The sequence below is a fragment of the Sipha flava genome, unplaced genomic scaffold (genome assembly GCF_003268045.1).
Source record: "Sipha flava isolate LNK unplaced genomic scaffold, YSA_version1 210_pilon_pilon, whole genome shotgun sequence".
NCBI classification, from domain to species: domain Eukaryota; kingdom Metazoa; phylum Arthropoda; class Insecta; order Hemiptera; family Aphididae; genus Sipha; species Sipha flava.
In genome coordinates, this window is record NW_020272822.1 from 350,975 (window position 1) to 423,063 (window position 72,089).

At 27.4% G+C, this 72,089-nt stretch overlaps 10 protein-coding genes across 12 annotated transcripts; 6 read left to right on the top strand and 4 right to left on the bottom strand.

Annotated features, from left to right (window-relative positions):
- Positions 1-14,509: 14,509 nt before the first annotated feature.
- On the bottom strand, positions 14,510-22,996 carry LOC112682770 (succinate dehydrogenase [ubiquinone] flavoprotein subunit, mitochondrial). Its single transcript, XM_025553495.1, has 12 exons — positions 22,788-22,996; positions 21,313-21,384; positions 20,882-21,099; positions 20,616-20,716; positions 19,996-20,282; positions 19,615-19,922; positions 18,611-18,806; positions 16,681-16,878; positions 16,434-16,625; positions 15,195-15,338; positions 14,905-15,018; positions 14,510-14,828 (listed from the first exon to the last, which is right to left on the bottom strand). The coding sequence occupies exons 1-12, from the start codon at positions 22,842-22,844 to the stop codon at positions 14,742-14,744; spliced, it is 1,974 nt and encodes a 657-aa protein (XP_025409280.1). The 5' UTR covers positions 22,845-22,996; the 3' UTR covers positions 14,510-14,741.
- A 741-nt stretch (positions 22,997-23,737) lies between these two features.
- On the top strand, positions 23,738-24,713 carry LOC112682773 (cytochrome c-2-like). The gene is made up of 4 exons (XM_025553499.1): positions 23,738-23,906; positions 24,087-24,147; positions 24,209-24,350; positions 24,507-24,713. Exons 2-4 carry the CDS (start codon positions 24,121-24,123, stop codon positions 24,650-24,652), a joined length of 315 nt encoding a protein of 104 aa, XP_025409284.1. The 5' UTR covers positions 23,738-23,906; positions 24,087-24,120; the 3' UTR covers positions 24,653-24,713.
- A 5,109-nt stretch (positions 24,714-29,822) lies between these two features.
- LOC112682765 (DNA-directed RNA polymerase I subunit RPA2) lies at positions 29,823-36,745 on the bottom strand. The gene is made up of 21 exons (XM_025553481.1): positions 36,677-36,745; positions 36,470-36,607; positions 36,138-36,332; positions 35,716-35,955; positions 34,895-35,067; positions 34,679-34,828; positions 34,450-34,612; positions 34,189-34,387; positions 33,859-34,061; positions 33,574-33,786; positions 33,249-33,452; positions 33,079-33,186; positions 32,558-32,734; positions 32,395-32,493; positions 32,225-32,337; positions 32,009-32,153; positions 31,770-31,926; positions 31,586-31,711; positions 31,302-31,429; positions 31,080-31,244; positions 29,823-30,061 (listed from the first exon to the last, which is right to left on the bottom strand). Exons 1-21 carry the CDS (start codon positions 36,743-36,745, stop codon positions 29,861-29,863), a joined length of 3,366 nt encoding a protein of 1,121 aa, XP_025409266.1. The 3' UTR covers positions 29,823-29,860.
- A 5,782-nt stretch (positions 36,746-42,527) lies between these two features.
- LOC112682772 (BNI1-related protein 1-like) lies at positions 42,528-44,578 on the top strand. The gene is made up of 7 exons (XM_025553498.1): positions 42,528-42,619; positions 42,723-42,821; positions 43,133-43,225; positions 43,303-43,428; positions 43,499-43,603; positions 43,699-43,776; positions 43,846-44,578. Exons 1-7 carry the CDS (start codon positions 42,589-42,591, stop codon positions 44,445-44,447), a joined length of 1,134 nt encoding a protein of 377 aa, XP_025409283.1. The 5' UTR covers positions 42,528-42,588; the 3' UTR covers positions 44,448-44,578.
- A 4,176-nt stretch (positions 44,579-48,754) lies between these two features.
- Positions 48,755-50,575, top strand: LOC112682762 (zinc finger MYM-type protein 5-like). Its single transcript, XM_025553478.1, has 2 exons — positions 48,755-48,877; positions 49,411-50,575. Exon 2 carries the CDS (start codon positions 49,431-49,433, stop codon positions 50,025-50,027), a length of 597 nt encoding a protein of 198 aa, XP_025409263.1. The 5' UTR covers positions 48,755-48,877; positions 49,411-49,430; the 3' UTR covers positions 50,028-50,575.
- Positions 50,576-50,646: 71 nt separating this feature from the next.
- LOC112682776 (zinc finger MYM-type protein 1-like) lies at positions 50,647-51,519 on the top strand. The gene is made up of 3 exons (XM_025553502.1): positions 50,647-51,161; positions 51,229-51,460; positions 51,514-51,519. Exons 1-3 carry the CDS (start codon positions 50,647-50,649, stop codon positions 51,517-51,519), a joined length of 753 nt encoding a protein of 250 aa, XP_025409287.1.
- A 12-nt stretch (positions 51,520-51,531) lies between these two features.
- Positions 51,532-52,017, top strand: LOC112682763. The gene has a single exon (XM_025553479.1). It carries the CDS (start codon positions 51,556-51,558, stop codon positions 51,994-51,996), a length of 441 nt encoding a protein of 146 aa, XP_025409264.1. The 5' UTR covers positions 51,532-51,555; the 3' UTR covers positions 51,997-52,017.
- Positions 52,018-55,339: 3,322 nt separating this feature from the next.
- Positions 55,340-56,281, bottom strand: LOC112682759 (nucleoside diphosphate-linked moiety X motif 8). 2 transcript variants are annotated; one of them, XM_025553476.1, is made up of 2 exons: positions 55,773-56,281; positions 55,340-55,703 (listed from the first exon to the last, which is right to left on the bottom strand). In XM_025553476.1, the coding sequence occupies exons 1-2, from the start codon at positions 56,146-56,148 to the stop codon at positions 55,426-55,428; spliced, it is 654 nt and encodes a 217-aa protein (XP_025409261.1). In that variant the 5' UTR covers positions 56,149-56,281; the 3' UTR covers positions 55,340-55,425. The 2 variants fall into 2 exon arrangements, with proteins under 2 accessions (XP_025409261.1, XP_025409260.1); XM_025553475.1 differs by having other exon boundaries at positions 55,340-56,278.
- Positions 56,282-62,978: 6,697 nt separating this feature from the next.
- LOC112682753 (myeloid leukemia factor) lies at positions 62,979-68,565 on the top strand. 2 transcript variants are annotated; one of them, XM_025553454.1, is made up of 6 exons: positions 62,980-63,340; positions 64,822-65,071; positions 65,139-65,340; positions 66,383-66,476; positions 67,136-67,204; positions 68,399-68,565. In XM_025553454.1, exons 1-6 carry the CDS (start codon positions 63,288-63,290, stop codon positions 68,499-68,501), a joined length of 771 nt encoding a protein of 256 aa, XP_025409239.1. In that variant the 5' UTR covers positions 62,980-63,287; the 3' UTR covers positions 68,502-68,565. The 2 variants fall into 2 exon arrangements, with proteins under 2 accessions (XP_025409241.1, XP_025409239.1); XM_025553456.1 differs by lacking the exon at positions 67,136-67,204 and having other exon boundaries at positions 62,979-63,340.
- Positions 68,566-69,026: 461 nt separating this feature from the next.
- On the bottom strand, positions 69,027-70,717 carry LOC112682777 (the record flags this gene model as incomplete). The annotated part of the gene is made up of 5 exons (XM_025553503.1): positions 69,027-69,477; positions 69,541-69,884; positions 69,961-70,144; positions 70,209-70,407; positions 70,473-70,717. Coding segments are annotated over 5 exons (1,191 nt in total), but the record flags the coding sequence as incomplete, so codon positions are not given.
- Between the last annotated feature and the right edge of the window lie 1,372 nt (positions 70,718-72,089).

Sequence of the window (72,089 nt, forward strand, 5' to 3'; positions counted from 1 at the left end):
TTATATTCTTGGCACTTCAAATAATAGAAAATAATTAAAATAATTACAATTTTAAATAACAGTCGTATCTTCTAAGACAGCTGCTCATGTTAGTAGGAAACATTAATATTTATACATAAATTTTACAGAATGAAGTCAAAAGGATTATACTTGGAAAACGTATAAAAAATATTTTAACTTAATATTAAAGAATAAAAAAAAATTATATTAGTATTAAAAGTGTTACATTACTTCACACCGTTCGGTCAGTATAGTAGCATCGTTTAAAAATGGCACGTGACGTCGCGGGTTCTATCGAATCGCCTCTAGCCTATTACTATGCTTGCATTTCCTCGACGCGTCTCTTTCCGCATCATTCATCTATTAATATTTATATATTATATTAACTTATATAACTCGAAATGTAAAACCTGATGTCAATGTTTCATATAGCTTGGATTTTTTCGACAGTGTATTTATGAACTAAAATGATTTAATGGTATTTTTTAAATTATTTACATCTCAATAAAAAATAAATAATTAATACATATACCCTATAGAAGAAAGCTAAATAATGATTGTCAATTGTATTCTTATACAAATACCTAATCAGCTTAATTGAGTTTCCTTTGAAAAAGGATGATAATATTGAGCTTAAGAGTTTAAAATTCTTATGTTTATTCCTATAATAACTTATAATATGTGGTTAGTTAAGTTAAACCTATAACACAATAGATATTAAATCCTAAAAATTTTAAAAGCCCTTAAGCAAGATTTTGAGTTTTTTTTTTGTCCCGCAAATTTAGTGGTTCGTTCACTTCTTATCTTTTAAAATTGATTAATGAATTATTGATACCTACACTTTTAAACTATTTGAATATTGTAAACTGTTTGCTTATTACCTACTAAAATAACAGAATATAAAATTTAAAATTAATATATTACAAATAAATATAGATATTTAAATTTATAATTTGATTTTTTAAATTATTGCTCATGATAATAAAGTATTTAATTATTTTTAGAACAATATTTCAGGAGAATAGTGTTACCATAAAAAATTGATATAATATATTTTAAAGTAATACTCAACAAGACAGTTAATATATAAATGATTTTTTAATAAATGTTATTTTGAAATTTGTTTGAATAGCTGGAATTTAACAGATATTTGAAAAATTCACTTAAAAATTACAACTTATATAGGTACGTATTGTTAAGAAGTACTAGAACAAAAAGATGATTATATATAATTACCGTCGACTGTTGAATACCTAGGCGGTCTACTTAAAATCTTACTTAAAATCTTTAATCTTAAAATCAAAACATATTTAATCAGTGATAAGCTACACATGTGTATACATGATAATTAAAAATAATAATAATGAGTTCGTAATTAGATAAATCGAACAAAATGTTAATCAAATATAAGTTTATTTATCGATTACAGAGTAATATTTGTAATTTGTATTTAATATTACGATTCCTAAACTGTAAAATATCTAAATTATAACGCAATTCACAATACCACATATGATTTTTTAGAATTAACCAAACATTACTAAAATATATATTCATCAAGTAAATGAACAATAAAATTCGATATGCGTAATATTAAATCAGATAACTAAAAATGTCATTAAAAAAATTAATTACTTTGTTTTCACGTAAGATGGTCCTACATTAAAAAACTAAGATAATAGAAAAAAATAAGAATGTATACGTTTTATGAATGGAAAGTTATGCGTTTATATTTAGTATTGATTTTATTACTTCTATAATATTTTTTACAGTTGATATCATTTCAATTTAGAAAATTGATAATATTAGGTTACTGTTAACAAAACAATTTCTTTCTTGATTTTTTGTTAGTGTAATGTAATTAAGATGTTGAATGCTTTTGGCATTCAAATATTTAATTATGTTACTTATAAGTGACATAATATTATAACTTTAAACTTAAAAGTAATCAAAAATATAAATAAATGTTCATGAATTATTATTTTTGTGTACTAATCAAATGTTAATAACATAAAAATATATAAAATATATTTTATTTTATTCATTTATTTTATTTTAATTTCATATAATGAAATACTGGGCGCCACTCAGAAGACTTGTTTGAAGGGCCAGGAGTTCTTAAATTAACATGTTTTAACAATAATAACATTAATAACATAATATTACAATAAAACAAAAAATAAAAAATATGTTACATATATATAAAATGCTAACTGATTGCCCTCAATGATCCACTTTACCAAAACAAAAATAATTGGATTCAATAATTGCCGTTTTCTTAAATGTTTCTATATTATCTACTATATTATACCTCCATATTACTCTGTATGTTTAGTCACTACTTTGACCACGCTCAAATTATTTTATTTTATCATCTTCAAACTTAAATTAAGTATTTATTATTATAAAATAATATATTATATATTTATGACAATTTATTCTATATATATATATATATAAGCCTACATATTAACATAGGTAACCAATATATATTAACCTTTTTTAATTGGCTTTTAACTGTCAGTTCCAATATATAAAACCAACAATTAGATGTTAGTAATATTAATTTATTAAATTTAATGAAGTAAAAATTATTAATTTTTCAATAACTATATTAATATTTTTATTATATTTGTATATTAGTACACAATTAATTAAAATACAGTCACACAGACAAAATACAATTGCGTATTCTATAACTAACAAAAAGCTTATTATTAGCTATTTCGCAGGTTTGAAATTATATAATCATTCAAAATATTAACGTAAGAATTTTTTAAATATACATTATTTATTTATTGATAATATAACGTTGTCTTGAATGGTGTTTTCAAAAAATACAATCTACAAATATAGTTAATTTGAGAATATATTTTTATTTTTACACTTATAAGAACTCAATAAGTATTTGATTCTAAACTGAGTAACCTCGCAATAAATTGTAATTAGAACTCACGAATACTATTTTTGATAGCAGTTGTTATGTTTCATGTTCTGCACCGAAAATAAAATAAATATAAATATATTATAACACATATGTAACACATCTAACCTCTAATCTTGAACTTCTAAATATTTCTTATGATATAATCTAACTATATAAATCTTGTTGTATAATTTATTAGTGATTACATAAATAGACTTGAGGATAAAAAATGCAATTTAAGACTATTATTATTATAGGTACTTATTTTGATTAATATTTGTTTATTTATCCTAAATATTCATGATTTACTTATGATAAATTCTAAGCATTTAAATATTTTATATAATATGATACAAGTAAAAATAAAGAATGTTTAGTTCCATAACCATATAGGTTGGTGAAAGGGGTAGCACAAAAGTAAAAAAAATTATATTGAACTAGTTCAAGTATGCTTACGTAATAGTTTAATTATTATTATATTACCGAATTTAATAATAAAAATAACATTTAGATTATACCAGATGACATTTTTTAGCGTCTATACATTTTACTGTGTTTAATTTGTTATTGTATAATCGTTGGCATAAATATACATTTTCTAAATTTAAGATATCTATTATTTGTTATTAATGAAATGTTTGGTTTTAAATATATGAATACACTACAAAAAAAAAAAATAATAATAATAAAAAATTATAGAAATTGTTCAAAAACACAACTTATTGAAGATAACTTCAATATAAAATAATTTAACAATTTTGTATAATAGTCAAGTAAATTAATAAAATAAATTAAAAATTAAAATACTTATTACATAAGAAATATTTAATATTATTTATAATAAATTTATATATAAATAATGAAATAGTTTATAATATAAACTATATTATAGGTTATGAGTTGCGTTTTTATTTTTTCATATTCAGTTGCAATTTTATTAAATTTATGCATACCTGTTAATACATTTTTAATTTAATATATATATATATATATAATATATATATAAACTATTTGTTTATTTATTTATGTATTAATTTACGAGTGTTAACCATTTATTCATTTTTAATTTTAATTAAAATTTTTATTATTTTATTATATATTAATCCATTATTATCTAACTTTTAAACTTATAAAATGTTTTATAATCCTATGCGAATTTGTTCACCTATAGATATTTCATTCAAACTTGATAAAATACTAATTTCTACCAAGTTGTAAATAGGTATATAACATCATATTGCGCAATATTATTAATTAAACATTGAATTAGATTTGAACTGAATGATATGGCCTTAAACGTAAAAAATCTTGAACTATTTGTTCCTTGAACGTACATTTTTTAAAGCAAAATTTATTGAATGAAAGTACCTTGAACTGTGTTATTACTTTGTGTATAAAAAATATAAATTTGGAAACAATGTTTAAATAATTACAAAAAATGTTAAAATCTATCACGGAAACTTTATTTTAATAAAAATAATATTAGATTAGATAATTAATAAATAATTAATAAATAATTTTTGATAATTAATACATGTAGTTTAAAAACATTTAATAACATGATATAACATTTATAAATTATGATACACATCGAGACAAATTTTTGTCAAGTTATTCCCCCCAGAAAAAAGGTCATAAACAAGTTATATATACAATAATCGTATGTATAATAGATAAATGTTTAAAAGAAAATCAATACAAACCTCTATTGATATTGCTTTTAAATTTTAAATTTCAAGTAGATAACTAGGATTAAAAATTAAAAATTGAATGATTATGATAATATACATATTATGTGTATATAATCTAATATTAACCATGAGCTTACAATCAACTTACTATAAGTACTTGCTAAATTAAATTTACAATAGATGTTTGAACCGTGAGGACTGAACATTTTTTCCTCAATCCCAATAAAAAGTTTTTTCCTACAAGCTATAAATGTCAGTTATTCTTCAGAAAGATTTTCTATAATATTAACCACACGTGGATAATTAAACATAAATATTGCATTATTAATCATTATTTCTGATGTTTGAAATATTATTAAGTATTTTTTAATAAAGCTTCATATTTACTTCATAAAATATCTTTGAGGAATATTTATTTTTTTCGTAGTTAAAATTATAATATTAAGTTTAGTTAATGACCATTACCAACTGACCAGGCTTGTTGATAAAAGTCCATACGTACTAGCCGTATGTAATTATTCTCGTTAGACCCTCAGTATTTATTGCCGCCGTTGTTTCGGGGCCTTTACCAAGTCTAAAATCTTATTACAAAATCGATAAATTAATAAATGAAAAAACTGTTTTAGAAATTTTTATAAGTAATGCTTGTGTTGTTTTTTTTGATATTCAAACTAAAAAATTATGAAAATTTGACATTTTTAAATTTAGAATTGTATAATATTTTAATTATTTTAAAAGACAATTAAGTTTATAGTTATAAATTCCATTAGAAATTATGTCATGGATTTTATGTATTATACTTAAATTTAATACACCATTATGTTATTAATTATACTAAACAATGTGTTTTTGGATTATAAAAATAATGATTATTAATTCCTAAACACCGTGTAGATACAAGTTACATCATATACTTCTGTTAGGTGTATTATTTATAGAACTATTTGAATACTCAGGAATTTAACAGCTCAATTGAATGATTAATACAAAAGTATTACTTGTTGGTTGATTGATAGTAAAAAATGTAAATAATTTTCTTCAAAAAAAAAAAAAACCCCTGACGTAAACAATAATATTATCTGGATTCTGGAGCGAATAAACGACGATATGAATATAATCCTTCTTGCAGTGACTCATTGGAACCGTCATTACGCCTCCTCGTATTATCAATCCGACATAATATATACATATATATATATATATAATGAAGTAGTAATGGTGTGTACTATATATAATCAAACACATGAAATACGTGTATTATGACGTGTGTACATGAATGGCTGCTTTACGCTATACTCTGGCGTATTAGCATCTAGTCTCATACGGTATACGCAACACGTAATTTCAGTCAAGAGAACATTTTCAGAAAAAATATAATTTTATCATGTAATCGTATTGGTTTTGAAAAAAATAAAAATATAAATACGTTGACGGCTATATGCGTGCTGCTGCGTCGTATTTATTTAATAGATTATAAAGGTAACAATATAAATGCAGCTGACGGTGACCGATACCAGTGACGATGACCAGTGGCGGCAGCGGCTAAGCCTGATTGCAGATGACTCGCGTTTTTAGTGATGACGTTAATACGGAGAATATTATACTTTAGTTATCGTCGTTTCTCGTCGCTCGTCCGCGCGTTTATTTACGACGGAACATTTATTTCATCTCTGTTTATACCTCACGCGCTCGTCTTCCTGACCCCACCCACACCGCGCGATTAAATATTTATATTTATAAACATATTATTTGGATATTATATATAACTCGTGAAATAATAATAAATAATTGTATACGACGGAACGCCTCCGGCCGGAACGAAATCGCAACACCGCGACGGTACCGTAGGAGATAAATCCGTTTAAGACACGGCGCTTATCCCTGCGGTTCAACGGCCGCCTATAATTAAAACATTTGAGACGAGACCAAATGAGATTTCTCGTGCGACACGGGCTTAACCGTTGCGTGCAGTGTCCGTTTACGGACAGGTTTCGTCGCCATAAGCTGTATCATAATAAGGTGACGAACGGTTATTTTCTAGAGACGCGTGCGCGCGTTTTTTATCTTGACGGCATCGACCATGAAGTGATAAAAAAAAAAATAATAATAATAATCGAAGTACAAAAAGAAGTCACATGGTTTTCACGTGCGTGGTGTGTACCAAATCGCGGGGGAGATGACGACGTTTTCTCGCGGCGTTTAGTCCGCGTTAATAAAATAGGCGCGGCTCGGGTTTCGGATCGATTAAAACTCGCCGCGTCGTCACCACACACATTGGCGTCTAGCCGCTATGCGCGATTCCCTCTCGGTCGGTCGTAAGAGACCGTACGGTATATACGCGTTGCGAGAGGAGGCCGCCGCCGGTCATACCGCCGCCGCCGCCGCCGCGCGTCGTCGAGGCCTATAAGCCTATTATGTATATAATATTATTGTGCACCGCTCCTCGTCCACTCGCCGCCGCGCGTCGCGGTATGTGTCGGAATGCCATTCATTCGCAGGGCCGGCAAAGCGAACGGCGGCGGTGTCTGCGGCGAACGGGCAGACGGCTCTTAATACGGCCGAACTACGAATCGACGCGCGCACGCACGCACGAACCGGCCTCTGCGGATGCGATCACCGTTGCATTCCACAGCATCCGGCAGCCGCTGCCGACGTACCACCGCTCTTCCCGCAGAGCCAAACTAAGCGCGGTGCTCGCGTTCCACCGTCGCCGCCGCCGTTGCGCGAATCGACCCGCGAAATACGCCCTACAGACGACTTTGTCTAGACGTCTTTCTATGTACGCGGATGCGACGACCTACACGAATAACGAAAATAGATTGTATTATTGTAAGGTGTCCCTCTCCGGCGTGCACGCGTGTGTATATTCAGCACACGGATTATTATTAGGCGCATTATACACAAGCGCGCGCACGCACACTGCGCTATGCGATGAGTGTCCGAGCCAAATGCCAATGTGTGCTGTACATTATTATTATCTTCGAGTTTTCACGCCGCCTACAGGGGCTGATGGTCCGGGATCCCGTGTTCCTTACCGGGATAGATTTTACGTCCAACTGCCGGGGTACGAACTCGGCCGCGTCTCGGACCGTTTTTTCTTTTCACCCGCCGAGTGCTCCGGGGCCCGGCCAACACACCACCGTTCCCCATAACAGTGATCCGGGCGAAACGATCGAGCTGCAGAATACGATCGTGTTGATTTCCGCGTGTGATCTCGGTCCGTTCCCTTTTTACCGTCGCCGTCACTTTCGTTCGGCCGAGAAGGCCGAGAGGGGTTTGTGCCCGGAATCGTTGACCTCAGACCCACAGACGACTCCGCCCGTATGCGTATACAGTCGCACCGCAGAACGTAGTTGTCATACCGCAGTATTTGAAACGAGCGTCGGGACAAAAACTTAAACAGCGCACAGCACTTTTATCCTATTTATTTTTTAGATCGTTCATTTCCCCCGTTGGATAATTCAAAATATTACAAAAATAATTTAATTTGGTCTCATTGTTTTGACATTGGAATTGTTTGAATTCGATTTTATTGTGTATTTTTACGTTCGCTATTCGTCTGTTCTTTTTTTTTTATACCTAACGCGAGATGACGAGAATCCAAAAGAAAAATTTTGAAATAATTTATTAAAAATGTCTTATATTTCTATTTTTAATTTGGTACCCCTCAACTACTGAACTGACGTATATCACGCTAGACAATATATTATATATATATATATATATATATATAGATAATAAACACGCGTTTTATATATTCCGTGTACAATTTCTACACATTATAGTATTATTTATAACATTATTTCGCGATTTACCGTTATAACCATAGACGCATTACGTATACATTTTTATACCATGCATATGCTTTACTAAGGTTTAATTAAGAGATGGTTATGGGGGCTGTAACCTTGAGACACACATGAGAGGGGGCTTAAATATTCGGTTTTGAATCAATTTAAAAAATATGAAAGGATGAAAAAGTATTAATCACAATATTTTACATGAAAATTGTTTAAAAGAATTATCATAAAATAATAAATTAAGACATCAATAAATAATGGATACGTGTTGAAAACCATATGTAATAGAGGCACAGTTCCTTTTGTGATTTATAGATGTTGTATACCAAAATCACCATTGAAAAATTATCTACAATTTATACTTCATTATTTCCACTGAGAACTTTTGCTAAGTTTTTCAAGATTCCATATCACTATTTATTTATTTGTTATATTTACGCCACTATAACAAAAAATTTCGAAAATCTATAAAATTATTCGATACATTTTCTAATATTATTTATTATATAAAATATTAATTTATCTTTAAATATTCTTAAATATACAAAAAAAAACTTTCGCCATTAATTTACACGTTTCATGGTTTGTAAAAATTTCGAACTCCCGCCCGACTGCATAGAATTTATAAAAATATGCAAGAGAATATAATTCCGGCCTCTTGTCATAAGACTCATACACCGAAAAACAATAAGTGATAGAATGTGTCGCGTTTTTTATTACATAGGCAATACGAGAACGAAATAAACGCTATAGAAACGAAATTTTGCTAAGTCGATAATATGGTTTATTTTCACTTTAAATTCGAACTATTCAGGTACGTCCCGTTAAAATCAAACTGCATGCTTTTACATTTCCCCTACTGTATTTGCCGTGTTTAATAATATACTATATTATCATGAACATAATAAATATATATATATATACATATTCATTCGTAAGGCATTCTACTATTTATACAAGCATGAAGTAGGTATACCTAGTGCGCACTGTCGTTACACCACATACCTATCGATACGTCATACGATCGCGATTTACCACGGAGAAAGAGGTATGACAACACACGGACTACACGAATACTTATAGAAAAAAATACAGTCTGGTATATAACAGGATACAAAGTAAATGCAATCTTTAAATCTAACAATAATCTTTAAACGATGATATTTCCCGTGACTATACAACTTGTATACATAACTCAATAAAAACATTATTACGGTTATAGTAGATAAATAATTCTAATACTTATTGTATGATTATACATTTCGTCGTCTGAAGATTATAACTGTTATTACCAATTAGTATTATTACCAGGTACAACCTATTCTTCGTTATCTAAATTTGTAAAAAAAAAAAAAACCTCACATATTTTATAAAATTACCCACTTATTATTATACTTATTTAATCAACATCTAGGTACCACGACTTGTTTTCAAGACGTAAAAACCGTTTTTTAACAGTTATATTACATTGTAATTAAGACATTATGGGCAAAGTTAATTCGTACATGAGTTCTCATTTGCTACATTTATATAAACATTACTTAATAACATTTTGCTAAGAAATAATTTATTTTTTCAATTTGTAATGACTACATATTTAATATTTTGTAATTAAAATCTAATCAATTATACTTGTAGAAGCTACACATTTTCAAACTAGAAACTTTTTAAGGTTCTGAAGGAGACGCGATTTATATCTCAAGGTAATTAAAAAATATTTAGTGTATTTTCGTATAATTAATAATGTCCGTGTATTTATGTAGGTAAGTGTACACTTACACTGTACATTAATCGAACACATTGTAAAAGTGTGGGAATATTTTTTTTAATTTAATGTTTACGGCAATTAAAATGTATTTAGTCGCATTGATAACTATTATGAACATATGGCCAATTACTTATTAAAAAACATGTTATTTAGTCCGTATGGATTTATTTTATTTGGAAATATATAGAGTATATGATATTTATAAAAATAATAATAAATATAAGAGTATAAGAATGCTTGGAATATTAATAAAACGGGTGAAATTGTCTGACCATACAAGAAATTCAACTTACATGTAACTGTAAAAACAAAAAGGGTTAATATAAAAAAAAATATGCTTATACAATGGATTTGTTTTTTAAGTTAGAATAGTTTAAGGATCATAATACAACATTAATACATTTTACATTAAATAAACGTATATAATGTGTTAAATCTTTATCTTTTTGAGCCATTTTAATGAACAATACAAATATTTATAATGATTTAGCATTTAAGCATTTAGTAGTAATGAAAATTACATATAGTATGTATACATCCAAGCTCTAACCACAATTGCTAAATGATCTATTTTTGGAATTTGGAACATTACAATTTTTCACGGGGCGCCGGCTCCGAGTGTGTCAGGTATGTCAACGGCATCCAACTATCAATGGCTCCTAAAGAGCACGAATGAAAAATAAAATGTGTATTTGCATATTACTCTATTTACTCAATTTACTCTAATAAGTCATGGTATCCGTAAAATATTCAGATTCCACGATTGACAAAATGTACCTATAATAATTATTGTCATTGACTAAATATTAAACAATTAATATTATAGTTCACATTAATAATTAACGGTAATTATATTGATCAACCGTCATTTTCATCTGTGAATTCAAAAATTATCATTTATAGTGTGCCCTGTGTATACCGTGATATTTTTATCGATTCTATCCTGTTAGTGTGAATGTGTATATGTGTATGTTCAATGTGTAACATACCTACATAAAATATATACAATAAATACATACATAAAATTTAAAGGATTTTCAAATTGTATGTGATATCACTGGCCCATGTAGCATTCTTAGGTTTTGTTTTAGGGTGGAAGGAGGCACAAAGTTTTTCAAAAAATGATAAAATACCTATGTTTAAAAAAATAAATACTCATAATAGGATATAATACACGACTTTAATTCATAATTGTACATTATAGATAACATTACCTGACACGGGTTATTACTTATATTGGTGACAAGATAATCTAAAAATTATATAACACGTTTCCATAATAATTTTATTTAATTGTATTATTTATAATTTTTACATATAAACTGTAACAAAACTAATCGAGGACCAAGAACAATGTGGGAAACAATGCCCCTTTGCCCCCAGTCCTTGTCACTGACAGTTAATTTATCGTTGAATTAAATAAAATCTGTAGTAATCAAATTCTAATTTTATAATTAAAAAAAGTAAAATGTTAATATGCACTGACTTAATATTCATTCCAACGAGAATGCCTAAAATTGTAAACCCTAATAAATATGAATTTTTTTTAATAAATTTAGATATTCAAATTATTTTTTATCACATTTACATGTATAGCAATTAATAATAAATATTACTTTTTTTCAAGATTTTAATTTTTATTAACACTGATAGAAAGTTAGCTAATGTAAAATTATGAAACTATTATGACAATTATGTCTTATAATCGAAAACTTTACAATCATGTATGTTGAATTGCTCACCTCTGGAAGCCAGGCGACGGACCAAATTGTGTTAGCCATAGATTTCTCCAGTTGTTTGAAAGTAAGTATTCATAGTCTATTATTACATAATACTTACAAATTCCTATCCGACAAAAGACACTAGATTAAATAAATTTAGTTGGTCCACATGGATCATATCATTCCTATCAATTGGCACATGAATTAAGACATATAATACGACTTTTTGCTAGCCAATTAATTTGTTTTTTATGGTTGTATATAAATATTATATCAAGACTGCATTATATTTTATTTATTTTTTATATGAACGTGTGAAATGTAGGTACTCTAAATAACTAACACTTTCCATCATATTTGTCCAAGCAACCTCGAGTTTTAAGGACAATTGATAATCGAACCTCGGCATCTATTTAGGTGTCTGACCTAGGTGGGTAAAACAACATAATGGCTTCCACACCACATGAAAATATTATAAATAGGTATTTTTTTAATAATTTTGTGTACTCATCGTCATTTTTTAAATTTCATCCGAAATTAAAATAATTAAAATTTCAACCAAAAATAAAATATCGTCGAAAATGATCTATTTATTATTATTATTGATTTTATCAAACGACATCGCTTAAAATTATAAGAAATATAACATTAGTTATGAATTTATATATATAAACAGTAATCAATATTTTAATTTTAATATGTTTTATTAACTGGCAGAGCCCTATATAAAAATTTTTCAATTATAAAACACATAATATATGTATAATAATAAAAGAATGTAGAAAAAGAAAAAAGAAATAATACAACACATTTGATATTTTATAGTAAATAGTTAGTGAGTGGTGCTCTCATTATTCAACAGTATCATACGATCTTTTACCGATCTGAGGGATTATTTCTCCCATAATTAGTAGTGTATTAAAAGTCTTAACTTTTTTTACATGAATTAGTGCTGCAGTTTTTACCGCAACAGACACATCTTGGGTGATTGTTTCAGTATAGGTAATCTCGTAAAGACTAAGTTTTGATAATTTAAGCATTGCGGTGTTTGTTTGTTTATATGGGGTAGTTCAATTTTCTCTTAGGTACCTATAGTTAAACGTTTTAAGCTCAAATATGACTGTTGTTTAATGTTTATTCAAAATCAACAAAAAAAAGTTGTGATTTTTTGAAACTCAATGTTAAGCGTTTCTTAATTTTTGTAAATTTTATATAACATTCCAGTATGGTTTGTTTTCTATAGATCATTAAGTATAAAATTCAACATTTGATTTTTTTAAAAATTGTATGATACCTCTGTAAGCATTTTACGAGATCGTTTTTAATTTAACTGACCCAATTTTTGCAAAATAAATGGTAGTTTTATACTTTAGTTTTAATGAAAATATTGGGGGAAGACATTTTATGATGATTTTATTTCCGTCGTTGGTTTCTATTTCTGTGTTTTTGATTTGTAATAGAGCGGTAAATTTATTACAATTAGAAAATTACATATTAGTGTTTATTTTAGATTGTTCAATTTTTTTTCAAAAAAATAAATATTTATTTATGATCTACTATTGAGTAGATAGGAATATAATCACTAATTATGAATAAAAATCTGAGGAGGTTATACAATTTAGTTTCTGATAATACTTATTGCAAATCTACACCCAACTCTGAGCATAATTCATGACATTTAATTAGAATAGTAGAGATACAATTATTTTTACAAATATTATCATATTATCAATTATCATTCAATTTTTATAGTAGTAAATATTTAGTTACAAATTTCCAATATTAATAAAAACCAGACAATTATGCAAGTATTGATTTTTGTTTAAGATCCATTTAATTATTTAAGAAAATTGTTCATAATTTTATGTTGATAACATTATAGCTCAATAACTACATAGTCTAGTCTGATTTTTAACCATATTTATTTTTCTATAAATTAGAAAAATATAAAATAAGTGAAAAAAGCCTAAAATATAGAATCGCATGAAACTAAAGAAATATTGTATTTTGTATTTGACTCATTCTGAAAAATATAACTTGACAGGACCAATTTAAATTTTTATTCAAGACAGGGATTATTAGAGTATTCCAGTATATTTGCATTATGGATTATAATATATGATAGTAAGTATATTTATTTAGTCAAATATCTATGAATTATTAATCTCCATTAGTTCATTTAAAATTGTTTTTTGGTTAATCATATTATTACTATTAAATTAATATCATTTTAATCTTCTCAATTCAATGTTTTTGAAAGCTCATCAAAATACTGAGAGTTCTTGAATTCTTAACATGATATCATTTCAAAATGTTGGAATGAGACAATGATTATTTATATTATTTAAACAATAATAGTAACAAAAAACTACAATTTTAAAATCGCGCCATAGATTAATTTATTTCAATGAATATTATTATTTAAAAACAAATTAATAATTAAATTATAAACTATTATTTATGAATGTACTTTGAAAATTTCAATACATAAGTCACAAATTTACTATTTATTATTTTTTTAATGAAAAAATGCATAGTAGTATATCATATCGATAAAAGTTATAGGAAAAAATTAATATTTACAGTCAAAAATAATAAAACAATAACAAATTTTAAATAATTTATTTTTACTATTATAATTACTAATAATACTTTCCTTTGAATTTTCTGCTCATAAGACATGGCTTGCATTTTAAAATCAATATGATGCTTAATCGATTAACTTATTTTTGCTTTTCTTTATAGATTTATTAAATGCCAATAACATTTGAGCTAATATGTGATTTTATTGAAGTGGGCAAACTAAAGATACGAGCAATAGTTAATTTGTAAAATTTAATAAGATCGAATCATAGGTGGTACTGATTCTACTTCTTTGTCATCCAGAGTATGGTCAATAACAGGCCTATATGTTAATGTAATCTAAAAAAAAATTAAAACAAAATGTATACAATAATGCTCACACTAAAAATAAAAATATTATTAATTTTCTACTAACTTCTCCAGAATTAGGATTGATGTGAGCAAGTGTATGTTTCCTCCAGTGCTTTTCAATTGGTATCTTGGTTTGGCCTTCCAATGGCTTTTTATAGTCAAATTCATCAACACGGTCCTAGGAAGAAAAATTTGTAAATTAATGTGTCTGCTGCATGAATTAAATTTAAATATTGTTACCGCAATATAAGACATAATAACAAAAAATGTTTTGCTTATTATAGATTTTTTTTAAAAAAAGGGAGAAATTAAATTAAATCAAATACTAATGGATTATAAACTAATCAAACTCACTTTGAAATCATCTCGGGCATGTGCTCCCCTAGATTCTTTTCGTTCAGCAGCAGATACAATAGTTTGTTGTGCAGTAATTAATAAGTTTTGTAATTCTAAGGACTCCACTAAATCTGAATTCCAAACCATAGATCTATCATTAATCTATAAATAAAAGAAAAAAAAATTAAAATAAATAAATTGAATTTTTAGTGTCCTTAATATACATTTATTGAATAGATTAAGTACTCTAAATGTTTGAGATACCTAACTATCTATATCCTTAGGTATTTATTCTATAGATTAGCAACTTCCAAAATTTTTTCAGCAGGATAATCTCAAAGGTTCTGCAAGATGTATATGAATATTAAGAGTAGTAATTGTAATAAACAATAATCATGAAATATTTTTAAAACATTTTTTGGAGTATTGGATTTTCAATAAATAATTGAAAAATTGAGGATAAGTTTGAGTTGCTAACTTTGGGATTCTACAAAACACTAACTATTTCTTATGGGTTCCATAATTGTACCTTTATAAAATTAGCTTAACTCATAGACCAATGAGTTAACTTAATGTAGTTATCAATTATTTGCAGAGAAAATCAACAACTATGTTCTTAGTCAAAGAAAAAATCAGAAAATTAAAAACCAAACTTATATTTTGGATTACACTAGTATAAATAAATGACAGATATTAAATGATTTACTCTTTTGATGTAATTTTTAAAAGAAAACGATTTGCTCAAAAAAACTACTGATAAAAAAAAAATTATTGAAGAGTTGTGAAATCTTGAAAAATAATTGTCTCAATTCTTTCCTAATATTTACAAGACTAATTAGATACAAAATTCTTTCATTAACCAAATAAACATGCCAACGTGCTTGATTATGAAAATATTATTGAAATTCAAGGTATATCTACTTAATATTTTAGAAAACGGAAAAATGATTAAGTGATAACAATAAAAAAATAAAAATAAAAAAATTAAAAGAATCATAAATCAATAATTCACTAACATTAAGTGAAACTAATTTCAATATGAAAAATAAGATCATAAGTAATGTTTTTTTAAAATTACCATTAATAATAATTATACATTACCAATTAAAATAACTGTATAAAACATAAAAATATATCTAAAAAATGTTAAATAACCTTTTACTGAATAAGTGAGTTAGTAAATAAAAAGTGAATAGTTACATACAGTATTTTATTAAGTTTATGATGAACTAAAAATTAAGAATATATAATTCTTACTTTAATATCCTTGAGTTTTGAATAAATGGCTTGCATCTTTTTACGACCTTCATCTAAAGTACTCCCAGTTCTAAATACAGCAGCATAAAGTTGCATATTTTTTTGCATATCCAAACGCAAATCTGCAGTAGGTACTGTTCCATTACTAAAACGTAATTTGTCAATATTGGCAATTGATTCTTCTCCAGCATTCTAAGATAACACAATTATTATTTTAAAAAAAATGAATTTCATTATTTAACTTTACTTCACAAATTGTTGGTATTTTATCCCCAGGTTTGTTATATTTAGCAATATCTAAAGCACAAGAGCGTCCAAATACCACTAACTCAAGTAATGAATTAGCTCCCAAACGATTAGCTCCATGAACAGATGTACATGCTGCTTCACCGCATGCATACAATCCAGGTACTACTTTATCTTCTCCATTCTGAGGATTAATTACCTAAGTAAAACATTAAAAATAAACAATGAAAAAAAAAAACTGAAAACAAGATTTAGTTTACATTATAATCTAAAAAATAATGTGTTGATCTTCCACTTTAACATAAATTATTTAATGAGATATAAAAATTAGAAAATATATACGTAATTTTATAGAGGCATTATCTGAATAGCAGCATACATTTTACATATAAAAATTTCGAAAATTATATAATTCATCAATAAAAATAAATACATTTTTTTTTCCTGTAATCCAAAGGAAATATATGTATTAATAATATTGGTATGTTAAAATTTTTGATATATTTTCTAGATTTTTAATAATATTTAAAACTATTAGAATACATTTTGTTAAATTTGGTTTCTAACCATGATGTGCTATGTTAGAGCAATATGGTGGCAGCAGCACAGTAGTGAAATAAAACAATACAGACTCAATTTTGCATATTTTATTTTTAAGTATACTGTTACAGACATAGATAGATGTAGGTCCTTACGAGTTATATTGCCAATACACAGTACATAATAATTATTAAAAATAACTATTATAGAAAGGCATCAATATGATATATTGTTATGAATATACATAGATAAAGGTCCTTACGACTCTTACTACATAGGAGGGACCACATCAAGCAAAAATAATAAACATCGGGAAATGATTATAAATAATATAATATTCATATGAAGGAATTATTAATTAATTAAAATCAGAATGTAACACAAACACATATTATATATGAACTGGATCGCTCCATTCTAAAGTGAAGTATTAAAAAGCAATTAAAAGATGCACAACAAAATATGAAAGATGTGCAAATAGTAATATTAGCGAGGTCACTAAAGTAATAAATCTTATATTTATAATAATCAGGAACAATTTTTATACAGTGCGGCATGGTTGATTCTAACAAGACCTGAGTATATAAGGGGGTTGTTAACAGACCAATATTTATATGTGTTTTAGTCCTGTCCGAGAAAGCACCTTCACACCAATTGACTTAAAGCATATTTAACTAATAAGTATTTAACTTAAAATTGTTTCTCGTACACAATTACGTAAACTTAAATAAATATTATAACAGTTGTTAATTTATGAGAATTGACTTATTATTTGACAATCTTAACGGTTGAACTGACATCAAGCAACAATACTGAAGTTGAAAAAAAATGTAATTGTAAATTATTAAAATCATTGTATAAATCAAGCAATATACAAAAAAGATATATATCATATATATATATAATCTTTGACTCTATAAAATAAATTCTCATTATTTTGTTAAATAATATTTTTTTTAATTTGAGATTATTACTTAAATGTTTTTTTATCATTTTTATTACAATATTAAAACCTTAAAATTTATAATCTAAAAAAATATAATATAACTGTTGTGATGTCCTTTAAGACCAAAATGTTTGTACAAAGAATATTTTTACGAAACATTTGTATTTAAAACTTATATTTACTGTAATTAAAACCAAATCTTACCTTTGTTTACAACTTTTGTTCATCATAAATATTAATATAGTTAAATTAAATAAAACCGGCTAAGTTTAATTTTAAACAAACTATTCATATGTTTTTACAGCATACACAGTAAAATAAATCTATACTTAAATTAAAAAATATTGTGTAATGAAGCTAAATATATATAAAATTTTGATGAACAAAATGAGTAAATATAATTATCATATTCTACTATAACATTTTTATTAAAAAATAGTAATACCTGTCCTCTATAGTTGGTAGGTATTCCACCCATATTATAATGAACAGTAGGCAATACTGGTATAGGCTCTTTGGTAACATCAACTCCAGCAAATATCAAAGCTGTTTCTGAAATACCAGGTAATCTAGCATGTAATTGTTCTGCTGGTAAGTGATGCAATTGGAGATAAACATGATCTTTTTCAGGACCACATCCTCTAAAATAATAATAATTTAATAAGTCAGTTAATTTACAAATTTGTTTTCAAATAATTGAAATTTTAACTTAAAAAAATGATATATATATATATTATATTGGGTAATTTAAATATTTTGCAAGACAACTTTCTTTGGTAGATATCTATTAAGGCACACTATAATAATAAAAATGTAATACATTTGTAAATATACATATTTTAAGTTTCTTGAATATAAATTAACTATTCAATAAATATATCTTATGCAATGATGATAGTTCTTCATTAAGTGTTTAAACAAAACATTGAGTAGTATGCAAGTGAAATAAAGCAGCTGTAATTAATGCACAGTTGCTGGTTTAAACTGAGACGTTTTGAGTAAATCTCTCTACGATATCTTGAAAAAAAAATATTGCCACCACCATCTTACCTACTTGCCGTATTTTACCATTCATCTATTGTCAACAAATCTAATGGACCATAAACACACACAGGAAGGACTTTCATAATTTCCAAAACATTCAATAAAAAAAAGGTATATAATAAAAAAGTATACAAAATTACAATAAGGTTATTTACTTTTATGTTTTTGTGAGTTATAATAAACAATTTTATGGATAGTTTTATAAACAATAATGAGCGAATCTATAATTATAACTACGGGTAACCTAAACTACGAGTAACTAATTTAGAAATACTTGACTAAGTGATCCGTAATATTCAAATTTATAGTAGAAAATCTGTATATGATATTTTATTTAAAAATTAAATTACTAAATTAAATTGTTTGATTGTTTTTATACATATAACTAAAAATATATTTATTTACCTTCCTTCCATAATTTCAACAGTCATTGAACGAGATACAACATCTCTTGAGGCTAGCTCTTTAGCATTAGGAGCATACTTTTCCATGAATCTTTCACCTAATCCATTGATTAAATATCCTCCTTCACCACGACAGCCTTCGGTCATTAAACAACCAGCACCATAGATACCAGTAGGGTGGAATTGTACAAATTCCATATCTTGCATTGGAATGCCAGCTCTAGAAGCTAAAGCTTGACCATCGCCTGTACATGTATGAGCAGCTGTACATGAGAAATAGGCTCTTGCATAACCACCAGTAGCTAAAACCTATTAAAATTCAAAATAATAATTATACAGACTGAAATATAGATGAATAGATAAAAATAAAAAATGTACAAACAGTATTTTTAGCTCTAAAACGATGAATAGTACCATCTTCTAAACATAAGGCAATAACTCCAACACATTCTCCTTTATCCATAATAAGATCCAAAGCAAAATATTCCACAAAATAATTGCAATTAAATTTTAAAGAGTATCCATACAAAGTATGTAAAAGTGAATGACCCGTTCTATCAGCTACACAACAAGTACGATGAGCCTGACCACCTTTTCCAAATTTTAAGCTTTGGCCACCAAATGCACGTTGATATATTTTGCCTTCATCGGTACGACTGAAAGGCATACCTATAAAAATTAATAAATAATTAAAAATATTTATAAACTGATTATTTATTTAGATAGTTTTTAAAAATAATATTATAATATATTTATAATAATATTATTAAATAGAAAAGAACACTTAACAATAATTTAAGTGGACACCACAATAACAATAACCTCACTGTAATAATGTAACATCACTACATTTGAACTACTGAATACAAATTTGATAAATTGTATTTGTATCAAAGGAGACAACACATTCAGGTGTGTCCTCTTTAATTATTTTTTTGTTATATGTGTGTGTAAAATGTATAGTTAATAACCATATTTAAAATGTATTTTAAATAATTTTACCATAATTTTCTAACTCAATGACAGCTGCTGGGGCTTCTCTAGTTAAATAATGTATTGCATCTTGATCACCTAACCAATCCGAACCTTTGACAGTATCAAACCTGAAGTTCAAATAAAATTAACTAATTATTATTTATTATATATGCTTTATATGTATTTTTTTTTACCATATAATGTAATATATTTAAATAATATACAGATTTTAATTCAGATAAATGTAAACAGATATATTAAAAAATAAATTAAAATAGAAATAATAAGTTTACATATGCCATCGCCAATCATCATCTTCCATATTTCCCAAAGCTGCATTTATTCCACCTTGTGCAGCAACCGTATGGGATCTTGTAGGAAAAAGTTTAGTTATAACAGCTGTTTTAAAACCTTCTTGTACTAAGCCAAAAGCAGCACGAAGACCAGCTCCTCCAGCACCAACTACAACAGCATCATACTCGTGGTCTATAACTGAATATGCACTTGTTCCCTAGAAATAATCATTTTGTTATATAAATAATTAAATTTATAATAATTTGTAGAAAAATATAATATTCTAAAACAATACTTAGAAAAATAAATAAATTACATTTATATGTGTACACAAATAAAATTAAGATAATTTTTTTATTAATAATATAATTAATTATAATTGGTTAAATGTTATGGACATCTATTTTTCTAGGAATGGAGATGAACTTACAGCTGAAGTCGATGGTTTCGAGGAATAATGTTGTAAATTACTTGTGCCAATTAATGGACGGCTCCAATTATTCTGAAAATAAATATAATAATATAAATTCTTTAGATTTTATGCATTGATATAAGTATAAAATACTACATCATTCAAAAAAAAGTTTAAAGAATAATGATTGTTTTATCAAACAATTATTTGTTTATATATAAGTACAATAACATAACACATAAATATTACTGATAATCTATATCTAATTAATTTGGTATATGAATACACTAACTTATTATCAATGAATTATTCCAAAATAACAAGATATTTAATCTTAATATATTTTATAATTTAATATTAAACTATCCAAACCCTTTGTAAACAAAAATATTTAAAAAAATATTCTACTTTATGATTTATTGAATTAAATTGGTATAAAACCAGTTATTATTTAAACTGCAATCAAAAGTATTTGATTTTTCCTTTTATTTAAGATTCAAACTAATTAAAAACATAATGATATTTTTTTTTTCAAACAATATATCAAAATAATGTTATTAGTTATTTATATATAACAATTTAAATAAACTTTTATAATTAATATAAAATATCAGAATTTTCAATGATAATAAAGAAATATTTCAATTTACTGAAATTATTGCAACATATAATGCAATATTGTGTAATAATTTGAATTAGTGATTAAACTTTAAAAATCTAAATACATTTATTAATAAAATACTATACATTACTTAATATAAATAGAAGTATATTTTATTTTCATTAAATAGTTATAAAAACATTTTATACGCATTTTTTATTGATACAAAAAAAAATGCAAAGCTAGATGAACTAAGACAATTTAACAATTTAATTCATGAGTAGAAATAAAATCTTCAGTTTATAGTTATAATTTTTATTTTTAGTTAGAAACAATAATGCAATTATTTAATTTAATTAAAATAGTGTTTTAAAAAGAAATATTTCTAGTTGATTAATATTCAAATTTTGTATGTATGAAAAAATTGTCTCCCAAGGTAATAGATTTATAATTAATTCAGCATTAATTTAATATTATTATAAGGTATTTGAGTTATAAGTGATTATATGTATATGATATACATGTATATTGATTTATTTATACACATACAAGAAATGGATATTAAATTAGCATTTTTATACTTTAAATTATTTTTTTAAACCATTATATTATTAAAATGTGAAGTAATACACAGAAAATGTATTATGATGCATTCAAAGGTTAATTAATAATTAACACAGATACAAATAAAGAGATAATTATTTTATGTTACAATAATTTATATTTTTAATATTTTTTTAAATATAAAAATAATAAAATAAAATAATTTTCAATAATACTATTTATAGTCTCTTTTTTTTTTCAAAACTTATTGAGGTACGTTTTATTAAACAGTAGTATAGTATAAAGATAAGTATTAGTCATCAATCTTTTATTTTAGTAAATTACTTACAAATTTTGAATAAGTACTTCGTGATGTAGGATTGATAACCTTTAATATACCAGCCATTTTATTTGTTCACAGTAGTCAAATGATTCTCAAATAGATTTAACTCCACAACCTTAAGGTAATAGGAAACGAAAAAGTCAAATGTCAATAACTGAGAACTACTCTTAAAATTTAACTATTTTATAATCAGCTGCAAAACAGCTTAACACGAATGGTAATTTGGTGATAATGGATGTAGAACGAATGTACATATCAGTACAATCATACATGATCAGTGTTTCCTAACGTTTTTGTAATGGCATTATAATAATAATGGTATTATTATTATTATATATCAATAGTACTGAACTGTCCGATGGAACGGATTATAGTTTTACGAATAGCAAATTTAGTCATTGAAAAATAGATACTCAATATATAAAATTTGAGTATTTAAAAATGAGTATTTAATCGTAAACAAAAAATTTTAGTTTGTATCTACTCTATAGTAGTCTCGATGTACCTATTTACTTATTGCTTAGCTGTTTGAACAATCAACAGTCATTAATACTTATATCAATAAAATAAAATAATACTAACGTTAGTAAAAATATATTGATATATATGTCCTATATTCTACAAAGTAGAATCTACAATGCTAGCGAAACTTCACATTATTGTTATACCTAGAAGTATCAAATAAAAACATAATTTAAGCATTTACAAACTTATGGCTTAAATGATTTTCATATTTATTTTATTTATGGGTTGTCAGTCGTAACCCATAAAAAGTGTTTGGATCTCAACCCATAGGTTGGGAAACACTGCCATAGATAATATAAGAAATAATAACTTATATTATCTATGGCATAACCACGTTAGTGATTAACAAACTATTGAATTTCCATGGATGAAACGGTGAACGATCAATTATGCGGTCATGGACAACAAAATAGTGTGACTTTCCGGTACGGCAGAGTACGCATCCCTGCCCAATCTGGGTTACCACATAATTTGCAATCGCTTTGCGCCAATCGCGGCAATACAACTGTATCTTATTCTTTCCTAATAAATAACTTTACCTAGTTCTTTTGCTGTTAATCGACCGGTTGAGAACCAGCGTTTCGCTCCCGCTAGTTACTGGTAAGTAATATCTTAGCATTTTATTTCATCGATTTTGAATTTTTTTTTATTTCAAATAGTCCTTCGTATTCCAAATTAGGTTAATCACGGTCCGTTTACCATGGGATATTTTTTTTTTACATTTTTGAGGTTTATTCCTACCTGTTAAAATCACGTTTTCTGTTAAATTTTTTTTTACAGATTTCTACTTTCATTTAACTAAAAAAAAAAAAAAATGGGTGACGCAGATAAAGGAGCCGCTGTAAGTTATTTTAGGTTATTTTTTATTTAAATATATGATATTGATCGACAGTTGTTTCAAGGTATTCAAAACCAAATGTTCTCAATGTCACACAATTGAAGCGGGTGGCAAGCACAAAGTTGGACCAAATTTACATGGTTTAATTGGTCGTAAGACTGGTCAAGCTGCTGGATTCTCCTACACAGATGCCAACATCAATAAAGGTAGAATATATAGTTTTATTAACAATTATAAAGAAATATACATAAACTTATAATTTAATTATTAGTAGTAGGTAAATAGAAAGAAGTCACACCCTATATTTTTATACTTCATAATTGTATTATAATTCATAATACGTATTATGTTTTTTTGCATAGGAATTACATGGAATGAACAAACATTATTTGAGTACTTAGAAAATCCAAAGAAATATATTCCTGGTACCAAAATGGTATTTGCTGGTATTAAGAAAGTAGAAGAAAGAAATAACCTAATCGCCTATTTGAAAAAAGCTTCCGCGTAATGTCAGTATTTTTGTTATATACTGTTTTAATAGATTAAATTATGAGTAACTTTTTGTGTTATTTTTTTTTTTTTTATATATTTTTTCCTAGTATTGTTACTGCGGTATACACGTACAATTTTTAAATTAAGTTATTACTTGTTTAAAATATTTTATTGTACAGTGTTTAGACTCAAAAAATTAAACGTTTTAGAATTAATTGAATGAATATTTTGTAAAATGTATATTGAAGGTCAAGGTCGAAGAGTACTGAGAAAACTACTATAATTATATTACATACTTATAGATAAAATATGACATTGACCTAAACATATTACATTGTTCATTGACAAGAGTATTAATTGAAAGGAGTTTGATAACAACTTAAAATAGAAATTGGCACTTAATTCTAAACTATATTTTAATATTATTTTAAGAAATAGGTCAAATTATTGGCACAACATTACTTTTAATACTTAAAAGTATTCATTGCTTAGACAAACTTTTAGGTTTAATGTATGACTAATATAATTTAACATTTTGTTATATAGTCAATGCATTATTTTAATCTCCTTAGCGATCACATCTGTGGTGTTTATACATATCGTACTGTAATGATGTGCATCATTCGATTGTAAATGACTGCACAAATATTTTATAATAATGTACACTATTCATATGTATGTGATTTTTTAACCATTTAAAATAAATAATGGTGTCTTCGATACCCTCACGAACAATAAATACTATTAACATCCTAAAATTCCAAGGTCCATGCTGCCGCATGTCCCTATATAACAGACATATAACCCTTCCCAGAGCTCTTGATCTTAGGTCGTTAGTGCCTGTGCACCGATCATAAGATTAACGAGAGAGTTTATACGTGTGATTCATTTTGACTTGTGATTTTAAATTCTGCATTTGTCCTTTTTTTCAACCTCGCATCGATATCTGAAGGTCTACGGTAAAACAAGCAAGTGCTGCCTTATTTAGCTTGGCAGATTATAATAGCGCTGATTGGCTCTCGAACCTTCACAACCCTGAGAGCCCTCCCTTAAACTAGGAGAAAGGTAACAACCCTTTAATACACTCATATCTCATCACCATTTATACATACCACCTTCCCCCCTTTATTCTTTCTTTGTATTCTTGGGTTATTACAGTATCTTTGGAATAAACCTTTACCTATAGTTATCGATAAGCTTAGGATAACCTCCTATTATTCCTACACCATATATTTATTGTAGTAGTACATCTGGAATTACCAGTAATTAGTTTGAATGAAAGTATTAGTGCACATTATTGAATACCAGTAAAGCGTTAACACCGCAGCATGGCTAAAAATTTTTGTCATTTTAATGTAAATAAACTTGAGACATTATAATATAAATAACACTTTTTACAAAAAAATAGATGTATTTTTCATGTTACACTATATTAGTGGTCTCGAATTACCAATGGGCTATATGTATTTATGTCAAAGGTTCGTAGACAAAAAACCTTTTTTTTTTCCTTATTTTAATAGTAAATCTAAAATAAACAAAATAAATTGAGACAAAATGTATTTATTTTATTGATTATAATTATGACAAAAATAGACATTATACTGTATTAATTTTTTTAAATATAAATCGCGTTTTAGGCGTGATGTTATGAAATTGCACCGTCTGATGGGCCATATCTAAGAATACTCAAGTGGTATTAATTTCACGAGATCAAAATAAGTAAAGCGAAAATTGAATTAAAGTGTATTTATTATGCTTACACCAATGGCGTAGATACAATTTTTTTCTGTGGGGGGAGGGTGTTAAAGAGTATGTTTTTAAGTGTTCTTAGTATATCCTAAAACGAGGTTATATATAATATTACATTTAAAATGGTATTATTATTATGTCTCGTATTCAATGAAAATTATTTTGTTATTCAATTTTTAATATATACCTAATCATAGTAAAATCAAAATATTTTACTATAATAAATAATAATCAAATATCATTAAAAAAAAATCTGTGGGGAGGGTGGAAACTCCTACACCCTACCCGTAACTACACCACTAACCTACACTATTATATATTATTGATTATTATAATAGTATTAATAATCAATGGTATAAGTCAGGGATGGGCAACTGGTGCTCACGTACTTTTTTTTTATCTTGACCGTGCTACATTTTAGCAGTTATCAGTATCTAATTTTTTCATGTTTATATGTAAAATGTAGATATATTTTTCTTTGGCATTAATCTCTAGCTAAATTATTAAATTTCTAAATATAATATTAATTTATATCCATATCAGCCATACTTAACTTTGCTGTAGGTATTAAGCACTTATTTTATTGTGTTAGTTCAGTCGTAAAATTAAATGCTAATTGTCAATTTTAATGATCTATTTTTCATTTTTGCTTTCTTTTTTATGGTTCGCTAGATTTTAAAGTTCTAAAAATTGGCCCTCTAATTACTTTGTGTTTCTCATCCCTGGTATTAGTTATTAAAGTACATTTATATAAAGGTTACATATTTCTTCTGATGATTGTATTTTCTATAGTATCAAAATTTGTTTCAGAGTAGTGTATAGGAACAGGGCCGGTGAGAACTTTTAAAGGCCCCTGGGCTGATCGGTTCCAGGCCCCCTTTATTTGTACTTGTTTGGCCAAGATATACATACTACTTTTGTGTTACGAGCACATATAATAATAATTAATAATGATTTATTACATAATAATATCAAGGGCACACAAGACTACTTATTACGAGTCAAACACGTAGGAATATTATAACCAAGGGGAAATCTTAAACATAATGCATACACGGAGGAATGTCTTAGATGGTGTGTATATACTTGAAATACATTAATAATCAATATGATAGACATATGCAAGTGTAGTTATAATGATGAATGTGTGGAAATCACGTATTAAATAATATCACACAATAAATATATGAAAATGTGACAAATGCTCATATGATTAGAAAAAAGCTACATCCCGAATTAACAGGAAAACTCTGTACCTGTGAAATCATATATCACTGACCACGTCTTGTATTGAATAGTAATGAGACAAAGAACAATAATAAGTTCACACGAGATCGAGGTATAAAAAGGGGTTCGATCATACTCATTTTCAAATGTGTTTTAGTCCTGTTATAGTGTGTACCTTAACGCCAGTTTGTTTAATAAATTAATTATTTGGATTTGGAATAGTTTTTATAAAGTTAATAAATATTTGGAATTAGCATTTATTCATAATAAAGTAATTCATTCAAGTTGAGAGTTCATTATTTCATACTTATCACTATTCTACATTGATTAAAATTTACTCTCGTTGTACTGTCAGTACCCACAAGTTGGCACGCGACATATACATATTTTAGTACAATAAAAATATTTAAATTTGCATCTTATGTTACGGCGAATGAAATTATTAGATAATTTATTATAAAAGGCTGAGAGGACGGGCCCAGGGACTCTAGCCCTCCTTGCCCCACCCTCTTGCTGACCCTGCATAGGAATGAAACAAAATACAAATAAATAAAATAGCAAACTAAATAATATTATACTCTGTTACTTATAGTTTAAAAAAATGTATTATTATCATTTATAATATGAGCTGAAATAAATTTATATAAATTCAAATAAAGATTGGTAAAATGGCAAATTGAATAGATTATGAACTAAAATTAGATAGTGTATACAACTAAAAAATTAACAGTTTACATATTTTAAGTTTAATGGATTACAATAGAAAATAAATTAGTTGAATTACGGTTTTTGAAAACCAAAATATAATCTGTTCTCATCCGGATAACGTTTACGAATTTATAGTTCAATAGTATATTCGTGCAATCTATATTAATAATCTTCAACCATAACAATAATACTGATAAAATATTAATAGAAGCTATATTTTCTAAACCACTAGGACAATTTACAGTAAAAAATTATCGAGCTGAAAAAGAAATTTCACAACAACAGATTGACGTGCAAAAATAATTTAATATCCACATGCTAAAATATTTTTATTGAACAACTCCGCTGTCTGTATGAAAAATTCAAATCAAAAATATATTCTAGATTTATCTAAGTATATAATATAAAAAGTATGATAATTATAATTCGTATAATTCTTGTACTTCTTTATTTTTTCATCGGTTATGCAAAAAAAAAAATTTCACTCGAGAGGGTAAGGTAGGCAGTTTATATTTCCTTACACCCTTTTTTCGAAGTAGAGAATCATCATTTGTGTGGTTTCACTTTCAGTGAAGTTGTAACAGTAGAGATTAGTATAAACCAGAGTAATGGGAGATTACAACAGGATCTAGGTCTACATAATGTTTTTTGTACTAAAGCCGTGTTCAAAATAATTCAACTGTGCACGTCATAGCCAACCGTGTGACTAATGCACCACACTATTCCTTGTAATTTGTATTTTTATTTGAATCAATACATATTTTTATAATATTATTTTTTAGATTCAATTGAGTTATTTTGTTATAATTGATAACAGTGCCGGCAGAATGGGTAGCTACCCAGGGCCTCGCCATTTTAGGGACTTCGCACCGTTCATGGAATTTAATAATCTATGAGCCTGTAAAAATAAACAAAAATATAGTTTTGAAGTTCTGATGATAAAATATAATATCAATACTAAGGAAAAAAATATATTTACACAAGTTATATAAAAGAGAAATGTCAGGACTATTTTTTAGCTATTATTTGATGTATTGTTGTAATATTCTTCTGTTAAACTTTGACTCAATGTTTCTCATTTAAAGCAGAATCCTGCAATTTTTCCTTTCTTACTAAATTTTTCTTCTATATATATGTAATTTATGTCAATCTTATACATATAAAAAATTTGTTTTAATATTGTAGAATAAAAACATAAGTTTTACTATAATCTAATGTACACAAGGCATCTATTTTAAAATTAGAGAATGTATTTGTTTTATATTCTATTAATGACTAATAGTTGGATATTATATTCATACTAATACCATTGATTATAGAATAGATTTTCTATTCTATAATCAATGCTAATACCCACATTAAAACAACTACTGTTATATTAAACTAAGACAGTGGTTCTTAATCTTATCCACATTCCTCAATTTATAATTTAATCTGTATTAAATATTAATTTAATAATACATGAAAAAATATTAACAAATATAATAAATCATAGATTAAGATACAAAAAATTTATTCTGTATTAATTTTTTTACATTAGTTATACTTCAATATTTAACTTCAATTTAATATTGACTGCAGCAAGCTCAGAACATAAAATTCGAAACACGGTAGGAATTCCAATTTCTTGTACATCAGTAGAATCACATGTTCTACATATAGCAACTTTACTTGCATAACTGTCTTCTTTAAAATGAATTAATGGTGTTAATATTGTTCGACATTTCATGCATAACAAACCCTAAAAATGGATAATAATAATATAATCAACTATGTACTGTTATAAATTAAGTACAACAATAAAATTATAATTAAATATTATAGATTTTTTAGTTCAGAACATTACATTACCAATATAAGTTCGAAAAATAGTTATCAATGTAAATATAAGTAAATAATACCAAAGTCATAATTTTAGGGCTGGTATTAGGGGAAGGTAAAATACACCCTATATATGAATGACTTATTTATATTATCAGCAATCATTAACAAATTTAGTAATATTAGTATTATAAGATTTTTTTTTAGAAATTAGTCGACAAATTTGTATATTTATAACCACTCATCCAATAAATATTTGCTAGTGCCAATTCTTTATAATTAGTTTAAACAGAAATCTTTAATCTCTTAAAATTGTACAAAGCACTATTTAATTAATAAAATTTAATAGACTTAATTATGTATAATTTTTTTATCAGTATTTAATTAATATTGTTAAATTGCAACATATTATTTTTAGAAAATAACATAGGAGACAAATTAAACACAACAAAGAATCATATACATTTTTGTACAAATACTAAATCGAACAAATAACATATTTTGTATAATAAACTAAATGAACGAATAAAAGAGTAAGAGTAGTCATTTATTTTATCAAATTTCAAACACAAACAAAGCAAATATTACTGTACCAGTGATGACAGTAATATTCAGATTCTTTTTTAATTTTGATAACCTAGCTTAAGGAATAATGGGTGTAAGGTAAATTTAAATTAATTATTTTTGTATATATTTGTTTTATTTAATCTGCAGCTCAAATCATTAGATATTTTATTATTAGATGGAAGAAAGGCTGTAGATTATTTTTGATTAGTTGGAATATGTAGTGTATATAGGAGCATAGCTACAATACTAAACAATTGGATCGACATCTAACAGGGAGCTAATATCACTAGTCTGTAATTTCAGCTAACAGACACATCATAAAATACTTTATTTAAATATATTATAATAACACAAAAATTATAAATACTTACAGTTGACTTATCTGAACAATCCATGAATCTATCTTGCATTAAAAATGGTGTTCCATGTGATATTAATGCATCTCTTTCCATTTCACCAATACGACCACCACCACCTCTTTTTCGGCCTTTTACAGGTTGTTTGGTGACTGCATCAACAGGGCCAGTACTTCGAACCTAACAACAAGTTAAAAAATAATCATACTATTAAATGTATATTAAGAGCTAAATTACCTGCCATTTATCTGATACCATATGCCTTAATCGTTGATAATGTACAATACCAAAAAATATAGATGCTTTCATTTCTCGGCCATCTATACCACTATACATTGATTCTGTTCCAAAATAATTGTATCCACCTAATAATAATAAATAAATATTTATTTAATAATAATATATTATATAATAATATAATAAATAAAACTGTTGTTACAGAAAAATTTATTTATAAAAAAAACTTAAACATCTAAATCAAATAAATCAATAATTGTATTAATTCTATCAATAAATATTACCAGCTTCTAAAAGACGTCCAAAATAGTCAATTGCAGTATCTTCTTCATTATATTTAAAAGGTGTAGCATCATGTACCACACCATGTACTGCAGCAGATTTACCAGCCATACATTCTATCATCATTGCTAAAAATAAAAATTATATTTAATAAAGAACAGAATTTTAATTAAAAAAAATATTTACCAATAGTCATTCTCGAAGGAAAACCATGAGGATTGAAAACAATATCTGGAACCATTCCACTTTCTGTAAATGGCAAATCTTCTGAAGGCCAACCTTTACTAAATATTCCTTTTTGTCCCGCACGACTAGCAAATTTGTCTCCAACAGTTGGATTTCTCTAATAATTTTAGAAAGAAATTGGGGTTAAGTGAATGTTATATTCAAAAAAAAAATCATTTTTATAATATATTATATTTTACTTGAACTCTGATTGTAATAGTTGCTTTATTAGGTATTTTTTGACCTGTTGTAAAATCTCCACATTGACGAACTGAATCAACAATCACCTCTTCTTCACTTAAATACTTTGCTACAATAAATCCTTGTATTTGTTCATCAAAATAACTAGAAAATATTACATTTAGAAGAATTAATTTTAATTAAATAATTATAAAGAATATTAGTAATAGCGTTACCTATAATATGGTGTTCCTTTAGATAATTTTAATCCAATATGAGGGAGACCATCTGAACCTAAATATTCAGCTAGATTTTCTTTAAATGGGTCAAGCATAAAATATGTATGCGGCTAAGTAAAATAATAAATTAGTACATTTTAATCTCATATAAATTAATACAAATTTACTTTGGTTTCAATTAATTCAGTCTTAAATATGGAACCATGAGAGAAACCTCGTTCTAATGCCATTTTATTAATGATCATAGCATCTTCCATATCATAACCCTAAAAACATCAAAATTACTGTAAATTAATAAATTAGTACAATAATTTGCATGGCAATTTTTACTGTATATGAAATGACAGCTATAACTGCATTTAAACCCATTGCAAAATCATCCATTGATAATGTATCATAGTGAACAGGTCTAAACAATGGTGTTGCAGGTGTTTGTATTCTGTACAATTTTGTTTCTGACTGAAGATGCCAATTATGACAAGCAGTTCCCATGGTTTGTTTTCCCATCTAAGTGATTTATAAAAACATACTTAAATATGTTTAATGTAAACTATAAGCATAATAAACAAAAGTAATACCATTCATAAATAATTGAAAAATAAATGCATACTCAATAATATAATTGAATAAACAAATGAAAATTTGAAAAATTTTACATAAAAAAGTTGAATTAGGCATTTTAATATTTTATAATTTATACTTATAAATACTATATAATACTAATACTATATTTATACTTATAAAATAGATTTTTAATAATATAAAACATAAGCGAGAAAGTAGTTATAAAAAGTCATACAATAATAGAGTCTAACATTATAAAAAATGTATCTAATTATAATTATAATTACTTGACATTGGTACATATTACGAGGACTTTGGTTATAGTCAGGTAATGGAATTAAACATGCTAAATGACTTAAAAAATCGGTTTTTGTGATTTCTCTATGTGAAGTAATCTAAATAAAAAAAAAGAATACATTAAATTAATTTTAAACGATCACAAAAATATTTTACTTACATTAGGTCTTATTTCATCTTCAGAAATACTTATATCTAAGTAAACTTGTTCAAAAGTTCCAATAAGTTCTATTTGTTCTAAATCTAAATTAAAAACTGGTCTCATCATTCTGGCATTTCCGGTAAATAAGAAAAGGCCAGGAAATTGGCCTAAAACATTTTCATTTTTCTTTTGAAGCCAAACAATTTCAGTAGTCTCTGGAATCTAAATATTAAGGAATTATTTATAGATGTACTTTAATTTATATAAATAAAAAAATACATTTTTAGAACTATAATCTATTGTCAACATATATTTATGTGAGTATATGAATAAAAATAATCACCTGTTTTCCTTGAACTTTTAAAGTACGAAGTTTTTTAATAAAATATTCTGTTAATGTTTCTGGTACATATCCAACAATACGACCATCAAGAATTACAGTATACATAAATCCAATACTGAGATCATGTGGTTTATATGACGCTTCACACATACCAAGAGATACTAATAACTTTGGAATTTCACGAAGAATTTTTATACTAATTGATTTAGTAACCTTATAAATAAAAAATTTAACTAATTTTTTTAACATGTAAGAAATGAATTATAATTTTTAATTATTACTGACTATACAAGATTTGGATAAATGATTAAGAAGTCCACATGGTGTTCCATCAGGAGTATGAACAGGACATATAAAACCCCAAGCATCTGGTAAAAGTCGACGAGGTTCAGTAGTTCTCATAGATTCAAAAATAGCACCACGATGCACAGCACGAAAATGAGCCATATAACGCATTCGACTTATATTTTCAACCAAAATTGTCAATCCTTAATTTGTATAAATATAATAAAATGTACAAACATTTAAATAATCAAGTTATAATTTAATAATAATCAGATTAAAGTGTCTTCTTCTAATTTGTTTCCTTAATAATTATAAATTAATTAAACATACCTTTATCTTGCTGCATTCCTAAACCAGATTTACTATTGAGATTACCAGTAGCAAAAAAATTAGTTAATGCATATTCAATAAAGTCACATTTTTTTAATGCAGTCATCATATCACCAATAGATGGTTGCCCACCTTGGTCAATTTTAAGAAAATGGACTTTAATCAAATTTAACCACATTTGCAATTTTTCTTTGAGAATCTGAAAAAAAATATATCAGTTTTATAGTATTGATTAGTATTATTAGTTTTTATTTACATTACTTTTAAATAAAGATGACCACCAAGCATTAATTCCTGCATCATAATTGCATCAGCACCTTCAGCTAAGCATTTATTTTGAGTAACTGAAAATAACTTTTGAAGCATAAATACTAAAAGTTTAAATTTATCAAAATCGGTATTTAAATGAATTAAAATATAGTTCCTAGAAGAAATGAAATATTATATTAGTAAACTTTAATCCAAAATCTTATGAGATCATAATTCAAACCTCATCATATAATCACAAACTTCTTTATTTGATTTCCATTCAGGTAATTCAGGAAATCTAGGTCTAAACATAATTCCTACATATTCCTTAGCATCTTCTTGACTATGTATATTATTTTCATGTAAAGAACGCAACATTTCCATAACAGATCTTCAAAATAACAATTTCATATTTAAATAATGAATAATATATGACATTTATACTTATACAATTTACCTTAGAAAATACAAATCATCTTCGTGTCCATTTATAATATGTTTAAATATAAATTCATCAGAGCTACTTGTAAGGCATTTGATTATTAAAAATATTGGTGCATAAAATATTCTTTTCTTAATTGGAATCATTAGTTTGGCTGTACCATTTGTTAAGAAATGTAAAGTATTTGACTGAAAATTATAATAAATTATAAATTAAATTTAAATGTACAACTAATAGCCAATGGATACAATTTAGTAGGTTTTTTTTTTTTTTTATAAGTTATAACACTGAATAATTTACATGGATATAAATTAAAATAAATAAACAGTTATAGCATAATTTGTTAGATCATAGACAAAAATTCGTATTAATCACATTATAGCAAATAATTATCAACTGTAAAAACAGTAATATTGTTTTTATAAAATATTATCTAAATAATAATATATAAAATAAGATATATTTTTATAATTATTATAAAAATGTAATCAAAACCATTTTAGAGTATATTTTGAGTTTTCCAACTTCTAGTTCAAATTCTAATTTACAACTAAAACAACAAAATTGAAAAAGTAAAACATGAAAATAAAAAAACTTTGATACTGAAAACAATAATTTAGGAACAGATATTGGACAAAAATAAATTTATATTTATAAAATTTAGTAAATAGTATTAATAAAAAAGTTTGAATCAGCCTTTAATGTACTATAAAAATTTGTGCTTAGAATTGAATGTAAATAATCTATAATAAATGAAGATAAACATAATTTGAACACTTTTTTGATGCATTAGTATAAGAGGTTGTTAAATAAAAAAAATTCAGAATAAAACTTACAACAGTTGTCAAATCATCCTTGACACATCTAATCATAATACCAATATCTGAAAAATATTTATCTTTATTTTTCCAAGTATTCCTTTGAACAGCAGTTGGGAAATTTCTTCTAGTGCCCAATAAAAGCCGTACTAAACGTTCTTTGCCTTTTATTATAAAATATCCACCCCACTCGTCTTGATGTTCTCCATGGTTAACCAGTTGTTCAGGAGTCATTTTTTCTAAATGACATAATTTAGACTAAAAAATTTTTTTAAATATTAAACATACATTTTATCTAATAATGTATTTAATATTATTATAGTATTAATAATATTTATATTCTATGAATGGTTCAAATTCTAGGGTTTGATTATAAAAACATAAATTATAACAATAATTGTTATAAGTTATGTTTTTACAATTATTGACATGATAAATACCTTTAACATGATTGGTACTTGACCAATATCTCTATCAATAGTTTTTTGTTCAACATTATCAATTGACCAACTCAGTTTTATTTCAAGCCTTCCTGAATAAGTACCATGACGCTGTCTACATTCTAATGGGTATATATTGTGTGTTTTAACACCTAACGATCCTGTTGGTACTCGAGGTTCATGAATGGTAGCATTCTAAAATAATTAAATATTAAATTAACAATAAAACTGTGCTCATCTTATAATGACAATAATAATATAACTATTTTTCAGAAAAATCATATTTATTTTGGGAATCAACTAATTTAAATATTATATTAATATTTTTATACCAATAATGTAAATTTAACACGATATTTTCCTTTTGAATCAAATTCAACTGGCAATAAATCAGATACAATCAAGTTCAATCCTTCTTCAACCATATAATTGAAGGAGTCTATGTGTGGAGTACCAAAATTTTGAAGATTCTATAACACAACAAATATTAATACATTTTACATAAATACTAAAACATTTGAAATTGTTTTATAACATACTTCATTATGAGACTCTGGAGGTTTACCATAATTAAGATTTGTTAAATTTTTTAAAGTTGGTTCATACATCTTTATTGTAGACAATTATTGTATTTGTAATTTAATAAAAGGATTTTGAACATATTAAATAATATTTACTTAATTCAAATTATATAATTGTTTTTTCAATTTTTACATATATAATAGATAATATTAAAAACACGTGTGTACATAATATTTAAATCGTACAGCTTATAGAGATAACAGTATTATCACAGATATTATCTATTGTGTTATCAAATCAAATGATATTCCATAGAGTAATTCACGGTCTTAGAAGACCATGATTCTAACGAGCGCTTTCCCGCAGTAAGGCATTTGGCTGGCTTATCATAAAAGAACGTTATCGTAGTTTTATAAATTCTTTATATTTGATGAATATAAATTATATTATGTCCTAATATATATGGTAGGTTGGTAGTAGAGCAAATAAATAGTTGTAATGGAGACTAGAGTTATTAAATATAATTACTTTATTACATATTAATTACTAGAAAAATGAAGTTATTTTTGTACAAGAATGGAATTAAAAGTCTTAACTCTTAATATAGTATATAACCTAATAATACCATATTTTATCATTTTGCTCTTCTCTTTGTAATTTTAGTTTTCTTTTGGCACATTCACTGAGAGGTGCCATTTTAAAATTAATTTAAATATTAAATATATAAGATAAAATGTATAAATACTATAAATTGTACAAATATTAACGCAGGTGATGTTAGCATAAGTGCGGCGTGCGCTGAATGTGAATGTAAGTGCCCAATCGGAGACCATAATATAATTCTATATTTCTATATAAATCAATATAATAACAATACCCTCGCTTAATGTATTTTAAAAATAGACATATAAGTATACAGTAGTCACTGTCTAGATATGATAAGAACAACTTGACATTGTAGTATAATACCGGTATTTAGCTATAAATAGCAATTATTTCCTAATCGATCGTTTAAATTTAGTTACAAGTTACATTACTTAGATCATAGGTTCTTAACCCGAGGTCCATGGACTCCTTGGGGGTTCGTAGATAATTACTCGGTGGTCCACGGGGTGGCTTTGAGTTTTTTTGAAATAAGCCAAAAATAAGTTTGTTTTGATAGTATTTTTAAAATAATTATAATTGTTAAAACACTGGAAAGCCATTTGAAAGACAACAATGTTTTTAAATATAAAACTTAGATTACGATAATCTTATATGCCATAAAAAGCTATCGTAATCGTAAAATATTATAATATGGCAATACAATCTAACGAGCATTTCAATTTAACACTGAAACCTATCACTTCTGTTGACCCGTCACCGTATAAAAAAAATTATATTTATTTACCTATACATATATATTTTTTTTTGACAGGGGGGTCCGTGATTTTATTTTATGCTTTATAGGGGTCCATGGCTAAGAAAAGGTTAAGAATCTATGACTTAGATTATAATTAAAACCCGATGTATTTGGTTTTATTTGCGTCATATTTAGGCAATATTAAAAATTTGGTAAAAATTAAAAGCAATCATATAATAATGAGCCCCTCTCAATACTTTAGGTGGGCCGGACACATATTAGGGTGGGCTAGGTACACCCTGGCCCTCATTTAGCTACGTGCCTGCCTACCTACCATATACATTAGGACATAATATACGAGTATTTTATATTTATCAAATGTAAAGAATTTATAAAATTATACATTATAATATACCTAATAGTATATTAATATTCATTACTCGAGTGCATAATATTAACAGGCTGTGGTAAACTGAAAAACTGTTTTAATACCAAGAATACCAATTATACCCTCAGATTTACCTTTTAAGTTTAAATGTATTCAATTTCCCGTTAAATTATCATTTGCAATGACTATAAATAAAGCACAGGGACAAACACTTAACGTTGCTGGAATTGACCTAAGCGTTCAATGTTTTTCTCACGGTCAACTATACGTCGCCCTGTCACGTATGACATCCAAATTTAATTTGTATATTTTTGCCCCTGATCCAGAAAAAGTTGATAACGTTGTTTACAAAGAAATTTTTTAAGTCTTTGAATAATTATCAAAATACTGGCATAATTCATCTTTTGTTCCATCCATAGTTATACCTACAAAATGTACACACACAATTTACATACATATACAATTTACCACTACATACAAAATAATTTTTTTTAAACATTATAAAGAATCCGCGGTGGCGACGCTAAATTTATATGGCTACATTACCACGAAGACGTGACTATAAGTGGTCTAAAATAAAAATAATTATTTAATATCCAGAAAATAAATAGCAATTTAATATCTGAGAAATCTTGTAATAACGAAGCATTGCTGGGTCAATTCCCAAAAAAGTTTTATTTTGTAAAATAAATAAAAACCATTAAAAAAATAAATATATATTTAAAGATGCATTAAGATCAAACTTCAAGTTTAAGTTGGAACTGATTAATCATGTAACTTACCCAAAACTATTATAGCTATAATTATAGTAAAGTTATTGTAGATTTTACTAATTTAGGGGTGAAACTAAACAAATTTTGAAATTGATGAAAAATAAAGCATTTTTTTTTTGGGAGGGGGAGGACTAAAATAGTTTAATTTGTGGTTCATGGGGCGGTTTGTTTCATATTTCCTGGGCCGAAAATAATTACCAATCCGCCTCTAGTTCTAAGGATTAATTTTACTGACATACTTGCACTGTTGCGGCAAATGATTTTAGGAATAGTTTGTCACGTGTGCAGCTGCGATGGCGAACACTGTAGAACGCGTGATATTAGAAACGTATACCTATGCAGTTCACATTATATAATACGCAACGATTTCAAGACCATCACGATATTCGGGTCGTCAAATTCCTGATTATTTAATCGTACACGCGTACGTTTATTCCGGTGTGGCAAGGAATTGTTAACTTTAATTAAATAAAAAACACTTAAATATTCTCACGTAAAAACAACTTAAATAAATACACATAATTATCTGTATCAGTTAATCCCTATCGTTAAAACAACGCACAAGTCAACGTCTCGACTTGAACCACTACTACTCTCCAATAGTGATGGGTTGTTCATGAATAAATCCAGAGGTGGATAGGTAGTTTTTTGTTACAAGGAAATATTTTAATGGGACCACCAAAATGAAAAAAAAATTTGCTTTTAAAAAATGTATTATATCAACTCAAGCTAATTTAATTTAAATAATTTAACTATAAAAAAAAAAAAAATAAATTCCCATGAAAAAAATAATGGCATCGAGGGGGCCACCCACATAATATAGGGCCAGGGCCCACAGGGAAAATCCCTTTTTCCCTATGGACCTATCCACCCCTAAACGAATCGTACTGATCGCACTTACTCGGTTCTTTTAGATGCAACAAATGCTCATGCGTTGTGCATCAAAATTGTTCACGTGTATACGTCGATTTAAGAACCAAAAGTAGTTCGCGGTGAAAAGCGAACGCGATCCGATCGTTGTCGGTATTTTGACGATGCTCAAAGAGATAACAGACTTTGTTCGAGGCTTCGTTTAAACGGATATTTTCAAAACTTCAAATAAATGCACAATTAAAACAACAATTCGTGTATACTGATGTTCGCCGAGTGACCGATGAAATACCCATAATTTATATTCACGTATAAATATTTGACTGTACGTAGAATTTTGTACAAGCGTTCGAACGGAGCTCAAACAAAAGTAACTATAAACGAGCAATCGTGCTCAACGACCAAACGTCGCACAATTTGCTCTCGTATGTACGTGCCTTAGGAAATATGGAATGAAATGAACAAATTAATAAACAAAAAAAGTATTAAATAATTATTTTGATGTAGAAATGTTTCAAGTTCATTATGATTATTCATTAATATGAATTGAGATGATAAATAAGTAGTTAATTATTAATTAATTATTATTGTGTTCTACAACTTCGAGAGTGATCAACTTCGAGATCAGGCAATTCTGATTAGTGGAAAATATAATACTCAAATAAAAGTTATTAATTATTAAAGTTCGAGTTAATCGTAATCAATTATTTATTTTTTTATTCAATTATTTATGAGTAATTAGTATTTTATAAGTAATTACAAAGCAGTTTTAGTTCAGTTGATCATATTTTTGAAACAATCAAATGCGTTTATCACATTTATATTAACTGGCTCGATTGAAACACGATAAACATAACTTAATTTCTCCTAAATACAATACCAACATACTTGTTTATTTTTATAAATTATAATTATTCTTAAAATTTTAAAACAAAATTTAAAAATTACACTTTTATTCAAAAAAATTCTTTACATATCTAACAGTATATTCATTAAATATACTCGTACATATAATATATAAATATACATATTATAATATTATTATATAATATTATAACCCGCAAAAAGCTATAGTAAAAATGGCAAATTTAAGCAAACGAGTCAGCTTGTCGGATTTTGCAGCCACCAAATCTGAGACCTCTGTAAGAAGCGGATCTTGGTTCGATTGGATAGTGAGATGGAATGGAAACAAGGACACCGGAATACAACAAGAGGATAACAACACCGGATCCTCGATAGAACATGTAAGAGAAAAAAAATAGAAGAGATAAGAACCTTAAAATAAATTAAAAGTGGTGGCTCAAGTGCTTAGATTCTCACTTCTTATGTAAATAGTTACAATAATTTTACATATAATAGACCAGAGAGTTTTTGCAAATACTACGACTTACGTATATTTATATCGCGACGCAGCCCTCTCCTCTAGTTATAGAAATATGGTCACTCAGCTGTGTGAAAATACCAAGAACCACCACTGCAAATTAATGATGGTTTCTGTTTAGAAAAAAAAAATCGTGCACAATGTATTTACTATATTCTATCACTTCAGGTTAGCGACGAAAATGAAGAAACGGATGAAAGCAGAACCACGGAGACAACCGTGACATATCCAGGTAATATTGCGAATTCTACTACTAAATTCTATAAATAATTATGAGATATACATTGTACAGTGTACAATGTTAATTGATGATAACTACGAGTACTTTGTCTTCGATAAAATGTATATAATTTGAATCAAATTAGCTTTAGTTGAAAGAGAAAACATGTCGCATCATCGAATCAACACGAGTCAGCAGTACGATGAAGTGAATGGAAATTTCAAGCAACTGAAAAAGTTTAACATCCAAGGTCCGTGCAAGGTCAGTCCATGGATGATAAACGATGCATGTTTGGATCCAAAATGGAAAGGTACCAGTAATATAAATTATAAATTTTACGTGGAAACGCGTGTATAAAATATACAATATAATATTTTTCACAATCTAAAAAAATAATTTTATCTCAAGATGTGTGCACGTGGGTGGACCCAAATAAATTGGCCAAAGAGACAATTAAAATTTGCTCAGGTTTGTAAAAATGTTATCAAATAATACAAAACATTGATAATCAATGAAATCGCATAACCATATAAAATATTTTTCGATTGTTTAGTAACCGATAGCAGAACAACACTAGCTGTCAACATCACACCAATACCAGATCGGAAAACGAAGAACACCGATTTAGAAAAGGCGATGAATGGTAGACTAAATTATTTTATTCTCGTATATGATAGTTTGTATAATGAATGATAAATAATAACAATTATCTTTGGTGTAAAGTTATAATTGAGTTGACGAAGAAAAATGCTATCATTGCCGAAGAATTGGCAGTTATGAAAGATAAACATCGTGTAATTGAGCAGAGAATAAAAGGCAAAAAAATAACCATTTAATAACTGCATAGTTTAAAATAAATTAAAATCGTTGTGATAAATTGTAAAATATTTTTTGTTTCGCAAATGTTGATACTAATACAGACGCTGAACAAAATCAACACGCGAAACGCGACAGGATGGTTGAACAAGTTTATGATACGGACAAATGTATGAAAACTTCGGCAAATCATTTTATTCGTATTTTAATCAAATTAAACTTGATTTAATGATTATAAATATTAATTAGCAATAATTTTTGGTTGATGTTTAGCTAATGAGTGGAATAAAAAAGATATGTTTTTAAAAAAAGAATTGTGGTTGCTGCGAGAAAACTTCTATATAATGCAACAGAAAATAAAATCAATGGATGGTATAGAATTATTATAATATTATAGTACTGATAAATCAATAATGTAGACCAGTGGTGGCCAAACTACGGCCCGCGGGCCAACTCCGGCCCGCCATCATTTAATATCTGGCCCGCGAAAGTCTTCTATATTACAGCACTTATTTGTATAACTGTAATATTTTGCATTTACGTAAAAAAAAATTTAGAATGCATTTTTTTATGGCTCGAGATAAAAAAAAGTTGTTTTTTATGGCCCGAGGAAAAAAAAGTTTGGCCACCACTGATGTAGACACTAAACATCCAGTAATACATTGTTGGATATTTTTACTCAGAGTTGTTTTTAGATCAAAATGTCAAGTTAAAAAATATTACAGACAAATTAGAAGTTGGTATAGAAGTTTCGACATCATCAGCGAACATAAACTGTAATCATATTTACATTATTCTAATTGTAAATTCCATCCCTATAAAATGCATACTTGATGTAAAATTTAACTTTTAGTTGAATCAGAAGCTATGTACAAGAGAGCAAACAGTCGGATAGACAAGCTTGAAAAGATCGTAGACGCATTAAAAACCGAAAAACAGTATTTCGTTCAAGTGAACAGAAAGATGGCTAAGGAAATTGGTAATTTTAATTTTTTATTTTTTATTCTTTATTGATTAATTGCAATTAAACAAAAATCACTCGTTTCTAGATAATATACGTAAACGTTCTGTGAACAAAAAGGTTTTCAAAAAATTCAGGGGTCAAACTAAGATGAATTTGGACGACGTCAACAGATTTTTAAATTATTATAAAAGTAATAAGTCGCATATATTTATAGAATTATAATCGAAAACATTAAAATTTTTAATGTTTAACTCTATATTGTATGTTTAAATACAACTATTATAGATATAAATAAAGCGGAGACCGAAATTAACGCTCGTCGTAAATACGACAAACTAAAAATGAGACTGTGTATGATTGAAAGTAAGATTAGATTATCTATAACGGTTATAGTGAACATAAGTTTAAATGTTGTACAAATTGAATTTTTAGAAGCAGAGGTGACAAATCAGATCAATACACAGCAAATTATGCAGAATATTAATATGTTATCCTCAAGTGTGAGAACAGGTGGAGTAATTGAACCAATGACAAACGTTCATTGTGATAAAAGATATCAACAAGCATACTCGTATTCACCTCCTCCAGTGAAACCAATAACATCTTTACCAGAATCAGCTTCTCCATCAATACCGCCGCCACCTCCATCGCCCAAAACAGGACCTTCTTCTGAATATGCACCATATGTAATCAATTCAGATCTATTGCAATCTATGGCTAAAGAATTAAGGAAACCTGATGGTAAAAATATTAGGAAAATTCCAAAGCGTGCGGATATGAAAATTCCTAGTAAGAACACAAATAATGCTGAACAAAAGGTTGCTCTTCCATCACCAGCATCTCCATACCAAGAGTCATATGTAGTGCCTCCAGCACCACCACTACCTTCAATAACATTAGTAGCTCCAAAATTATATATTAATCCTCCAGCACCATCAGAACATCCATTAATATTAGAAGCTACGAAGTCACTTGTAGAGCCTCTAACACTACAGCCAGCTCAATTAATACCTCCAACGAATAATATAGACTAACCACAATTTACGTACTTATTTGTTGTCACTATCACTTTCAGCCCATTTTTTTAATACATACATCTCAACCCTAAACTCTCTAAGCATCAAAATCCGGTTGCCCGGTAAATAGTATGACGAAAGTAAATGAAATGGCTCGTATTCTGAATAAATAGAATAAAACGCATTTTATTTTAAATTCGTGTAAGTATTTGGTTTTAGTTATTTAAAAGTATAAAAACCATATTAATTTATTAAGTTAGTTAAACTTCAGTTCAACTACATTTAACTTCTGTTATTTTTTTTTAAGTCTTTATAAAATCAATTCACATAATTGTTTTTATTCTGGTAAAATCAAACGTTAAAACGACAATATTGTTATACGAATCAAAATACCAGAATCAAAAAAGTTTTGTGGATCGATTTTGACGAAAACTTAACAAAAAAAAAAAAAATAATAATATCTGAGGTAAAATTTAGTTAAATTGTAGTTTAATCAATCAAATAATTCGGTTTTTACATTAAAATAATCAAAATCAAATACACGAATTTAAAATAAAATATACAGTATGTTCAAGTTAAGAGGTACCACTAAATATATCAGTTGGATGACTTTTTATTTAAATGTAGTTTTTAGGAAATTAAGAGAGAACCATAATACAAAATTTCAGACAAATCTCAAATGTTTGACCCCGGTACGCGCATACAGAATACAACTTACGTTTTTTAAATGGCAACACCATTTTTTTTTACATAATCGGGTAGAATATATTTTTTTAAGCAATTTTGGTATAAAAAGTTTTTTATAAATACAAAATTGGCAAAGTTATAGTATATTGAAATTTAAATTTACAAATAATCTGTTTTTGACGAAATTTGAACAAAATTCAACTTATTGTTACTTGAAAATCGAAATAATATCTCCAATATTGTTAAAAAACCTTTCTGTATATAGATAAGATATAAATAAACACTTTTTTTATTGTAATTTACTCTTTTAAAATATGATAGTTAATTGAAGGTAATGAAAATTATAATTATAGCTTATCTATTTACAGATATTTATCGATATCTGAGATATTATTTCGATTTTCAAATAACAATCAGTTGAATTTTGTTTAAATTTCGTCAAAAACAGATTATTCGTAAATTTAAATTTCAACATACTATAAATTTGTTGATTTTGTATTTATAAAAAAGTTTTTTACAAAAATTGTTTAAAAAAAAAAAATACTCTACCCGTGTATGTAAAACATATATGGTATTGCCATTTAAAATAATGTAAGTTGTATTGCGCATACGCGTACCGACAGGGGCAAACATTTGAAAACTCGATTCACAGTTGCAGTCTCGGTTCGGTCCGGTCACGGTTAAGTCACGGTCAAGGATTATGATGTATAGTTCTCACTACCGGTTACAATCAGTCAAGTTCTATCTGCACGTTGCCACAAAGTGTACAAAAGTGTTCAAAAAACAATCAAAACAATGGATACGGCCGAATTAGCGAGGCGGTTGACTATTCACACTAGGCGGTCTCGATCATGCATCGACCAGTCGAAACTTGACCGGACCTGACCGTGATCGGTAGTGTGTACGATGCCGTTGGATTACTTTTAGCTTTTAGCTCGATTCACACTAGCGGTCTCGGTTCGATTTGGTCACGGTCAAGTTAACATCGATAGTACGTAATCCAACGGCATCGTACACACTATCGATCACGGTCAAGTCACGGTCAGGTCCGGTTAAATTTCGACCGGTCGATACAGACCGCCGCGGTCATGAACTTTTTGATCGAGAGCGCCTAGTGTGAATAGTCAACCGCCGCGCTAATTTCGGTCGTATCCATTGTTTTGATTGTTTTTTGAACACTTTTGTACACTTTGTGACAACGTGCAGATAGAACTTGACTGATTGTGACCGGTAGAGAAAACTGTACATCATAATCCTTGACCGTGATTTGACCGTGATCGGACTGAACCGAGACCGCTAGTGTGAATCGAGCTTCAATCTGAAATTTTGTATTCTGGTACTTCCTTTCATTTCCCGAAAATCCTATTTAAATACAAGGTCATTCAACTGAAATCTTTTAGCGTGAACACACTGTATTTTAAAAAACTTGTTTATTATGTTACATGTTTTTTTCCAAGCAATGAAATCGTAAAAAATCTTCTCATATCATTGATTGATCACCAAATTGTCGACCAATAACACAAGCTTCGTTACATCTCCATTAATATTATGTTAATCTAACATTTAACATAAATTATAGATATTAACAAGTGATTCCGAACAACCAAGTTTATGGGAAATGTTTGTATTACTTATATTTTATAATAAACAAACAACATTTTGTAAAATTATTTTGAGTAGAAATTATTTTTTGTGAAAATATTTTAAAAGTTTTTATACAAATCTTTAAGGCTTCAAATTTATGTGATTTTTTTTAAATTTTTCATTTAATTTCCCGGATAAAGTTTTACTTTCGATTTTTAGATTTTAATAATAATCTACATCTATTTATTAGATTGATTAATTTCAATTTCTGATTTTTTTCGATTGTGGGAGTCACTAAAAGTTATTAATATTGATGATTAGAGCCCGGATTTATATGCACTTGCATGTTTGTACTAAGTGTATGCACGTCTATGGAGGTTTAAAATATTCACGAGTCATATCACACCGAATTTAAACATCAAGTTTTATATTGCATATTTTGCATATTTTGAAGATTATTGCATATTTGTTCATAAATGTATATAATATGCATATTTAATAGGTTTTTAATGCACAATACATTTTGTAATTGCCTCGAATAGAGCACGAATAGACAGTGGCGCACAGAGGTTTTAGAATAAGTGGGGCTTAAATATTTTTTAGTATACCCACCACCCCAATCACATACAAATAACACGTTTGTTCTTTTTGAAAAAAACATTTTTGCAATGCATAACTTTTGTAGGTATTATATCCTATATTAATAGGAAATTCAAATTTTAAAAATTAATTTTACAACTTATTATTATTATTATTATAGATACGTATAGAGCAATTTTCATTTTTTTTTTTTTTGTGTAACATTTTAGTGATTAATTATCATTAAATATAGTAAATTATATATAAATACTGCTTAATGGTACACTACATTACTATAATAAACATTAAATACCTAGGTAACTATTGATAATAATGATTATAATTGAGTCTTCATAGATATTATTAGAATATGAAATATTGACAAAAAAATAACATTTTTTGAAAATATCTTTATCTAGATATTTTAATTTTTTTTATCTATTATCTTTATCTAGATGAATTTGGACATATTATCTTTTATCTTTATTTAGATAAATTTTGCATTATCTATTCCCAACACTGTGAGTGACCAAGAATTAAACATTAAGCTCGTTAGGTTATAAACAATCTAGAGTTCGCATTTTCTCTTAAGTATAGATGAACCCAATGTTTTCGCTGTATTCTGCGTAGCCTGCGGTATTGATAATAATTAATGATGTCATCTTCATCTGATTCTGAACATGACATAGTATAAAATCGAAGAAAACAACTGTACAGATCGAATAGATTAACATCAATTGATCCAAAATCAGTCATGTCCGTGTGCGGACTGAAGTTTCATATTGGTTGCAAATTGATTGCTAAGTAGTACAACTGATTTGCAACTTTTCTCCCAAAACAGTTGCACCGTGTGCGCTTGGCCTCAATTAAACAAACATGTGCAATTATTTTTGTTCAATACATTATTTACAAACGTGACAAGAGGAACTTGCAGTGGCAGAAACCTATAATAGTTAGTACCATAGACATATAAATTAAGTTAGTTTACATGTCTATAGTCTGGGCCGGCGGAAGGCATGTGCGGGCAGTGCATTCGCACAGGGCGGCAATATTTCAGGGGCGGCAATATGGGCAAGGAGATAATTATAAAATACAAACAATACAAATAAAAATATGCTAAAAAGTTTGTGGTAATTTATTTTTTCTGTTGTATATAATATTAAATTAAAATTTTTTATGTGAGCACGTCATCAATATGTGTAGTGCGCTATCAGTAATTAATAATTATTGCCTAGGTACCGTATTGATCACATGCCGCCCGAGACAAACCGGTATAATTGTGATACATAAATGTACATTAGACGGACATCGCGGCGGCTTTTGGACTAGGTGACGGCGCGCGGCGTACCACGTATCGATAATGCACCAGGCATTATGAAATATACCAATATAGATGGGACGGGAAACCCCTGGTTTTTCGTTATCGCGTCGCCGCCGTCTCAATTTATAGGGCAACGACTGTAAGATGTAACGACTGTAATAGACGACATTAATTGTAGTTCGACCACTGACTAACACACACATAATACATTTACAGCAGCCTAGTGACAGACAACGAACAATAATTAATTATTAATTTTTACATTGTGATTTGCGAGGTAAGTTAAGATTGTTTATTCTTATTCGAAATTATACTAAAAATATAAATTACTTATAAGTAGGGCTCGGATTTTAAAGTATAATAAATAACAAAAAAACTAAAATAAATTGGTTTATTTGGAATCAGAATGACGTGAAACGAATTTATGTATAAAAACTTCATACATAAAATAAGAAACATTTGCTTTAAAATCCTAGACCTGCTTATAAATATTAGATATTGAATCATTGTAATCATCATTGAATCGTAATACAATACAAGTTTTTAACAATAATTATAATTTTAAAGATTACTTGTAATTAGAGCTGAGATAGTGAGGTGCTGGGGCTTCTATAATTTTAATATTTTATTATAAATATAATTCATAACCCTAGGGCCTAGGGAAACTGTATAATTAAAATTTGTATCGTTTTGCTACATTAAATAACGCATATTTAATTATTTAAAAAAATTAAGAACATTAGAAAATTGTCTTTATAATTTCACTGTATTTTTTTACGACTTTTTAAAAAAAAAATTATCCTTTTTTAGTTTATTCGGATTTGATAAATATGTCAGATGGCAGGCAACGTCTTTCTGGTTGTGAATATAAAAAAAGGAAAGCTGAAAAGGAAGCAACCATAAAAAAACAAGCAGGATCTTTAAAAAATTTTTTCCAAAAGTCTACTGTTCTACATGAATCTATATCTGCGAGTAATAACATAATTACTAATCATACTCAAAATACATCTACATCAACAGTTATAGATTCTGGTATTCTAACTTCTGACCAAGTTGATGAAAATCCGATAGAAACCGACATTGCCTTTACTAAAACGTTAATCACATTAAACGATTCTTCAAACCATTTAATTTCATCTGAATCTAAAGAATTAACGTTAATTATAGGCACTGATCCTGCAACTTGTCCAACTTTTTTAAGCGATAAGTTAAAAACAACAATCGTTGAAAAAGGCCCTCCTTCACCCATTGCCAAAACTTTCGTATTTCTTTTGGAACACAATAATTGTAGATTTACAGTTTTTAATTATCAACGTTGTCTGAGTAACGGAGAAAATGTTCTAAGAACATGGCTTGTCTATTCCTTGTCCAAGAATGTTATTTTTTGCTATTCTGTAAACTGTTTTCAACTTCAAAAACTAAACTAGGAACAGATGGATATAACGACTGGCGACACGTTTCTATTATTTTAAAAGAACACGAGACATCAAATTCCCATCTTAGAGCACATCAAACTTGGATAGAATTTTCTTCAAGATTAAAAGCTAAAAAAACGATTGATGACTAATCAACGCATATTTGAATCGGAAAAAAAATACTGGAATGCGGTTTTACAGAGAATCGTGTCAGTAATACAGCTTTTAGGTCAAAAAAGTTTAGCATTTCGGGGTTCATCAGATCAACTTTACAAACAAAACAACGGCAATTTTTTAAAAATTATAGAGCTTATGGCGTTATATGATCCTATAATGTCCGAACATGTTGGATGAACAATGAAAACTAAAAATAAAACTCATTATTTGGGAAAAGACATACAAAATTAAATCATAAACTTAATATCCGGTGCTATTAAGACACGCATACTTAATATGGTTAAGGAAGCGAAATATTACAGTATAATTTTGGACTGTACTCCTGATTTAAGCCACGTTGAACAAATGACCATTATTATTCGTTTTGTATTTGTTGAATCGTCAAAAAAAAGAGTCAAATGTTACAATTTGTGAACATTTCCTCGGTGTTATTCCAATAGAAACTAGTACTGGAATGGGCCTTTCTGATATTATAATACAGCAGTTGAAGGACTTGGGAATTCCAATTAAAAATATGAGGGGCCAGGGATATGACAACGGAGCGAATATGAAACGCAAACGTTCTGGTGTACAACGAAGAATTCGCAATATTAATCCTCGCGCTTTCTTCGTTCCTTGTAGTACACATTCTTTAAATCTTGTTGTAAATGATGCAGTTCAGTTATCAAAAGAGGCGATTGAGTTTTTCGATATTATTCAAAAAGTTTACGTTTTTTTTTCGGCATCTACATACCGTTGGCAAATTCTTTTAAGACATATTACAAATTTAACGGTAAAGCCATTAAGTCAGACAAGATGGGAAAGTAGAATCGAAGCACTTAAACCTTTTCGTTATCAAATAGGAGAAATATATGATGCTTTATTCGAAATTGTGCAAGATAAAAATGTGGATTCTATGACTAGACATGAAGCTGAATGTCTTTGTAAGTATATTAAACAATTTAAGTTCCTTTGTTCTATCACTATTTGGTACGATTTACTCAATAAAATTAATCCTGTTAGCAAATTAATGCAAAAAAATTAATTTTGATATCAGTGCAGCTATACAAATATTGGAAGCATTAGTATCATATTTGAAACAGCAAAGACTTGATTGCGATAATTCATTTGATAAATATGTTTTTGAAGCTTCAAAAATGGCATCAGAAATTGATGCGGTGTCTGTATTTGAGCAATCGGTTGGAAGAATCAAAGCACGTCGTGTTAAAAGACAATTTGATTACGAAAACGTGGATGAACCTATCATTGATCCAAAAATTAATTTTAAAGTTAACTTCTTTAATAATATATTTGATATTGCTATTAATAGTATAAATGATAGATTTGAACAGATAAAGGAACAACGATTATTTTTCTTTTCTTTATGACAAATAAATTAAAAGATATGACATACGATAACCTGTTAAACCACTGCAAATCTTTGCAACTATTTTTAACAGATGGTAATTCAGCCGATATTAACGGACCTGAAATGGCAGATGAACTCAGAGTTATAATACCAATGGTTGAATCTAACTTGTCTCCGATTGAACTTTTAAAGTTTATAATTAATATTGGATCATTTACACCAAATGTATCAATTGCTCTGCGTATACTTTTAGCTTTACCCGTAACCGTTGCAAGTGGTGAAAGGAGCTTTTCTAAGCATAAGCTAATAAAGACCTACCTACGCTCAACAATGACAAATGATCGTCTTAGTGGACTGGCTATGATAGCTATCGAGCACCAATTTTGTCAAGAATTAGACATTGAAGAAATTATAAAGGATTTCTCGAACGCAAAGGCAAGAAAAGTGTTTCATTAATAGAATTCATATAAAATTATGTAAAACGTATTTGTTTAATTTTAAATAAAATAAATGGACTACAGATAACTTTCGTTTTTAATTTTTAATATTTTTTTGGTTCTGTTAAAATAACTCGTTTGCGCAATAATTGGTAATTGGTTAGGTTACCAGGAGGTTTCACTTTTGTTAATTATGTGAGTTATTTTTATATTGAAATCATCCCAAAATGTTAAAACAATTACACCTATTTAAGTATTCATAAAACTAATATATTTATTAAATTTATATGAATTATTTTTTTTTTTAACGAAAAAAATGTTGTTATATGGGGCGGCATTTTTATAAATTGGCACAGGGCGGCCAAATACCTAGCACCGGCACTGTCTATAGTTAGTACCTACCTACTTGAAATTACACAAATGGCGGGAAAATAACGAACATTAACGGTCGTTGGTCACATAAATGACGGATAAATAATTGTATGTATTCAGTATAGGGCGATCAATGCATAAACAAAAAATTCGTAAAGAAACTTTTTTGGATTTCTTCTTTTTTTTTTTTTATCATGTTTATTATCACACTTCAGAAGAACTAGATACCCGCTGTCGTACAACCATAGTATCTATACCCATGGACAAAATTGAGTGTCCGTTCTTAATTCTAGCCATTAACATATAATATATAGATAACATATAGAGTTCAATATAATATAATAAGACAAAATTTTTATTTAATAATAAACAAAACCTTTATTTAATAATCAATAAAATCAAAGTATCTATTAAAAAATAATAAAAATAATTTCCTGTATAGTAAAAACTAATTAATAAATTAATACTACTGTCGTATACGCCACGCAAAGGCTTGGCGTATAACAACACAAAAACGAGGTATTTTTGGTTGTCGGACACTCTAACTGTCAAACAAGCAAGTAAAGGAAAACTTAATAATTGACCCGGACGACTATCTTCTTAAGTGACAAAGAATACAATCTAGCACTGCTTAATAGGATAGTCGAAAAACAGGTTTTTTAAAAGGTTTACTTTCCTTTAATAGCTCTAAAGTTATTTTACACTCGAAACAACTGACAAAGAACAAGATCTAGCACTGGATGTTTCAAGCGTGAGGTAACCTTTACCTAATCATATTGTTCTCTCCCCTCAAACTGACAAAGAATATAATCTAGCACTGGATTGAGGTTTGAAATGCAATATAATTTTATTTACCCCTTTCGTTAGTTTGCCAACTCTCTCAAAACTTGTACGAGTACGTAAGGTAGAAAAAAATAATAATATAAAAACTTTTTATTTTAAAACAAACGGAAAAATATTTATTAACTACAAAAACAAAATAATTACCGGTCACTCGCAAAACGGACAGCGTTTCGTTCTCCACGTCGATGGTAGTAGAACGAACCCCCATTCCGTCTTGCGGGCGGCGTTTTATGCTATTCTAATCTATATTGACAGCATTTTGTGAAGGTGGTGTGTGTTTGCTGACAATATATTAATTTTATTAAATTTAATATATGTGTTAGGTGATGATACAACACTACTTATTGGCACTTATATATACAAAAGCAAATCAATAAAATAAAAATATAACACATGGACTTATGCGAATATATAATGTAAACAGTAAAAAATATTCAGTCTATAAAATATTAACATAGGTATATAATCACTCATTTCATAATCTTATAAAAACATTTAAAAAATAATAACAATATTTCCTGTATATAAAAAAAATTCATAAAGTAATATCACTTATTGGCACTTATGAATACAATTATATTACATAAATATATTATTTGATACAAATATTAAAATCTGCATAGTACTGTCAACTGTCATCCATAAACTTATAATTTATATTTTATTTTTTTCTTTCTTTATTATTTGATTGTATATTTAAAATTCTAAATAAAATTTGTTACTTTCATTGCAATAATAGTAACAATAAAAAACTATCAGTGTTTAATGTTCCTAAAGATTAATGTTTGAAAGAGAAATGGCAACAATAAATATATAGTAGAATACACTTATTATTATTTTTTTTTTAAGAAGGGGTCTCAATTCTACACTAATAATTTATAATATACGAATAAATAATTTTACAAACTTGGTATGAAGTTGTAAACAGTTATTATAAAGGATCTAGTTGAATTTCGCCTGGATTATGCAAATTGGCACCAAAAAAAGTTCTTATGGATTTCAATAAATAATTTTAGTAATTATAATAATTGTCTTTATGTGAAATGTGAATTTTTTGTTATACTTTTTATTGAAATAATAATCAATGTAAATTACATTATTAAGGCTTCACGTCTCAGACCTTGTTTGAAGCTGAATGCAATACCACTTATGTTGTAATGAACATTATGATTTACAAATACGATAATTTTTAATTATTTATAAAATATACCATAACCTCAAATAACATCTGTAAAGCAGCGCTCAATTTTACAGTGGTAAAATTTGAAAATTAATTCGCCTCACTAAGCGGATTCCTTGATAAAGCCTAGTTGTCCGACCTTATCTTCTAAGACCGTGGAGTAATTACTCTATGTGATATCCACAGATTATATTAAATTTATATTATCAGTGTTATATCATAGAACAGCGATTCTTAACCTATGGCTCTCGGCTCTTTATGGGTTCGCGATACTCATTTCGGGGTCGGCGGCAGCCCTAACACACAATGTATGTCAATACGTAACATGAGTGCATTATTACAATTATCCAGTGGCGTGTCCAGAACTTTTATTGTGGATGGGCCACAAATTTTTTTCTATTTATAAATCATATTTTAATTTATTTAATTTCATTGATCATCGGAATTACACTAGTTAACTACTTATATAAAAATGTGGGTGGGCACATGCCTACCGGGACTACCCCTAAACATGCTACTGGAATTATGTTGGATTATTTTTTATTTTTATTTTTCATATATTTTTTATTATATAATAGATAGATCTTGTCTTTATTTTATGTTCAAAAATGTATGTCTCAAGTATAACTATGGCATTAAATTAATCAAAATTAAATTTTAATATTAAAAAAAAAAAAACTAAAATAATTAAATTTAAATTAATTGAAAAATTAAATGAAATAAAAATAATTATAAATATGTATATTTAGTTATGTATACTAATGTAATTTATTATATAAAATATATTAAATATATTAAAATGTTGGTTTTCATTTGTAGCCAATAATTCCATTTTATAACTAAAAAAACATTGTAAACATATGCATCAAGAATTGGTCTTAATAGCATTAGTTTTAATAGCTTACTCATTTTTTAATATCAATTGTTAACTTTTCTAATTCCTATTAAATAAATAAAAAAATTAATATAATTATGTAAATAAACAATTTTATTATTCAACTATAAAATTCTTAATAGCTAAACTGGTAACATTGGTTTACAATATGGTCTTTTTTAATTTATTTTATATAATGATGATGAAATTGATTGAGTAAACTTCTCTGGTATGATTGATTTTAATGCTAACCATGTCATATAGGCAGTCATGCCCCAAATTTTTTTGTAATCATTAGTGTAGACTGGTAAAACCATTAACCGATTTGATTTTTGCCTAAAGTATGTATATTTGCAATTTGCTGGTTCACAAAAATGTTTAAGAGGAATAGCAAAAGCATATTGTACTTCTTCATGATTAACATTTAACATATCTGGATCTATGACACCAATATTTCCTAAAAATGGCATAATTGCTATATCTTTAGAAACAATAAATCTCCCACTTCCCCAAATATCAATACTACTTTCAGATATTCCAAGTTCTTCACAAGATTCCCGCAAAGCTGTATCTTGAAGTTTTTCATCCATTTCATGCATTCCACCAGGGAAGGATACTTGACTACTATTTCTCTTTAAATTACTCGTTCTCAATGTATATAATAATGAAACTTCATCTTTAACAATACACAATGGAATTAGAACAGCAGCCTGACGTTTATTATCAGTGTTTAAACGAGGACATAAAGACTTAAATGATTTCACATATTTTATTGAGTTTTCTTTGAAAAATATGTAATGCAAATCAAAATATTGAGTACTTGCAGATGTATGCGATAAGAATCTTGAAAACTTTGGCAAACTTTTCAACTGTTTACTCTGCATGACAATTTTAAATAACATAACTTACTATATAAATTATATAAAATGTAATTAACATGAAAGGCTTATAACATGATTATGAGACATTAACTTAAAACCAAGAAACTAAATAAAGTTATTTAAAACAATATTTAATATTTAAAATAAAAAATATATGTATTTGTTCTTATTCAGTGAAATTAAATTTATGCAATCAAAAAAATAAGTTATTATAAGTTAAAATAAGACATTATTATGTAAAATTTTACAAATTATATTTTAAAAATACATATGACTACTCATCACAAAGATTAAGCAACAAGTCATTTATTAATGATTAATAACAATAGGTAAGAACTATAAATTTATTCTCATAAATCTAATTGTATGTTCTTATAATAAGGTCTGTTAACTGATATACTGTGTAATGTATTGTAACGCACAAAAATAAGTCTAAATGTAATCAATGTGCAATATTGCAAAACTTAATATTTAGTAATCGTTATCAACATTTGAAGTATATGATAAAAATATGACTATCACTAATTGTTCTAGGGTAGCCAATATTATAACAAAATATACAATGTATATTTATATCATTCAGGTGAACCATTTTAGGAACAGTTTAAAAAATGTAACACGATGAAAACTCGTAATGGTACATATAATCAGTGTTCGGAACGTTCAGTTAAAAATTTAACTCAATCACGTTCACGCTCATTGCGTAAAAAAGGGACTCATTCACGTTCATGTGACCGTACATTTAATTTTTTTTTTTATTTTATATTAATGAATCATCTACCTAAATTCTGTATAAATGGCACCTTTTCAAAATATATTAGGTATATTTTACTTTATGTTTAAAACCTATAGTTAAACAAATTATAATTGTTTGATCTTTAATTAAAACAACTCGAAGGATCAGTTATATTAACAGAAATACAGAGATAAACGAGCTAATGGTATCAGTGCGCCCGAACTGTATACATTGGCAACCCACTGATCTCCGCGCCCCAACCTATAATAGTAGGCAACTCAACGTGTTATACTGGAGATAACGGCACTGCAAAAGCTCGGACGACGATTCGGTGACGTGTGACGTTATGACGAGGGCGAGGAAGGGAATACCAGTAAAATGTACAATGGGAAATAGGAAATAGAGTTTAGTTATTAGGGAGGGGGAGTCTCTATGAACGAATCAGTTTAGTGCAATGACCACAGAGCTCACACACAAATCGGACAATAATTAACAACTAAACATTCAGGACACAACTTACAGACTACTTAAAATTACGGCAGGTAACGATGGTGAACTGGTAACGATGTTGACTAGAAGTACTGGACGACCTGGACAGCCTCTCACACACCACACCGGGTGCTGGCGGACTTACGTATGGCAACAAGTCAAACGTAGTTGCCCAGAGTACTTACAACGAACCAAACGACGACGAACGTACTGACACAACAAGAATGGTGACACAGAACAATATTTGAATAAAATAAAACTCATTAGACTCTGAATTGGTAGTGGAAGTCTTTATTGCTGGTAACCGACAGATGCTTTTTTATTTTCAATAATAATCACAGAATACTAATAATAATAATAAGAATAATCACAAACGTGCCGCTTCACTAGCGGGCTCCAAATTATAATAATTATAAGTATGCTACAATGGCAATATCGACAAAAAAGGAAAAAATAATAACTGTTGGCTAACGACGAAAAAGTATTTTTACAATAAATATGTGGTGCAACAATTGCGACCAACGATTATAATACAGAGATATAAAATAATAATAATATAAATATAATAATAATAATTATCGGCGTTACATACGACCGGTTTAATGACAATAATTTAAATATTACAATTTAATAATAATAATAATAATAATGGAAACCAGAGGACCGATAAGAGTGCGCCGTCGCCGACGTACGCATATTGCAAATAATAATTTGATGAGCGCCACCGCAGCTGCCTAGAACATATAGGCGCAAATAATAATCAATATTTAAAATTTATACATATATTTTTAAAATGTGTAGTGTATGTATTATTTGTTATCATGTACCTACCTAACCTAAAATATACACAATAAAGATTAATTCGTATTCAAACTTCGAGTTGTGCACAATAAAAAATATATAGTATTTTCTCGTATGAAAACCACGTGAATAATTTTTTATACATTGCATGAGTCCGTGAAAAGGTCACGATGACTGTAAGTACCAGTGGTAATGGATCTAATATTCGATTTCCAATAGTCGCGATAATGATGGGTTTTACTTAATAATTATAGAAATCATTTTTAAGTCTTTTTACATATATTTTTATACAAAAAATAAAAATAAAACTTTTTTTATTTAGATATGTGACATAAAAAATAGAAGGAGTGCTAAGTTAAAATAATAGCTTAGATTTTTTTTTTAAAGGCAACAAAATTTTATTTTGCCTACTGCACTATTTTTACTTGGGCCGGCCCTTGATATAATAACTATAAAAAAACATGTAATAATAATGTTCTGGCCTGACGGCTCAGATAAATTAAATAACTGATTTTGACCTGATGGTTCAGATAGCATAAAACATGTATAAATAATATGATATAAAAAACAATATAAATAAATATAAGTAAATGTTCTGGCCTAATGGCTCAGACAGTATAAAACAGGGGTTCTCAAACTTTTTTTTCCGTGGTGCCTTTTTTTGGATCCAATTTAGACACAGTGCCCTGGCTGTGAATAACATTAAAGACAGAACAAAAAAAATCTATTGACAACTGATTTTATTAATTTTAATATAATTTAACTTAGTTATAAACTAATGTATTTTCAAACTTAAAAAAAAGATAGTTAAAAATTATTGTTATTATGATTATTATATATATATATATATAGGCTCTCTGCTTTTCTCACTGTTTGATGTAGAAGATAATAATTGGTATGAACTGCATCAACATTTTTAATTTGTGACATGTGCCCTAATGCTTCGTATTCCTGTAAAAATATGATATATCTTGAACGTAGCTCATCATTTTGTGGCAGTCGTTTTTTCAAACTAAAGAATCATCGATGAGCCATTTCATAAGAAGATCGTAAAATTGATATGTCCTTGATAGGAAGTTTGAGACTGAAACGATCTTCTTCGTTTCTAGTATATGTGGACTTGAAGTGCTCCTTGCATTCAACTGCTTCGTTGTACAAGGTAGAAGGTTTGTCGTCATTGTTATAGACTGATGACAGTAAACACATTGATGGTACCGGGTGTTATGGTTGATTGTTTACCTTTATTTTTTCATTGTCGAGCAGGTCAAAAAACAGTTCTGATCCCAGCAACAGATCAATGTTACCTGATTTATGAAAATCTGAATCAGCTAGGTTGTTTTGAACATGCTCTGGTAATTACCATTGAAAGACATCAACATATACCGCAGAAAGTTGATGTGTAATTGCACTAACGATGGACATTTCTACATTTTTTGAGTATTTGGAATGCAATGAATATAATTGTACATGAATCCAAGTTGAAGTGTTCATCACAGAAGATACAACTCCACAGATAGGCATTGTAACTTTTTGTTTTTAAATGTTTAAATGGTATAATTTTGGTTAAATAAAACTAACACATAAACAAATAAACTAAACAAACTAACACATATTCTATTATTTTATTTAATAATACCTATATTTTATTTACAAATTTATGGGATAAAAGTCACTATGAAATATACTATATATATATATTAAGTTGTAGGTGTTAAGTGCAGTAAAAATAATACAATTGTTTTGAAAAAAGTTAGGAATACCTACTATAATAATTAATTAATTTTTCTTGCAAATAAAAACATTGAATAAACTTGATTTTATTTATTACATTTATTGTTGGTTGTTATTAAAGTTGTTTATTTTAATTATTGGATAGTTATGTTAAAAATATATTTAAGAAATAATTTTGTAGGGCTCAAAATTTTAATTGCCTAGGGGCCCACAAATGTTTAATCCAGCACTGTATATTTGATATCATTAACAATAAACATGGGTAATAAAAGCAATAAAACACAAAGTATTTATTAACTTTTTTTAAATTATCTCGTATAGGCATGTGGTATACATCAATACCGGTATGAAAATTGGCATCAACGTTTAAAACTTTGTACGCAATCGTGTAGTTAAAAATCAGGTAAAATCGTACGGAATCGTGTAACTTAAAAAGGTATCGCCGATAACGAACGTACGCAATCGTGTTTTCCTTTTTAATATTATATTGCTTGCCATTAATGGTCCTCTCAATATATTAAAAGTAATTAAAGTAATAAAAAGTATATTTTTCAATAATGTGTTTGTTTTGCCCCGTTTTCGCCTTATAAATTTATGGCAACCCTACAAACGACAAACTGTATATAATATTTATATATTATAATATTATACGACAACCAACACAATTAACAATTTAACAATATTTCACGAATAGCATACAAAACAAATACATTCAATACCTATATAATAACACCCCAAGTACCAACTATAATTAAATCTTGTTATTAATATAAAATTCAATGGAAAGATTTATTTACAAATATAAATAAATATTACTGTTTATAAATATACTGTATCACTGATTTTGGTGTTATATGTTTTCGTGCTCACATATCAACATTTGTGTCATATTCGGCAGCTTAAAATAATTTCATTACATTTCTGTAATTGTTTTAGTTACAAAATTACTTTACAGTGAATATGATATCCAGGGGTAGATCTAGGGGGGCTTCAGGGGGTCAGCTGACCCACAGTTAATATTTGTTGACAAAATTGGCCTCTTGGAAATTTTTTTTGTCTTTTTAGACCTTGATTTGAGCTCTTGGACAGTTGACCCATCGGAGTTACTTGAAAAATTAATGCCATGTATATTCAAAATTTAAAATTTTTCAATTCATAATTTATATTTGAAATTATATCATTTTAGTAGAAAGTTAAGTAAATCATATTTTATTCCGTACGTTTGTTGCACTGACAAAATTAAATTATATTTATTAATCGTAAATAAGTCATTATCGGTGGCATCACTAATTCTAAAATGCAATATAAATATACTAATACACTTTTATGAGCATATTGTGTTATTTTTTTTTTTACAAGGTATTCATTTTTAATTCTGTTTCATCCCTAAGAAATGGCTTCTTGAAATGGCTTGACCCACAGTTCTCCGACTCTGGATCCACCCCTGATCATATCCATTTATTTCTTATATTGAATTCAATAATTCATTATTTCCCCGAACATCGCGTCACACGTTAAATTTAATATAAAATTTTATTATATTCTTATAATACCAGTATATATATATATAAATTATTTCATTTAACCTACATTAAATGTGTTTTTCTGTGAATTTTTTTTTTTAATTACAATAAAAATTGCAAGATTTGCAAAATGGGTCTTATTTTGTTTTTAGTCTTACAGACTCAATCTTGGTCTTGTAGCAAAATCAAGACCAACTTTGCTCATCACTACTGTGCGGCAGTATAACTCAGCGTAACTCAGCTTATTTTTAAACTCAAAAAATTCCTCCCTGCCGTGAATTATCTTCTAATAAAATCATACTTCGATAATTGCATGTTCTCGGTCCGTGTCAACAACAGCTACTCTATTGACTCCAGACTCCACATGTTTCGCCCATTTCTTCGATCTAAGACAACAATAATTAATAGACTACTTATTTACAAATCCATAATCAGGTCTGTGTGGTCCTATAGAATCCAAATATAGAGCTCTGATAAACCCTCAAACACGAAAACAATTCAAGCATTCCAGTAAATCTGTCTGTGGCAAATTTTCTTTGTTCCCTCATTCGTCACGAACAATTATCTCCACAAAAATTTAAATATACCAACTAACCAAATCTAATTATTCTTCTTTTCGCTCTAAGTTAACCCATCACAAAAATCCACTAGTAAAACGTCTCTCTATAGTAAATCATCAATCTATCAATGTACGATATGAGCGTATGACATTTCAAAAACTGTCGCGTGCACCATAACTTTTTACTACGCGTTAAAAATATCACGCGTCAAAGATTTCCCGGATTGCATGCATTTAAATATATGAGTGATAACACACGAGCGGTAATAAAAGCGCGTCAAGAATATTTATCACTCAAAACCTAACCTTTTCTGTAAACATGTCAATTAATTTTAACACGTATTCGTTAGATGAAAACTCTCAAATATTGGACAAAGATATTTTAGATATTGATCCGTTAATGACGTCAATAGAAGAAAGGCCATTACTATGGAAGAAGACAATGAATTCTTACTCAGGCCAAAACAAAAGAAGGAAATACTGGAGAGATATGTTTTATGAAACCAGCTTTTGAGGAACTCAATAATCTACAAAATAATATTCTTGTCCGCCATGTTTGACATGTATTGAACACTGCATTTTGATTTAAATCGCTAACACGAAAGAGGTTCATATCATATCATATCATGAGGTAAAATAACGCTTGTTTTTCGATAATGCTCGGTAAAATATCACTCGTGTGTTGTCAGTCTTAGATAAAGAAAAAATATTTTTATAACGTTTATTTCATAAATTAGCCAAATTAAAATTAATGGGGACTTTTTTCAGTTTACCCTTTAGAATGACCACTTCCAAACGAATCGAATTGTTAAAAATGACCTGTTTTTTCCTCTTTTTAACTTATACAAGTCATAAATCTGTTTATGCAATTTGGCCATAAGTCAAAAATAATATTATGTAGTAACAACATTTTATCATGTTAAAGATGATTACAGAACGATTGCCTACATTATGAACAACAAGTAAATAGTTTAGTTTTTTAACAACGGCTACACTGATCAATACGAAGAAACTAGAAAATTCTCGGCTACACCATGTCAATTTCTATCTAAATAATTTATATATTTTCGATAATCACTGACATACTCGTAGAGAATTTTGTATTTGGTCATTACTTTGTCAGTTTAATCATTTTTTTTAAAACATTAATTAAAGAACATCCTACCGGTCTGATTATTCCAATCTAGAAGTGTTGTGTAATTGAAAAGTACTTTTACCTGCGTTGTACAATAAACAGATTAAAAATCTGAATAGTTTTCGGAAATAAAGATAGTGTATTAGCATTTTCATTAATAACACTTTTAACAACAAAGGATAAAGTATGTTTCCTAATGCATTAACTACAGACATATTTGGTAACGATAATCCTCAAAGGTATGAATTTTAATTTTGATTATTAGTTATAGCTCGTATTTATGGATTATGCAAATAACAACCAATTAATACGTTTAGAATTATTTTAAATGTGCTGATTAGATTCTATTTTTTTATTTACTTTTAGCGTACTATTTTAGGCTTATTGTAAATTTAACTAATGGTCACAGGATGTTATCCTTGTTGAATATATAGTCTTATTTAATTATCTAATTCGTTTTTAATTGAATTTGTCTACTAAAATTTTACCAAAAGGTACATATTTTGTATTGATATAATTGTGGTATTTTCATTTACACACTTTTATTGAAATTTACTACAATTAATGGAGTATTTATTCTTCAATTCAAAAAAGTTAGGCCTGTGAATTAAATTATTCATACCTTTCACTAAATACTCGAATTTTTTTTTTCATTTTCTATTTAACAGCAATTTGGAGTTAATTGATAAATAATTAAAATAAAAATATTTAAAAATTTTTTTAACTTTTAATGTACAACCTAAAAGTAAGATTAATTTATAAAGTAAAAGTAGTGCTAACTATAGAATTCAATTTGATTTGTTAAAATATATGTATACTTCAACAAACTATATCTTAGCTAAACAATTTCAGAAAACTGAATAAAAAACTTACCTTATTACCTTATTCCTTGAAGAAAGCTTACAATAATTTATTGCCATTATCATAATTTAAATTTTAGCTTCTTTGTTCTAATTCTAATTGTAAATCTAATTTTAACTAATTTTTAGAATTTAATTTTTAATTTTTACATGACTTTCTGATTATTCTCTATTGATTCATGCTTGATTATTTAAAAATAAAAATAAAGTAGTGATGTTTATCACATTTTAAAAACATTTTTTTATTTTATATTAACTATTATAACCTAAATATCATTTAAGAATAGTTATTTATTTAGGTAATTACATACAATGTATTGCTTACTTCCTTATTAATTCATCAATAAAAGTATATTTTACTATCATTTAAAGCAGGGTAGTCCAACCTTTTGTAGTTGGCATTCAAATTTACACTTTCTTAAAAACACTAAGGGCCACCAAAAAAGAAAAAAAGTCGCCGCCTAATAATGACTATAATAATAATAATGACTTCCATGATCTCTCACCACAAGAAATCAGGTTTGCTGTAGCTGTTTTAAAAACACGATACCTATGTATGTTTATAGTGAGCTAAATTCAATCATGGTTTTGGAAGTTACTTATTGCATGTTAACCTACGATTTTGTTACAGTAATATTGTGACTTTTTTTTTATTATAAGTCTTCTATGCAGGAGAGCTAAAAAAAGACATCAAGGGCCTTATGAGGCCCACGGGGTGGTCACTTGATTTAAAGCTTAAAAAATTAGTTTTATTTAAATCGAGATAGATAATTAACATTTTTAATTATCTTTCAAATACCTTGTTCTATTTTCATTGGTTGCTTTATTTAATATATTTTAATAACTTTTTATATTTTAAGGAATTCAATGCGTCAAATGGATCAAATGATGAATTCAGTGTTTGGCGGGTTCTCTGATCCTATGGCTGGTATGATGATGCCATTTGGAGGTGGTATGTTTGGAAATTTTGGTTCTATGATGGGTAGTATGAATGCCATGAACAATCAATTGAGTATGATGATGGATGGTAATTTTCCGGGCCAGTCTCAATCATTTAGTAGCTCCACATTTATGTCATATTCATCAAATGGACCAAATGGACAGCCTCAAGTATATAATGATATATAAAGATGAATTTAATATTTTTGATTTGTAATTATTTAATGAAATTTAATAGGTTTACAAAGCATCATCTTCTACACGTACTGGTCCAGGAGGAATAAAAGAAACAAAAAAAGCTGTTTGCGATTCAAGAACTGGTGTTAAGAAATTGGCTATTGGACATCATATTGGAGATCGTGCACACATTGTTGAACGTCAACAAAACTTATATTCAGGAGAACAAGAAGAAAACCAAGAATATATTAACTTGGAAGATGGTTAGTAAATAAAAATTGTTATTGTTATTAAATAACTAATCAAATTAATATATATTCTGTTAAATAAGAAAATGCATGACTATTGTGTAAATATCTACTTCATGATCTATTACTGTTCATACTTGAGTAGAGAAGTGATTTATTTACTTATTTACTTATTTATTTATATTACATTACGGACTGGTGCCCAAGGTACAGTTTAAGTTGAGAGTACATTAATATAATAGACAAGACATATAATATATTAAAAAACGGCAATAATATTATTACACTAAACCTGAGGGGTTCTCATTAGCTAGTCGCATCATACAGTAGATCGGGTGGTTACGGCCATAATTTGTGGAATGACGAGGGACATAGTAAGAAGCACATAGCCTGGAAAATTTACATGGAATTCTAAAATTCACTTCTACAAGAAGCTCAGGTTGATGGAACCATTAACTAATTTATTTAGAAAGTTGAGATTGGCTAAGACTCTTCTGTCGGAAAGATTATGTAGTTTTAAATGGTGTAAGACAGGAAAATAGTCGTGAGGTTGATGGTTAATCTTGAGGAAAAAGGAGGCATAATTGAGGAATTTAAGCTGTGCTCTCTCAAGCTGATAAAAGTCAAAAGATGTGTAAGGATCCCAAAGAATTGATCCATATTGAACTATTGGTCTTACTATAGCGCTGTAAAGACTTTTAAGAGAATAGGTTAGCTTGAAATTAGAAAAGAAGAGTTTAATAAAACCTAAGGCTTTTAGGGACTTACAAGTGACGTGTTTGATGTGGGAGTGGTAATCTAAATTAGTAGTTAGAAGGATACCCAAGTCTTTCTTTATGGAAACTCTTGATAGGGAATGGTTGTTAAAAGAATAATCATAAAGGATGGTTGATAGGCGTTTTGTGAAAGACATAACCTGACATTTATTGACGTTTAGAGAGAGCCCATAATAAAAGTGATGAGGAATGTGTAGCACTGTGTTTTGTGATTTCCATTGTTAAACAGAGTATTATAATAAAATGTACACTTATTCATTTTTTATTGTTTTTTGTTCTAGATGAAGCTGAAGATTTTAATAATGAGTGGCGTAATAAAGCTCAAAATATGAATTCACATCGTGATCGTAGTCGTTATTTGCCTTACACACATAGGTAAATTTTGGAATAAATATTATTTTTAATTTCAATTAATAGTAAAAATGGTTGTTTATTTTTTATAAGTTATATTTGTCATTAATTGTAGTTAGTACATAAAATGTCTATTACTTTCTGGATAGCTCTCGTATATAGTTTTTTTAGTTTTCTTTTTCTTTGTTTAGTTTTCAATTATTTGGGGTAATTCAGATTAGTGCCTTCATTATTATGTGTCCTGCTCATCCAGATTATATTGCCTTAAATTAATTAATTTTAGTAATTTTCTTTGAATTGTCTTCTTTTCTTCTAGAATTCTTATGGCATTTGTCTAGTTTTCATTTTGTACATGTTTTTATGTATATATTCTCATCATTCACTATTTATTTCTCTCCTTAATTATAATTCTCATGTACATATCTGTTTCCATTTCCATTTCACATTTTTTGATAATTCCATTCTTAAATATTTTTTTATGTATTACTCTATTTCATTTCATGTTATTATTATTATTTTGCACAAATTATTTATTTTTAAATTATTATTGATTATATTATACTTTTTAAATTTATCAGCCAATTCAATGTTGCAAACAAATGCTGCTATTTTAATTTTGTTTTGTTTTAGACTTTTTGTTGACTTAGTTTTTTTATTATTTTATTTATTTCGTGTTTTATTAGAGTTCAAAATTCTTCAGCACCTTTAAAAAAGCACCTCAAGGCATTACCTCCCGCAACATCACATAGCAGGTATGTTTAATAATTCATCATTTCCATGACAAAAAAAAAAAACTTTTGCTTTTATTTCTTTTGGCTATGATTATCAACTAAATATTTGAAAAATTGTATTAAATTAATTTATATGTATATATATCTTTTATTTATTATTATCTCACTAATTTATTCAAATTGATGCAACTTTTGTTAGAATTTAAAGTAAAATAATATTTAAAACTGATTACGTTGTTTCTTATTAAAATGAAGTTGTTGACATATTAAAATTCGTAATTAATGCATCATATTCTTTACCATTATGAGCCTTATTTAAATTATAACAGATGAACTTAAAATAAGTAAATTATTTATTTTTTTTTAAAAAAAAATAATAAATTAATATCAAGAAAATACAACTTTATAATAATTGTTATATATTAGGTATTAATTTTTTTTATAATGGTTTAGGTTATTGATTTATTAGTTTTTGAATGTGTAGATTATTTAAATTTATTTAAAAAATAAAAATTGTTTTACATTATGTTGCTAATATTAAGATGATATTTTTCACTTACAATAGTTCTAAAAATATTTTTGGATATTGTAGATTTAGTATATAAAATACAATTCTTGTATTTTATGCTCTAAAGTACAAACATTGATTTTATGAGGTAAGTGAAAATTAATTCCTAGGTAACGATGATACTAAGACATAATGGTTATTAATAATTTATTAATAATAACCAATGGTTAACATGTATCTATTAATGAAAATTTAAATATTTTTGGACTTAATAGTTAGTAAAAATGGCTATTCTTCAAATAAAAGTAGTTTTGTCAACATTTTATGTATCTTGATTTTTTATATGTGACTGAAATTTTGAAATTCTTGATATTAACTTCATATTATACCAGGTAAATTATTCTGTAAATAATTTAGTTGAAAGTAATGAATCTTATTCCAATTTTAAATTTTTAACATGTAGACAAAAATATAATTATATTTATATATCATTGCTTTTGTATGTTTGTTTTCCAATTTTATTCATGAGTCTAATTTTAAAAAATCTGTTTATTGTTAGATTTACTCTAAATAGGTTAATTATTGTAAAATATATATTGATATATTTTATTTCATATTATTCTTTGTATAAATAAGTTAAACCTTTTAGTTTTAAAAAAAAAAGTATTTTTTAATTGATCAATTAATTAATGTTTTTTTTATTTTAGTGATGTGTTGGCTATTGAAGCTCCACAAGAACAAGGAAGAAAGCGTTCAGCAAAGCAGCGAAAACCTAAGAAAATTCACCAGCAACCGTTGAATGATGCTTAAGTGTTTTTTTAATTCTTAATTTTATTTAAGCAATAAAACACTTTATTTTTTTCACAAATTTAAATTTAAATTGTATTCTATAAAATAAAATTAAGGCAAGTGTGAAAAAGAGTGACGTTAAATAGATTTTTAACAAAGTATTTATAATTAAGTAATTAAGCATTTCAAGTCCGAAAAGCCATGTATATTAATTTATTTTAATTACTTGGTTTTTAATATGTTATTTTTATTCAATAAAGCAGCGTATCTCAACCTTTGTAATACAGCAACTTTAATACATTTTTTCAGCTATAAATAATTTAATCAGAGTTCTTAAATTTTTGATTAGTTTTAAACATAATAACTTATATTTTTATCATTGTATCAAATATTAATGTTAGTACATTTTTTGTCATTCAATATGCCTCGCACTAATGTGATTGAGAACAGCTGTATTAGAAGTAATAAATTGATTTTCTTATTCATTCATCTGGTATAGTTTAGTAAATTAAATGTATGATTATAACTATAAGAATAAAATACTAATTTTAAGTATGAAATCAAAATCAAGATTATTTATTTCCACTTCAAAGTTATTTCCTTGTCCATAATACATCTAATATAAAAATCTAAAATTACTAAGTTTATAATTTTAAACAAATAAAATAAACATTGATAATTCATAATAATAAATAGAAAGTAACTACTAAGTATTACACATAGAAAATTATATTTATGAATAAGATATATAAATCAAAATAAAATTTTAATGTTAAAATTAACCAGATAAATTGTAATTATTAACGCCTTCATTATTGTTATTTTCATCAACCCCAAGTTTATAAATGTCATCATTGATTTTGCACATTTGATCAAGGAATTCTTTATCTTCTAATATTTTCGCAAGTGCTGATAGTATGCAATAAAACTGAATCTTTGTCATCTTGAGATGTTTACTACATAATTCTAATATCTTGTCAACATCACTATCGACTTCCTAAAAGAGAAAATATTACATTACTATGATGTATGTATTTTAAATTAAATTTTTTTATATTACATTTGAGTCTCTGAATTTTGTAGATGGAACTTTAATTCGGTGTTTAATGTTAGGATCTTGATCATCATCGCAGAACAATGTGAATGTTGATTGTAGTGCAGCTTTGAAATACACACCAGCTAATAAATGGCCTTTCCTGTCGGTTGCTAATAAACTTCTAAAGTTGTAGACTAAATTTCTGCGTTCAGTTACACAGACTGGTGAATGGTAAGATGCTCCTATGTATACTAAGTTGCTCTCTGGTTTTGGAGAGTCGTTCCAAACAGACCACTGTATATACTTTTCACCAACCATTGTTTGATAACAATATTCCTTTTTGGGACAAGAAGCCGGCACGAAACGACCTAATAAAAATTAATTAATTTAATTAATAAAACTAAATTGAACAAAAGAATCAGAAAAGAGAAAGAAAAAATATACCTGTATGTGGATATTGTTGATCGATCATCACAGTCACAACCCTACCAACTTGATAGCCTGGATCTAATAGCAATACACCTCCACGTCCATTGATTTCAATTTGCATAGCAACCATAACATGTTCTTTGTCGCTTACCCATGGATCTGGATAATCATTACTTATATATTCCTCATGATCGTGACTCTGTAAAAACCATCTTATTTAGGAAATAATAGTTTAATTTAAGACTATTTATATAATAATTTACTTCTATTGATTCCTCGCAAGACACCAGATAAAGGCTGTCTTTAATCCCAGGGAATCTGTTTTCTAACAATGCCAATTTTCCTATTAATATCAACCCAAGTCCAACACAAGTATTGGCATTTTTCGTTAATGGTGGCTTATATTCCCTAAAGAAGTTCTCCAATGTTTCACATTGTCCATTTTTGAATTCATTATAAAATCTGAAAAATAATTATTCATTGTATCAATTGAATTTCATTACATTGAATATAACATGATTATTTACTTGATAAAATTAGTCACTGAATCGTAATTATATGTTTGAAGTAGATTCTGTACTTCAATTTCAAATTTATTGGCCAGCTCTTCATACTCCTCGATTGAGCTGACCACAAGGGGTGGCCTTGAGCTACCCCATTTTGGCAAGGGCACTGGCTGACCAATCGGCCAGTCCGCCTTCTGGCCATACTTCAGCCAAAATGCATAGTCATCATCATCATCGTGGGTGTCAGGAGTAGGCCGGGTTTCGAGTCAACTCGGCCACTCATTTCCCCATCTTCCGACTGTTGGTATGTAGCTGGATTCATCCCTGTAGCAGCTGTCTTCAGCAGCTCCAACAGGTCCTTCTACTTCTAGTAATTTTTTCTCACGCTCTAAATATATATATATATATATAAAAAAAATTATGAATTTATGTGAAATCTTATGGAAAGTTATATAAAAAGTATAAGATCGATTAATTTATAATATAGTTACAAATTGTAAGTAAATTATAATTAAAGGTACTTCTAAATACTTTAAGACAGTGGTCTCAAACACGCTTTTAAAATTTTTTTTGTTTGAAAATATTTTATATTATATTATTTTAATTAATTAAATTAATAAATTAAATATTTTATATTTTGACTATCAAGTACAAAATAATAGATAAATTATTATTATTATTAAAAACAAAAATCAATACGCAGTACGATGTCCATTTTTGTATATAAATCAATATATAATAATCAAAAAAAGAAATACATTTTGTCTTAATTTATTTTGTTTATTTTAGATTTAATATTAAAATGAGAAAAAAAGAAAAAGATGTTTTGCCTTTGATGTAAATACAGGTGTAAATATGTATAGACCGTAGGTAATTTGAATTTGAGACCATTACTTTAAGGTATACTGAATAAGTAATTTTTATTTCAGGTAAATTTAATTTTATAAACAAGCATTTATTAAGGTTGTTTAGTACTAATTCTGGATCTAGTAAAATAAGAACATCAATTTAAAATATTGTTAAAACGGAAAAATAACATAGGTGGGCAAATTTAAATCATCTTTTCAAATATTATTCCAGATTCAAAATAAAATGTTATGTATGTGGTGTACAAATAATTATTAGAAATGTTACATAGGTACTCTATTTGATATTATAAAATAGGCGTTCAGATCCAATAATTTTCTACCGAAGGAAATAAAAATAAAGTTAAATAAAACAACAAAATACTACTATAACGGCATAATCTATACATAGTGTATGACTCATCATAATATTTTCAGAATGTATTAGCTATCCGAATGTCACGGAATTCTATGATATTATAAAATATAAAATGTGGATTAAAAAAAAATAATAATAATAATAATAAATACATTAAATTCCAACAAATGTTCGGTACGGAACATAAATCGAAAACGAACAACGCATTGTTGGTTGATTGTCAATTATTTGATTTTATGAACTTGTATGACCCCGGGACGAGCAGTTGAGAAATATAAAGCAATGGGTACGAATTTAACGAATAAATACCGACAGTTGTATAATAGAATTGAACGCGACTGTTAACGACTACAATAATAATAATAATAAACCGATGATTAGATAACATGCGATGGCGTAGGACTGAATCTGATA

What these genes read in the sequence shown, in the direction of transcription:
- LOC112682770 (XM_025553495.1), bottom strand. Translation starts at nt 22,844, where the DNA reads ATGGCTGGTATATTAAAGGTTATCAATCCTACATCACGAAGTACTTAT. An exon ending in GTTTTAGAGCTAAAAATACT is followed by an intron (nt 19,923 to 19,995) that starts GTTTGTACATTT and finishes GAATTTTAATAG; the next exon opens with GTTTTAGCTACTGGTGGTTA. An exon ending in CTACCAACTATAGAGGACAG is followed by an intron (nt 16,879 to 18,610) that starts GTATTACTATTT and finishes TGTTTTACTTAG; the next exon opens with GTAATTAATCCTCAGAATGG.
- LOC112682773 (XM_025553499.1), top strand. Translation starts at nt 24,121, where the DNA reads ATGGGTGACGCAGATAAAGGAGCCGCT. An exon ending in ACGCAGATAAAGGAGCCGCT is followed by an intron (nt 24,148 to 24,208) that starts GTAAGTTATTTT and finishes AGTTGTTTCAAG; the next exon opens with GTATTCAAAACCAAATGTTC. An exon ending in AGATGCCAACATCAATAAAG is followed by an intron (nt 24,351 to 24,506) that starts GTAGAATATATA and finishes TTTTTTGCATAG; the next exon opens with GAATTACATGGAATGAACAA.
- LOC112682765 (XM_025553481.1), bottom strand. Translation starts at nt 36,745, where the DNA reads ATGTATGAACCAACTTTAAAAAATTTAACAAATCTTAATTATGGTAAA. An exon ending in CTCCAGAGTCTCATAATGAA is followed by an intron (nt 36,608 to 36,676) that starts GTATGTTATAAA and finishes GTTGTGTTATAG; the next exon opens with AATCTTCAAAATTTTGGTAC. An exon ending in TGGACGTCTTTTAGAAGCTG is followed by an intron (nt 31,430 to 31,585) that starts GTAATATTTATT and finishes TATTATTATTAG; the next exon opens with GTGGATACAATTATTTTGGA.
- LOC112682772 (XM_025553498.1), top strand. Translation starts at nt 42,589, where the DNA reads ATGGTTGAACAAGTTTATGATACGGACAAAT. An exon ending in AGTTTATGATACGGACAAAT is followed by an intron (nt 42,620 to 42,722) that starts GTATGAAAACTT and finishes GTTGATGTTTAG; the next exon opens with CTAATGAGTGGAATAAAAAA. An exon ending in ATCATCAGCGAACATAAACT is followed by an intron (nt 43,226 to 43,302) that starts GTAATCATATTT and finishes TTTAACTTTTAG; the next exon opens with TTGAATCAGAAGCTATGTAC.
- LOC112682762 (XM_025553478.1), top strand. Translation starts at nt 49,431, where the DNA reads ATGTCAGATGGCAGGCAACGTCTTTCTGGTTGTGAATATAAAAAAAGG.
- LOC112682776 (XM_025553502.1), top strand. Translation starts at nt 50,647, where the DNA reads ATGGGCCTTTCTGATATTATAATACAGCAGTTGAAGGACTTGGGAATT. An exon ending in CTTTGTTCTATCACTATTTG is followed by an intron (nt 51,162 to 51,228) that starts GTACGATTTACT and finishes TTTTGATATCAG; the next exon opens with TGCAGCTATACAAATATTGG.
- LOC112682763 (XM_025553479.1), top strand. Translation starts at nt 51,556, where the DNA reads ATGACAAATAAATTAAAAGATATGACATACGATAACCTGTTAAACCAC.
- LOC112682759 (XM_025553475.1), bottom strand. Translation starts at nt 56,148, where the DNA reads ATGTTATTTAAAATTGTCATGCAGAGTAAACAGTTGAAAAGTTTGCCA.
- LOC112682753 (XM_025553454.1), top strand. Translation starts at nt 63,288, where the DNA reads ATGTTTCCTAATGCATTAACTACAGACATATTTGGTAACGATAATCCT. An exon ending in TATTTGCCTTACACACATAG is followed by an intron (nt 66,477 to 67,135) that starts GTAAATTTTGGA and finishes GTGTTTTATTAG; the next exon opens with AGTTCAAAATTCTTCAGCAC. An exon ending in CCCGCAACATCACATAGCAG is followed by an intron (nt 67,205 to 68,398) that starts GTATGTTTAATA and finishes TTTTTATTTTAG; the next exon opens with TGATGTGTTGGCTATTGAAG.